Here is a 72,089-nt window from a genome sequence, read left to right on the forward strand (position 1 = left end):
TTTAAAATTTTGCGAAAAATCAGGCTGATTTCAGAATCAAACGGCTATGAAGACGAATTTTATGAAAATATGGGTTAATGGATAATATTCAAGACTGGATACATGTTTATAGTTAATAAAAATGAAATTTTAAGTTTATTAGACAAAATCTATGGCTCAAACAATGTCTATGAATTAACAACGAAAGTAGAGTATATACTACCCGCACAACACAACTCATTTTTGCCTGTTTCTAAAATTCCATTTTGGTGGCTAAATCGCAGCTAAAATAATATTTATTTCGATTGAATTTAAGTTTTTAGCAAATAAGCCATCGTATAGTAGTAAATAATACCACAAAAACTGATAATAAGGTAAATTATTTTAAATTAGCATCAATCATAATGACGAATAACGTATCTACCTGTGGAGCTATTTTCAACAAGAAATTCAGCCAAGGCTGAGAAAGAACATAACCTGAACGCCAAGCATTTTACTAAGTAGCTCTGGTTATTAACCATGTCTTCGAAATTATGATAAAATAGAAAATAAAGTCTAGATCGTAAAAGAAGACGACTCTGAGCCACAGATGTGAGCTGTAAGGATCTCTGCACTCATATGAACTCTTCGAAGCCACTTAAATCAGACCCAAGTGGACATTTTCCGTCAGACAGCTACCGCTCTGCCGCTGAGGAATTAGTTGAACATGAACTAATAGAACAAGGACGGCTAGAAAAATGATGAACCAGTACACAAAAGGTGCATTACACGCGGCGCTTCTTGACATTCATTGAATGCCTCCATTTAAATTCACATTTTACGGGTTAAATCATGTTCAGTCCTTCACCCTATCATGCGCGCACCTATTTCCTAAATTATTATAAATCAGTGGGGAATGTTACCTGATTTTTCCCAATATTGCAGGTATTTTCATAAATTTATCTGAAGAATAGGTTCCGCATTTCTAATCAACGGGAAGATAGGACTACATTTTAAAGGCCTAAATATTATAATATTAGTTTCCCCAAGGTTCTTGAAATTCGTAATCATGACAGAACTGTGGAAAATACTCGAGAATAATTTTCCTGCGTCAATACGGCCTTAACTGGTTGGATTTTATGTGTTCCGGGATTCAAACATCCGAAAACACAATCATAATGGGATAATTTCTTTGCTGTAGCAATACCTACCAGTAATTTAAAATTAAAATCGTATAACTACACCCAGAACAGTGACCATTCTGATTCCGTAAGTCCCTATTCAATGGCAACACCAAGTAGACGCCAGATTGTACGCCCGCCGGCCGGCGCAGAGATGTCAACTCACTCGTCGCTCTGCGCATTCTCGGACGGCGCGGCGTCCCAAGACTTCCATAAGGCACAAGCTTAGACGCGTAATAGCACCAGGAGGCCCCACCACTACTACTCTTCATGTAACTGCATGATGATGGGTTGGGACGTTCTGGCCAGCGCCCCACGGCTACAAATACGAACTTCTCGCGCTATTTTTTTATGTTTACGTATTTTCCTAAATTTTCGATGTTTGCGATTGAAAAAACACTTAAATTAATTACATGTATAATTATAAATTAATGGATATTTAATTTTTCCTTTTCCAAATCTTTGGGAGGGGCGGCGTGCGAGAGTCCTTATGGGCAAGCCGCCACTGGGCAAGAGTACGCACCTAACAAACAATCATAAAAATTATGCATTCCTGTTCAAGCAATAAATTTCATTTTTACACAATTTATTCTATGTTACGTATACTACAATACCTATCTTCCATTGCAACAGAAAAAATAAATAACTGCCGTTATTTATAAAAAAATAAGAGAAAAACAAATGGAAAACTTGCCCCTCACGTGGGGCAAGAGTCCTAATCACATTTTTCACATATGAACTTTCGCTTTCCAGAATATGTGGTGCAATGTTCTTTTATCCTTGTTTTACCTTCATAACACTCTATCCAATCAACAATGGGTGGCTCTGAGTACATTTTTTCAATACTTCCTAAGGCATAATCAGTATTTCCGGTGAAGTAAATTTTGCCGTTTGCCGTCCACAAACCGCCGATTAGGACTGCGATCCTTATCCCTGTTTTTAGATATCTTCTCGTTTAGTTTCAGGGTATCGGAAAAACTCGTAAGAATTCAGACCGCTTTGAGTTATTACGCCGATTTTGCGCTTTCGATGGTTTTGGGTATGGACTGATGCTCTCGAGTGAGACATGTGCCTTCCGATATCTGCAAGGCAAAGTATTCTCAGAGGTGGAAGGTTGAAAAGGATTGAATGGAGATGAATGTAGTAAAGGAGTTAAGGGATAAATGCTTGAGGGTAAAAAGGCTTTTCCGCCTTCTACGTTCATTTTCTGTCCTTGTTCCATCTTTTTCTCCATTTCATACCCTCCTTGATTTGGATCCAACTTATCTGTAACTAATGAAGGCAGGGAATCAGACTCACTAAACGCGTATGGACCAAGTGAGTAAATACCGCGTCCATTATCCCTTTGCTATTTTCCCGACAGTTGCTTCTTTCTCAAACATTTTAGAGGGCCAAAGAATGTTTTATCTATTAGATGAGCGTTGTGTGAGCTATTTAGGAAAAGTAAAAACATTGTAAGGATGAAGTGAGTCTCACAAAATCATATGGTAGGGTGGGGTGCATGGGGGATATGGTTGTCTAAAATGAGCTAGACTGGATCATCAGCTGAGAGTTTTGCATTTCCCTTAACATGTTTCGGCCAGTCAATATAAGTGTTTGAATTGATGAATCCCGAATCACTCGTTAGATATAGAGTTCCTGGAGGCTCTGCATTTGCAAAATTATTTTTTAAACGCTTTCTCGGAAAAATAAGGGCTGGGGGAATATTCGCTCATGCCTGTACGCGGGTTTGGACGAAAACAGGGAGTATGATGCATATCTACGAATAAACCTCGTCTAAAATTATGGAATAAATAATATTTTCCGAATTTATAATTATGAAATGATATATTTTATATTGCAAATACCGCCTTAAGACTTTTACGCAGAGACTTTTAAGACTTTAAGACTTTTTTAGCTACCTCCAAAATTTGTTATCCTAATGCTTTTCAATCAGTTTTTCTGTAACATTTCTGCATTTTCTTTCAATACAATTATCAGCAAAGCACATGTGATATTTATGCCAGAAAATGTGAGGTCATAAAAAAGCAATGGTATAGAGTGGGGCGGGACTCAGCGCCCGTGGGGCAAGAGTCCAATGCGGACACTTGCTCCAGGACTCTTACCCCAAAGGCACTTGGTACACCTGAAACGCCGTAACACAATCACATGGTGAGCTGCAAACCAGGTAACTGCATGAATTTTTGAGGTAAAGAATGCGCATAAAGGAACGCTAGACAACAATGCTAGTTAAGTAAACGCTCAAACCACAGATAAAAGTTACGCGGCCTGACAAATTAGATAAACGTTGCGTAAAAATGAAAAATAAGAAAAAATCACGTTTTGTCATTCGTTGTCTTCCACTGAACACACCCCTGCGTAACATTCGGTGACGTTAATGAAACTGATTGACTACAAGTGGTATCATCCTGACATTTAGAGAAATATTTCGGAAAAGGAATCTTGCCCCATGCGGACTCTTGCCCCTCACTCCCCTGCATGAGAAATTTCCACTCGATCGGATCATACTAATGCCAACTTTTCAAATATTGCCTAAGAAGTATAGCATATACATTTATTCCTCATGGTTTATAGATGTTGCCGGAATGATTTGATGGCAAGTAGTTGAGTGTATGTATTGCTCTTTTATTGCTCATTATTAGTGTTAGAGTAGATTTGAATCAGAAAAAATACTTTCTTAGTTTGCCATAACTTGTCAAAACACTCCCTGAGTAAGAACTTATGGATGTTGGATAGGTTATAAACCCCCTATAATCACTTGAATGCATTGTTCCTCTTTTCATCCAAGGTTGGTTCATTGAGTATAAATAAAAAAATAATAATTTTCAGTATAGTTAAAAGTTTTATGGCAATGCTGCATTATATTTTCACATCTTCGGAGGCAACCCTGATAAGTAAGACTGGAACACATTTATCAGAGGGTTGAAAGTCATTCCTCTGTTTCTGGCATCAAATAGGCAGTGCTCTCCTTCGGCGGTGCCAACTGGTCAATGCAGGTGCCGATGAGGGGAAGCAGGTGATGAGACCACGTGTGTGGCTGCGAGACTGCTTTTCCCTCTATAGACTCAGGTTTCCTGGGATATTCAAAAAGTTGAAATTGTCAGCTACAATAACAGCAATTGTAAGAGCTATAAAATGTTAAATTATTGTAAGGGATCTTGACAGAAGATCATCCGATATGCCTGGAAATAAATAACAGCCAACTGATTTTCCATTGATGGAAAAATAGGTAATGTGGTTTTCTATGTCTAATCTTGGAAATGAGATCCAGGTTATTTATCCCCTCAAAGGTAAAGAGAGAGTGGGTGTGAAATGCGTATGTCAAGACGGAGTGCATATTTTTAGGTTTAACAACCTTATATGTACTGCGTCCATGTCAAAGCTTTTCCAATTGCACAAGTGATGATAAATATCAAATTCATTTGCAGTGAGTTTAGGATAGAAGAGTGGAAGGTGAAATTATTTTATACACTGTAAAGTAGTAAGAAGTAGCATCAAAAATATATTTGATTCCGTAAATAACTACTTCATAAGACCCTGTCACAGCGGCTGTTCACAATCAGTTGCTTTTTGATGCGGTGGAGTAACAATTTTTTAAGTTTTCTTGTTTTTTTTTTTGCAAATTTAGGGGCATAGGTTCATTTTACATATTTAGCTTAGCAAATATAAATTTTAAATGGTGCAATAACGTTTTTTAATCATAGGTTTTTGTTTAACCATTGCTACCATATATTTTACTTGCAAATCTGTCAATGGATTGTAAAATGTATAATTTCATTGTTGGAAATATTCAATTGGACCGTTCAATTGAAAAGTGACAACTTTCAATTGATTTTTTTCGATGAGTTGTCCCTTTTCAATCAAAAAAATTCAATTGAAATCGGCAGATCAATTCTAATAGGGTTATTTCTAACTAGGTAAAAGTCCAGGCTATAGCAACAAGTTCATTATCAAAACCATTGCGACAAAAATAGCTGACCGCACACCCAGCTCTTAAAGAAAACGCAAGCGGCAAGGGAACTTGACACCCTTCGACGGTCCATTGGGCCGAGGACCAAGTTCTAGCCGAAAGAAAGATCCGCGCCAGGAGTGCAAAGAACTGTTTTGGGGGAGAACCGTTTTTCGACCTTTGTCCCTGTCGTGAAAAGGGCAAAAATCCCCTCCCACTCTCTATACATAACACCTCCAAACAAGTGTGTCGACCCGTTTCTGCCAATAGTTTTGTTAACATATCGTGGCGATATCGTTATTGTGCTCGCAAAGTTTCTGTGCAGGGGGAGGTTCCCCAAGCCCAGTTTCCCATGATAGATGAGCTGCGATTCACGGCGCGCCGTCTATTCCCGTAATCCAACTCATAAGCATGGAAATACAGTGGAAAATAGACTGCAAGTGGGTAGCCTCGGTGGTGGTGGGTAACTTAGCTACCCACGAGACAAGTTTCGGTGCAAGGGCTTCTTGCAGTGCACCCTCCTATTAGTGCACCCTCGCTCGGCGGGTGGCGAGAGATTCCGTCGAGTGGGATCATTGCGTCCACCACATAGCCTCCCTGACATGAGGGATATGATTCCTAATCGCGGCAGATTTCTCGGGGATCGAAGACTGAATGCTCAACTACCAGCTGAGATAATGTATTTTAATTGCAATTATTAGAGTTAAATGCGATGGTGGGTGGAGTAAAATGGTGGAACTCCTTCATGATGCATAAAGGGTAAGAAAAAAAAGACTTTGCTGTTCCACAAAATAAAATATAAATTTGCGACCGGTTTCGATACGTATCATCATCTGGCAATTTCACATATTTGTACATAGAAATTTTGCCCTTGAAGAAGTTAGAGGGGCGGTGGAGTGGAGGTGGGGAGGAGGGGCTTTCTTGGAGTAGGCAGAGGGTGGGAAGGTCGGTTTGGGAAGTTCGTCGCTGATGGGTCAGTGCACGGGGTAGCCGAGGGTCGGATATGGGATGACGAAACAAGGGGGAGGGGTGTTAAGGAGTGGTGAGTGGTATCCGTAATGGTTTCGCGGAAAATGCATTGAACAGTGGTGAATAGTGAGAATACAATTGCTCATTAACTAATGTGATAATGGGTGAGATTTGGCCCACTAAAATTTCCGACTGCTCGAGTGCGTCAAGCCTTGGGACGTTGTTTTCTTTATGTAGGATTATCAGTTCGAAATCGCTTGTGTGGTCGGAATCAAAGAGATATCTGACAAAGTGTGAAGTTTGGTTGTTGTTATTAAAACATGAACGACGTTCCTTGGCCCGGATGTTGAAATTCCGTCCAGTTTTCCCTATGTAACAGGAATTGCAGTCATTACATAGGAGTTTATATACTCCGCTTTGCATGGGCGCAGCTAGGAATTAAGGCTGGGGGGGGGGGGGGGGGTTTAGTAGCAACTAATACCGGGGTGTATGGGGTATGGTATACTCACCAGGATAAGCGGTAGATGAGAGATTAATAAATTGCGGAATTTTAAGATAAATGTTTCAAAATGGTGAGTTTTACGGCTTTCTAAGGTATATTTTCTTAATCCTTACACTATTATTTTAGTAATATCAATCCAATTAATTAAAATGGATTAAGCTTAAAATTTCCCTGAGCTCTGGGGGGGGGGGGAGGGGGTTTTATCCCCCAAAACCCCCCCTCGCTGCGCCACTGCCGCTTTGTTCTTCGGCACTAATTTTGTCTTTGGTACTGCGTAACAGTTTGCCTTGTGTATTTTTATTGTAGAAGGCAGCTTTCACTTGGCTTTCGGTAATAATTTTTCGGTTCTTTTAGATATACGGCCGAGATAGGGGATTCTACGCCATTTCCTGTCATCATCTTTCCCCTTTTCCGTGTAAATAAGATTGGCTGCGAGTCGTTTTTGTTTGTTGTGGTACAGTTTGTCAATGAGTTCTTCGGAATATCCATTGTTGGATGCAATTAGTTTGATTGTGTTGAGCTCCTACATCCAGTTATAATTCGACATTGGGATCATATATCGTATATGAAGCATAACTTGTTAATGAGAACTCAACATGGATTCAGGAAAAGTAGATCATGCGAAACCCAATTAGCGCTTTCGCCCATTTTCGATTTTAGTCTCCGGAGAAGACAACATTCCAGTAGACGCGATTTTTCTTGATTTCAAAAAAGCATTTGATAAAGTACCCCACGGAAAGTTAATGAAGTCATTGATAAAGTACCCCACGGAAAGTTAATGAAGTCATTAACTTTCCGTGGGGCACTTTATCAAATGCTTTTTTGAAATCAAGAAAAATCGCGTCTACTGGAATGTTGTCTTCTCCGGAGACTAAAATCGAAAATGGGCGAAAGCGCTAATTGGGTTTCGCATGATCTACTTTTCCTGAATCCATGTTGAGTTCTCATTAACAAGTTATGCTTCATATACGATATATGATCCCAATGTCGAATTATAACAGGATGTAGGAGCTCAACACAAACTGAAATTCTACGGCCTTGGTGAAGATGTCATTTCCTGGATAAGAGAACTTTTGAGCGACCGCGTGCAAAGAGTAGTATTAGATGGTGCAGTCTCCAACGACGTTATAGTCACTTTTGGCGTCCCTCAGGGCATTGTCATTGGCCCAATCCTATTCTTTATTTATATAAACGACATTGGTGAAGTAGTACACAGTAAGCTACGATTATTTGTAGACGATGCTGTAGTTTACAGGGAAATCCGTTCCAGTAAAGATGGGGATGAACTAACGAACGACCTTGCTGCTATCGAAGCGTGGTGCGGTGCATGGCAGTTAGAATTAAATTTGAAAAAATGCGTAGTACTGAATTTCTGGAAAAAGAATAACTCCCCACAACATAGCTATATCATTCGGGGCACCCAATGAAAGACAGTTGAATCCGTGAAATATCTAGGAATTAGACTCATTAATGATCCATCGTTGAATAAACATATTCGGGAAATAACCGGTCAAGCTAATCGTAAAATGGGTTTCGTTAAAAGAATACTAGGAAAGTGCGACGGAAAGGTGAGAGAAATTAGCTACTTCTCCCTCGTTAGACTCCATTTATAACACCTACGCTGCCAGTGTTTGAGATCCTCATGAAATATGCCTAAAAAAAGAGTTAGAACGCCTGCAGAGAAGAGCCGCCAGGTATGTGAAAAGTCGTTATAGATAGTCATATTGGAGTAACTGACCTAGATAAACTCGGATGGGAATCTCTGTCAGACCGTAGTTTGAAAAATAGACTAAACCTTTTATATAAATTCAAGAGCAGTGTCTTTTCTAACGAAATTAACCATATATTACGAACGCCAACATACTGCGGAAGATCAGATCATATAAATAAAATAAGAGATATTGGCTGTAGAACAGACAGATTCAGAATGTCTTTTTTTCCACGATCAATAATGGATTATAACGGCTGCGTTAGAACTCATAAATAGATTAGATGACTTGTAGTGCAGCTTACTAACTTATGTATACTATATGGCATATTTCTCATTTTAATTTTTGAAGTGAAAACTTCTTTAGCGGCGTTAAGAACTTTTGCGGGATGGGGAAAAAGCACAGAATTCGCGTGAGCGTCACCGACCCGACACCGCGATCGCTACAGCGAGATATACATATGCATAGTGTGTATAGTGTATACAATGGTATAGGTTGCGTCACTGTTATACTTTTACATACTGAATACTGGCATCTGTCTGCTTCTAGTTCTATACTGTACATGTGTACTTTTTCTATACAGTGCGTATTATTTTGTAGACTTTAATAGAGATTAATATATACACTTTGTTAATATATTGTTAATATATAGACTGTTAAAGTCTTTTTTTTAATATAAAAATTGAAAATAAAAATCTATAGTGTGTATTGTATAAGTTCATTAAATATAAAGAGCTCGTGCATGAACGTGCAGAAGAGTGTACACGCTATAAAAATACAGGTCAGTACAAGTTAAGGCAGTTTCTTTTATGTGCATAGTGAACAATTATAGGTTTAAAGCATATTTAAAAAAATAAAAGCATATTATGTTTTAATATATGAATGATGTTACTTTCTATTCATACACATCGTATTTTCAATATATATTTAATAATAAACAGTTTGCTGAAAATAATAATTTTAATTTTTGTTGAAAAATGAGTACTACTGGAAAAATTAGTTCTTTAATAATATTAAATCTATATAAAAAATAAATGGATAATAATTATTTCAGTTTTCACTTCTGTCAGCCGCGACTGCCCCGTTTTTTATTTGTAACCGCGTGTGGTAGTACAATTTGTTAGTATGCGTCACGTTTTTGGACTGTGTGGAGTGCATGTGGGAGTCCAATAGCATGATGCATGCTGGTGATTGATCACCCCCTGCCAAACGCCCTGGATGTGGCTCGTAGGGTATTTTGTAGATCTATCCACGCATTTTTAGCGCGTAAAATCACATTACACAACGCGCAACCCACGAATCTACCCGTTGCCCTGAAACCTATACCCTTCCTCCTGCAGTGCGGCCTCGGGCAAAGGGCAAACGTTACTAGCGATTACCTTTACTTCTGTGAGGAAATATTGAAGACAGCTATTCAAGAGTCTTTGAGAGACAATTCCATTTTATATCGTGAAATACTGTTTACACGAAGTTTGTACAGCGAAAATAATGAGATCTTTGGCATCGATTGACATCTACACGGATCATCTCAAACGGAGTTATGTGGTAATGAAAATTATCTCAATATCCCAACCATGGAAAGGTGCATAGGAGCAAATTCGCGACTGTCCACGTTGGATGCTCTCGCCATGAGATCGGCGAAGCTGTAAAAGAACAGCCATGGCGTGTAGCGAGTCCACTGAAAATATTCAACGAGTATAAAAAAAGCTGCGGAAACCTTCCTTCCCGGAACAAATGTGCTGTTTTCATTATGACCTGTACCAGCAAAAACCTAAATAGGTTCCTTCCTCCAAACACTTCTAACCTCTTAATAGGTAAAAAATGATTGCTGCTGCCAGTGGCAAGATGGACGCCACGCACTCATATAACCCAGTCAACACAGGATTCTTAATGAGGTCTTATATGAACCCATAGGTAGGACTCCTTGTAGACTCCTTTTAGACTCCACATTAAGGGACATGAAGAGGTCTTAAAGACCTCACACTTCATGAGGTCACATGAATGAGGTCTTAAACACCTCACAGTTCATGAGGTCTTCAAGAGTTCACACAGACGAGGCCTGAAAAATCGCATGTTATGTTAATGTTAATGAATTATAAACTTCTCCCGCCGATTCTATTTAAATAATCGGACACTGCCACTTTCCGCCATTGTGTTTTTCGATTTTATACTGCCTTGTGTTCAAACGCCTAGTTTATGATTAATATCGTGCATACTAGAATATACTCTGTGGCCTAGTCGCTTAGTTCTGGCCTTTGCTTGAATACATTCACGAAATCATTCAAGCAAATTAGCACATGCTCTAAATTTCATTCGAATTACGGAAATTTCTGTATTACACAGTGAATGATGGTCATTCGCAAGATCATCCGAATGAATATTCACCCTGTAAAACGGCCTTTACGTTCGCATTCGGCGATTATTTCAAACCGCCACGGAGGCGGTTTCAGCGTTTCGAGCATTCGTGCCCGGAGTACAGTGTTCAAGAGCTGGTTAACGGGATTGGACGGCGGCAGCGAATCTTAGTTCCTCTACCGTGGGCAACTCGACTTGAGGAAAAACTTTCCAATGGACATCACAGAAAAATTTCCGTATTCCTATCCCCCATAAAAATTGCAATTACACATAAACATTATGTAAACCCTTTTAAGAGACTTACGAGCAATGAAGATCTTGAATGTCGATAACTACTGGCAACGTAAATCTACTTCCCTCGTGCCTCTCCTTGATAGAAATGGGTCTGCTCTCTTTGAGGGAATACTGCAGAAGGCTAAACACATGGCAATCACACTTGAGAGGGTTTCCGCCAAGAAGGTAGGTGGCCTGAGCAAATTTCCTTTCCACGTGGCAGTCTTGCGACACTCTCTCCATCTGAAAAAGTGAGGTATAGGTTAAAATGGCTGGGCGAGACGAACACAAAGCAGTATTATTGTAAATAAACAACAGAAGCTGACGCTACATTCACAAACCGAGATGAGATCGGGTTGACGGACTCGGTCCGGGTTGGTCTGACTGTATAGAACAGTCTGAGAGAGGTCTGAATGAGCTTACTTTCGAAGCCAGTTTGAAATCTCGGCTCGGGCCGAGCGGGGCCGGTCTGAATGATGAACAAATCGAGTTGATTGAATAGAGCGATGGCTAGCATGTGGATGTGCGTTTGGATGGGGGTATGAGGAACTAAATAAAATTATCACTTCGGTTTTTCCGGACGGAAGTTTGGTTTTTACTTTAATACTCCATAACTATGGATTCCCTTTCCCTTGGGCTACAACCTTGTCGCGGAGGAAAGGCTTGCAAGTTCCTATGACCCCTAGAGCTGCACTGGCGGGATGAATTCTAAATTATTCCCGGTAGGGCCACTCTTGCCAGAGAGGTCGAAGAGTAGGAGCTAGACGAAAGGTAGTCCACTTCATGGTGTCACGTAAAAAAGCACTGCTGGAATGGAAGTGGGGAACACAACCAATTATCTCTTCCCTGAAATTATGGAGTACAACAAAATGAGCTTCGGAATCTGATCGAACGGGACCCATCCGCAAAGGACGGGTGTCGTTCACGGCAGCGAGGTGGGCAAGGTCCTCAGGGTCGTCGACATGCGAAATACTTGAAAAGAGTTATCGTCATCATCATCATCATAAGCAGCAGCAGCAAGGAAGAAAGAAGAAAAGAAGACCAAGAAGATGCTTGGTGGAAAAGGCAGTGTAAGGGAATGGAAAAGTTCCAGAAGGATGGAGAAGTAGGCGCGTGTACGCCAAAGTTAAGTCGCCATCGGGCGGTAAAAGAGGACCAGCCATGTCTAAAATTAAGGCTAGAAGTGGGAGGATGCTAACCGAATGAGAAGAGGCACAGAGTAGATGGAAGGAATACGTGGAGGATCAGCGTGACGGAAGGAACAGGCCGGAGAGATTGAATTTAGAGGAGGAAAGTGCAGTGGAGGAGAGCAATCTTGAGCTGGGGATCTCAGATTCGGAAATCGGGAGAGCACTTAGTGATATGAAGGCTAGGAAAGCAGTGGGCGTGGACAATATCCCGTGTGAGCTCCTGAAGAACCTAAAGAAGGGTAGTAAAAAAAGTTTTTCGAACTAGTACGCAGGATCTATGAGGAGGGATTTTGGCCGGAAGATTTCCTGAAGACGATCTTAATTTCGCTACCGAAAAAGAAGAAAGCTGTGTTATGCGGAGATTATGGGACGATTAGTCAAATGTCGCACGGAGCGAAAGTGGTACTGAGGATATTGTACAGAGGAATGGAGGCGAGGGTAAAGGAGCATTTGGGGGAAGATCAGCTTGATTTTAGGAAAGGGGAGTCCACTCATGATGCAATAGCAATAATGAGGTCCCTCGTGTAGAATATGTCCAGGAAGTGTATGCCGGTTTCGTTGAATTTGAAAAAGCATTTAAAAGGGTGAACTGGGCAAAGTTAATAGATATTCTCTAGAAAATATGTGTAGGTTGGAGGGTTAGGCGATCTGTACATGGCCCAGACTGCGCAAGTGAGGGTAGCGGATGGAGAATCTGGGTGGGCAAGCATTGGCTGATGAGTGAGACAAGTCTGATCCTCTATCGCCGCTGCTTTTTAACGTCTGCGCTGAGGAGATGGTGAGAGAAGCGTGGGACGAGTTGGAAGCTGGAGTGAAAGTGGGAGAAATTTTGTTTAAATTTTTAAGGTTCGCGGATGATCCGGCCCTTATTAGCCAGTCAGCGAGGGGACTGCAGGCTGTAGTGGATACGTTAGACGAGCGGTGCGAGGAGTATGGGATGAGCATTAATAACAAGAAGACCATGGTAATGCGGCTTTATAAAGCATCGCGAGCGAGGAATGTGAGACTTAGGACAAAAGTAAGTGGGGAAAAACTTGAGCAGGTAGAGCAATTCTACTGTATAGGCAGCACATTAGAGGAAAATGGGTACGGTAGTAAGGACATCAGGAAGCGAATTGCATTAGCAAAGGAGGCGTTCATCAGTAGGAAGGAGCTTCTGAGAGGTTCGTTATGTAAGGGTTTATAGAAAAGGTTAGTGAAGTCTGATCTGAAGTGTAGCTCTATATGGTGCGGAAACGTGGACATTAAGGAAGAAGGACGAGAGAAGATTGGAGGCATTCAAGATGTGGGTATGGCCAACAATGGAGAAGGTGAAATGGAGAGAGGAGGAGGAATGACGAAGTGTTGGACATGGTGGGTGAGGAGAGGCAGCTTTTAGATGAGATGCGCAGGAGGCAGAAGTTATGGATGAAGGGAGTTCTTATCGGGGAGGGGATGCTAAAAACGGTAGAATGTTAGGTAAACGAGGGAGGGGAAGGAAGACAATACGATTTTTAAATAGATTGAAAGGGGGTAGGCCTTACAGTGAATGGAAGAAGGCAGTGCTGGAAGGAAAGGGAGGCTCCCAGATTACTTCTTTAGTACTCCATGGAAACCTACCTTAATCCGTAGAATACCATAATAATAATAATGATAGTAATAACAACAACAACAGCAATAATAATAGTTTTCGTTTATTTAGAAAGCTAATAAATGAAGCAACGTTTTCTTGTAGTTATATTTGCTGTTTTTTTATGCATATTGTTGGGATGAAGTCGTCCGATCCAACATTTAAACGCAAAATTTGTATCTAATTTCGATACTTCATTCTGTATTCGACGTACCTTTGAGGTATAGAGAACGAGAATGACGAGCATGTAATGCTCTCTACTGTAGTGGAGAAAGAGATAGGTCGGGCTCTTGAGTGGGATGTAATTGAATCGCCCGTCTGGGACGCCGGAAGGCGCTTGAGAGGTCTTACGGACTTGGGTCGGGAGACTAGTATTCTCCCAGGCGACCAAGGAGGGTTGTCAATATCTGCAGGGCTATTCTGCTGAACGGGGCCATACGTACGGCCGGCCGTAAGTTTCGTATAGCCTGGCCCAAAATTACGGCCTATACTGATTCCACTCTCGAGGGGCCATATCGTATGGCCCGGCCGAAAGTCCTAACGCCCTTTCTGTAGGCGGGTATGAGAATTATAATTGGTACTATAAGTAGGGTTCACTTTTTTTAAACACTAGTCACTATGTGAGAAGGAAGTTTGTTCCAACGTGGATAAAAAACCAATTCTATGGTCCATAACCGAAATTGACTCTAATTAAAGGATAAAATTGGATTTTCTTTAAACACTGATCTGGCGGCAGATGCTGGAGAGCTTTGAAAAAAGTGAAGAACGCTAATCACGGACGAGAAGAAGCAGAAGAAATTGGTACACGATTTGTACCGTACAGTATTTTAGTATTCGTGAATTGTTCATGTTCTGGGTAGAGTAGAACATTACATCCTCTTGTTGTTCTAACCCCCATTTCTCTCCTTCCAATGGTGTAGCTATTGTCTCATGGCTGCAATCATTTGTCCCCAAAAGCCTTAGAAATCCAGCCAATGCACGAAATCTAAGGATGAAATTGAAACTTTAAGTTTCATTAATTTTATTATCAGAGACTTATGCCAGGGTAGCTGTATAAAATTATAGCATCAATTTGAGACTATCATTCTTTCCTTGATTTGTGGACGGTATTTGTCCTTAATGCATCGACTTACTGAAGATTACCTTACTGCCAAAAAAATGTCTTGCCCTATGTTTCCTTGATATACTCCCTTGTGAACCGTAATGCAACGAGAATCTTAAAATATAAAAAATTCACAGCGGATATTTCGAGTTACCCACAGCTTTTCGAAACAAACAAGTAAGAAAGCTGCTAGCAAATGTCGCACAGAGAGCAAATAAAAGCTCGTTCCTCCATTCATTTCAACAGAGCATCCATTTAAAAAGTTTTTCCAATTTTTTAACTACAAGCGAAATTTAAGTTCATCCACTATATCTACTTACAAAGTAAGTAACAACTTCTTTTGACGCGCGGAAATATTTAATGAAAATATCATCATCGTTTGCGAACGGATTACACGTATCCCGTATACTCCTCCTTTTCAGCTGAAATCAGCGTCTTTCTTTTATACATCTAGCCAATGCCCGTTGAATCCGTATATGTGCTCCCCCGCAATATTCATATATTTCTTGAAACAAACGCTATATAATCGACGACACTCCGAAAATTTCTTTTACAACTCCTTAGGCGAGCAATGTTATTTCGTATGGCCCGTTTTATGACAGCCTCCTAGGCAGGTCATAGTATTACGGCCTTTAGGCCATACCGCCCGACTTACGGCCTTTCGCTCAGAGTAGAATCGCTTGAAGCCAAAAGTATGTCTCGAGGCTGTAGTTATGGTCGATTTCGACTTATGGCCCAGCCATACGATTAGTGGAATAACCATGCTGGAGGCCTTATGAGTAAATAGTGCTTCAAAACTCTATGCTGAAGGCGCTGTTTCCGAGTTTTTATCGTAGTCAAAGTTCCGCCACCTCAGTTTAACAATTTTTGGACTTAGTCTCCGACTGATATTTTGAGGTGGCTAAGTTTTGTTCTGAAAATGAACAACATTAAGTGATATTTACAACCTATTCACTACCTCCTTGGAGGCGACAAATTGTCTCATTTCTCTGGCGGAAAGCGCTAGAGACTACGGGCGGGCGATAATTCTCGCGCAGGCGCTTCACGAAGCTCCTTTCTCCCATTTTCGGGAGAAAACAGAATTACAGACTTACCCTTCAGGTTGAACACACTTGATAAAGAGACGTACTGCAAAATATAAACACATAGTTGGAAGGCAAACAGAAGGACGGCAGAATCGATATGTTAAATTCATGTTGGTAAACGCAACACGCCGAGTCAGCTTACTTTCTCTTTTCAGTTCGGCCTGCACTCATATCTGAGCTCGGTTGGTAAACGTAGAGTAAGACTTGAAATGACCTATTTGAGTTTATATCATTCTATTCCACAATTACGTTTTTACGTATTTACGGGAAAAAACAGTTTTCTGTAAATACATGTATATACAGAAAACTGTTTACTGTTAACTGTATACTGTACATACATTCTATATATAATTACAAATGCATTTATTTTTTTAATCCATGTTAAACTTTAATGATATGTTTGGCTCATTTATGCTGAGTGGGTTGCTAGGCTATAGGTTGCAAACCTCCCTTTCGATATTATGCATTTGCGTTCCCCGCATTTGCCTTTATTATAATTGAGGGTACTCGTAACATGAAAAGTAAGTGATCATCATGACAATTCATACCACTCCTTTCTTCGAGATGGTATTTGTTTGTGAGTTAGCAGCAAGGAACTAGTTGACATGGGAATGAAGGGGTTAAAATTTCATTTGCATCTTAAATCATGGTCTTGGTGTAAAGGTGCTTCGTCTGTTAGTATTATTATCTACAGGAGGAGTGAAAAACTAACAACTATGAAAAGTGCTTGGCCTCTGACACCATTTCCACAAGCATATCACTCTATGCTTGTGGGTACGGATTTGGTTGTGAGAACCATGCCACTATTTTTCATGTACATGCTCAAAAATCACCTTTTCTTTCGGAAGGATCACTGTTTCAATAATGTTATGCCTTAGGTCCATAGTGAGGTGATGATTCTTGTGGAACTCATAGTAGCTTTCTTTACCTTCACCAATGGCTTGCATACAGCTTGCCTCATTCTCATAGAGTTTGAATGTTTCATACTGGCCTATTCCAGTGGAGACTAGAAAGTCATGGTACCACAAGGTTCTTATCTTGTTGTGGCTGAGATCAACTTTCTGCAGCCTGGGCATGTAATACTGGAACTCCATTGGAATAAAGTCAATGCCATTGTGGGAGAGTAAGAGGACCTGCAACATTAATGAGGGAGTAATTAGAAAGAAAAATATAGTACTGCACTCAACATTGGAGGATAATATTGCTTAATCCATAATTGTTCCAAAAATAATAGTCTAAAGAGTCCTAGAGAATATTATACATAGTCTGTAGAAAATAAAAAAATACCTAAAAACAGCATAGTGTAGTATTGTTCAAGGGAAAACTGCGGTCTAGCCAGTGGGGTACCTTTAGGGATCTTTCATCGATGGATTTTGGATGGTTTTTCTTAATTATGTGACTGATTTCAGGAAAAGGTATATAGGTGACCATTAAATCTCTAAGTATAGATTTTTAGCCGAAGCTGCCGTCGATGACGGTTATAAAAGGCTTGGTGTCCATGAGAACCACGTTCTTGGTGATTTTGTTCATATTAATAGAATTGCTTATAAAATCCACCTATATTTCATGGGAGTAATTAATAGCTAAACCTTTCTTATCCATTAAATTAATTGTGTTTTCTCAGAAATGTTTGTTATATTTTTTAAGGATGAGCACAAATGGTGAAATTGGCGATTGAATATTGAAGACTAAGTAATAAAGTTAACTCCGAGTGGAAGTGTTGAATCTGATGTATAGACTTATGAAAATTTCTCTGGCTGAAAATTACTTTACCCTTCTGTGTTTTGTAAGAATTAGATATATTTACCTGCAAAGAGGTCCTCATTGGTCAGAAACTATCTTATACTACTCATAGGTATAAACGTATTTCATAGCATTTGTCGATTTAGAGAAGGCATTTGATAGCGTGGAGTGGAAATCAGTGTTCAGAGTTCTGAAAGAAATCGGAGTTCTCTACAATGATCGTAGAATTGTTCATAGCTTGTATAAAAACAAAGTAGCTGTGATCAAATGTTGATCCAACTGTGCAGAAGAAAGAATAGGAAAAGGGGTGAGACAGGGGTGTGCACTTTCCCCCTTAATTTTTAATGTTTACATCGAGAAAGCCATCGATGAAATCAAGGAGGAGGCTTTGGGTGTCAATATCCACGGAGAAAAAATTAGTAAACCGCAATCTGCTGACGACATAGCACTCATAGCCAAGACAGAGAAGATTTTGAAGAAGACTTTGACAAATATGGAGAAGGCAATAGCCAGATATCAGCTGAAAATTAACAAAAACAAGAGAAAGATATTAGTATGCAGCAAAAGAGAGGAGGTTAAGACAAACATTAAGCTAGGGAAGCATAAGCTTGGAGACGTGAAAGAGTTTTCACACCTGGGAAGCCGAATTACCAACTATGGACGAAGCAAGAAAGAAATGGTCAGTAGAATAGCGCAGACGATGAGGGATTCCTACTAAAAGAAGAATCTTCTTACCGCTGGGAATATAGGCATAGGAGTACGGAAACAATTCATGAGATGCTACGTATGGAGGATGCTTCTCTATGGAAGCGAGGTTTGGACATTGGCAGCGGCAGATAAGTAAAGAGCGGAAGCATTTGCATTGTGGTGCTATCGAAGAATGATATGGAGATAAAATAGATCGACCGTGTATGCAATTAGGAAGAGCTCAGAGGAGTGAGTGAAAAGATAAGCCTTCTAAAAACTGGAAAGAGAGGACTTGGTTGACTACATTATGAGGATTGATGGCCTGATGAAAATGATCGTAGACGGACAGTTGGAAGGGAAGAAGAGCAAGGGACGGCCCCGAATGAGTTTCATAGGACAAAGGGTTATAAAGGATATTTAAGAGAGGAAATACGTCACTATGAAAAGGCTAGCGGATAGGAGAGAGGAATGGAGAGCTGCGTCGAAACAAATCTTAGGATTGCTGACTAATGATGAGTATTCATAACATTGGGCTCTCATACGAGCGGAAGGTCAATTAAAGATATTTGTCATATTTTTTTAGTTGATAAGGTTAAAAGAAGCATTAATCGAGTTCCAGTTATTATAATTATTCAAGCGATTACTGAGTTAAAACTTTTCCACGCGTAATGGCGATTTTTCACGGCCCACGTCAATAGCCCTGAGAACGACGACCTTGTTGGGCATTGAAACGTCGGCAGTAACGCCATTCCTGACCCGGTGGCGATCCCGAGAACTCTTCACGCAATCTATTCACCGGGAAAAAACGAAATCTTTTTTCTTTAGCCAAATCACTTCAACCGCGTCCACATTACTTCGTAAAAAGTAACACGTTGCCTTATTTATCTTTGCAGTACAGATCATGAAGCTTGGATGATATCCCTAAATATATATATTTTTGTATATAATTTGCCTTTGCCTGTTGTAATTTCAACATATGTACTGCCGCACAAATGAGCCGCCGCCGATTATTTCCCGACAGCAGTATTTTTCCTCCACGCCACCGCCGAACGAAATTTAAGCGGGCTCCACCTCTGAGTTTTCTGACTGTAAAAGAGCCTCTGCCCGGAATCTTCTTGGTTGGTGAGGAGTGATTCTCTCCTTCTTCACCCCTTTTGGATGTTTTACCCTGCCATAATGAGTGGCAATTAATTTTCCTGGACAATGCTCCATTGTCTTTATTTGAAAGGTTTTCGTATTTCTTCATAGACGCTCCTCAGTTTTGTTCCATTTGGTGAGAAAATACATTTTTGCAATTTGGTGAAAATTGTTTTTACAAACGGGTGCCAGGAAAATGTGCCGCATCGTACTTAAAGTTTTGAAATTTTGGTAGTTTTGGGTGTTTTTTGGACATAACTGAAAATGATGTCACCCTCGGATTATTCTATCACGTTTCTGTTTTTTTTTACAACGACTCGTTGGACATTTTTAGCGAGTCACCTCAAATATCTTGCATTTCTGTCCGTTGGTTCCCGGGATATCGTAACAAGAGAGCGCACGCCACCCCAGGCAGACATTTTGGGTGGCACGCGGGTTGCATACAGTTGCGGGTGGGCCGAATAAACTTATTTTTTAATTTCAAAGTTTTAGCTGCGCGAAAAATTTGCGAATTATATAGACAATATAAAAGAAAAAATATCAAAATCGGTTGACATCTTCCGGTCGCGCATGGACCCAGAAGTATGACAAAATATGAAAAACCTTCATTTTTCCGATATTTTTTAAAACATTTTTGAATTAGACTGTTTCGCAATGCAAAAGTTTAACGTCTTAATATAATGCCTTAAATTGTGTTTTAATTTGGTAAAGGTCAGCTGATATCTTTCAGTTGCGCAAAAGGCCTGAAATTTGCCAAAATTTTACATTTTTACGAGTTTTTTTGTCTTTCATATACTTTGTAAATGTAATGGGCAATACTATATATATTTATTTTTGAACATGAGAACATTATGTTTTATTATGCATTTATTAGCATCTCTCCATAGACACATTCAGCGTGATAGCTTTCTCTGAAAATAATTGTTTCTTACTCATCACTGTTTTAGGGCGTTACAGGCCGCACGTTTTATCCTTCAAACTTTGGTAAAATCTATGAATTTCTTGCTTTATGGCACACGTTTCCTTGTTTTTGACTCATGTCTCATTTTTATATTTCATTCATTGGCGTCACTTATTCATAAAATACTGGAGTCGTTGACAGAACACGCGGGTGAAGCAACTGAGGAGTGCAAAAGACCCAACTACTATGTGAACTACCGCAAACTCACTCCCGAATGTAGTTTAGGGAATATTTTAACCCATGACCTGTGGTGAAGGAAAGAGTGCGGAAAACTGCGGGAAAAACATACTTGTATCATGTAGCCGCTCTTCCTGCCCCAATCCCCCACCCCCTTCCTCCCATATCCAACGTCCACACCTAACTCTTTCTTCCTTGAGAGAGACTATTGGCGATGCTACTATTTTGGCCTTTTCTTAGTTTTCGCAAGCCACGCTTAATTGTCATCACCTTTCTAACAATCAACTTCCATGCCTTCTGGAAGTCAAATTTTTAGCAGGGAGATGTCAGCGTGTTGAAATCGAATGCAACAAAAAATCCATGAAAAATCTAACATATTACTTCCTTCAATGACGTATTCCTGAAAAAGCTGATACTGTGACTTGAAGACATACTTATCCTAATTGCCCTCCCCACATACCCTCGACTGAGTGTTCAGCCGGGGATAACAAGGGTGCCGGTCCTAGTATCGCCCTCAGAGACTCTGGTCTGAATCAAACAGTGTCCTCACGCATAGGTTCAGTAAGAATAATTTCGTTGAGCTGTATTGTGAAATGGTTGTCGATGCCGAATGTTTTAACAAGAGATTTGAATGCGCGATCCAAAACGAAATACTTTTAGTGTATGATATTGAAAACAAGTTAAGCCATCATGGATGGACACTGAAAAGGCTAAAAATCAAACTTAGGGTACACAGATTGTGGGTAATGCTCCTTTTAGTATTATGTTTATACTTTTTCCACCTGTTTCACCTGACCACTCTTCCATTTTCATGTCACTAGCATGATCATACTCTACTTACTAAATTCATTTTCTGTTAACTCAAAAGAGTACGATGATGTACCTAAATTTTATTTTATCATTTTCATTTTGCCAAAGGAACATCTCATCAGTTTTAATCGAAATGACATAGACATGCAAGCAGTAGTAGCATTTTCCTTTACCTTGACAAATACCGCCATAAGGGGCTGTAAGTAAATTCTGATTTGAAATGTATCTTCCTGAAAGTAGAGCACGGAAAGTCTATTGTTGGATGGATGTCAGTCGATGAGTTAGAGTTAGAAGAGCATATTTGAAATTTTAAAGAAAATGATTTTAAAATAATTTCTCGCTCCTTGGGGCCAATGGCTTAGAACGCCCACAAAATGTCTTCAGCGCCGCCACTGATAATAATGTATAATTTCCAAAGTAAGTAATTCAAGTGCAGAAGAAAGATTAAGATAATATAATACCTGCTACAGGAATCTGTTGCATGGAAAGCATGTGCTAGGGTAAAGTAGCACGGAAGGCATTGAAGTGGTATGTCGTGATGAGACGATGAGAAGGTTGATTGGTATGGCTAGAGATAGTGCTGAGAAGCAAGGGTAAGAAAAGGAATGGAAGGGTGAAAGTAAATGTAGGAATGACTGGATAGGGAACAGGCTTCATGGATATAGTAGGGGGAGTAATGCCAATGGTAGAGCTAAGTAGAGAAATAAATTCGGAAATGCAGGTGTTTCTGCGATTACGCCAAGATTGGTGTAATAACTTCATTATAAATCTACCTTTTATAAATGGTAGTTATAACCCTAATTATCCATGTCAGTATCCATTTTATATTTTATTGTTATTGTAAGTTCATTATGGTTTTAGCATGAAGATCCTTTTCTGTGAACGTTGAATTTATATTGAAACATCTCCTTGAATTTCCTCCACAATTACGCATCAAGAATCAAAAAATCTAATGCGGGATGATTTTTTAGTGGTATGGTAATTTGGGGTACAAAATATAGAGTAATTATATTCAAAATTTCTCATTTAAAATGTTGAGGAATTAATATTCAATACTTACTGAACATTGGAGCAACTACAACTCTTTAAAAAGAGTGAAACAGAAATGAAGGATTAATCCGTCAATCCTTTTTAAGAAGAGGCAATGAAAATAGGTCATAGAATGGCTCACCTCTACTGTCTGTAGTGTTGAAAAGATTGAAGCACAGCCCCACACTCTTCTCCTCTCATCATAGGTTTCCACGCAATTAGGCAGTCTCATTTGGTTCCCCGAGAGGTCCAAATGCTTGAGAACCCTCAGCACCGAAATATCCCAAAGTGTTTTCGTATCATTGGGGAGCGAGAAAACATTTCGAGATAAATCGAAGATCTCGATGTTTGACGCTTCTCTTGGAACGTCTTGAAATAATGCCGACTTGCTGCCCGCGATACGGTTACCACTCAGATTCAGGGCTTTCAGGCTACTGATGACAAGACCAAGATCAGGAACGAAAGAGAGACTGTTCCCGGAAAGGTCGACACTCTTTAGATTCGAGAGATGACTGCCGAAGAGTTGTCGCGAGGCCGCCAACTTCCCCTCGCTCGATTCTTGAGCCTCCCCTAGTGATGAAATGAAATTGTCTGACAAATCTAAAAGCTCCAGTCTTGGCACATATTTGAACGTGGCCTTATCGATATGAGTCAGCCTGTTTCTTGCCATGTTTAGCTCCACCAGACATGGGATGGTCAAAAGTGGAATCTCAGTCATTTGGTTTCCATCCAGGTGTAGTGTGATTTTATTGCAGGAAGTTTTAGCTGCAAACGGTTTAAAAATTTCACTTGGCAGAGAGACAATCCTGTAAGATGAATGAATGTGGAGTTTAGAGCGTTAAAATAAAAAAATTCCGCTCGTAATTGTTTTGATTCAGTACGAGATAAGCAGCAATTTCAAAGAGAGAGCATTAATAATTTTGAAAATTTCAGTCACTCAGTGGTACAATCCGCTGGTTGATTTGGGTGAGTGCAATACTCGTCCCACACCAAGCCACAGTCTGCATATGCACTATCCCTGACCCCTGAGGTGTGATCTGGGGTTTGGTCCCCCGTAAACACGACTCTTTTACGTCTTTCGCGAGTTACTCGAACACCGTGAGATCGGGTTGATGTGGTGGTTAGAGTCTTGGCTTTCCACCCGGTGGGCTCGGGTTCAAATCCCGGCGGTGGATGAGAATTTTCAGAGACTGCCCAATCCCTGCTTGAGTGTTTGGAGGATATTTCAAGAGCAACACTCCGTCCGCCGGGTGGGGCGTCAAGCCCTCGGTGCCTTTCGTTAAGAGCAGTTAATGCCGACGCCGGGTTTCTCTCTACCCTTCCTTCCATACTATTCCTCTAATGGAGTGAGAAAATGAGTGACTGCCGCCTTGGGCACTCTGCGTATCGGAAAGCCACGCATAAGGACCGGTATCTGGACTTTGCCTCGCACCATCATCCTGTGCAAAAGGCATCATTGATAAGTACACTCTTTCATCGGGCCCATCGCATTTCGAACGCTGAGTCGCTGGAGGAGGAGGAAAGACGAAATAGAATGGTTACCCGCATTCGGCCCTAAAAAGGAAAGACGGAAAAGCCTGGGCCGTCAGCCCCTACCTCGCAGGAACCACAAAAAAGATTGCCAGGGCCCTGAAAAAGCACGCCGCGGCGTCACCACGAGTTTCAACAATATGACGAAAATTGGTGACTTACTGCCCATTGCCAAAGATAAAACCCAGCATGACCATCATGAAGGTGAGTAAAAGGTGCCTTGCTTTTGCGGGAAAACGTCATTGGTGAGAGTTGCCGTTCACTGAAGATACGCATACAAAAGCATCGAAGGGCCACGGAGAATAGGCGATTCCAGCTGTCGGTCATATCAGAACATTCCTGGGCTCCGGGACATGACCATGTATTTGACGAAGACGACGCTAGGTTTCTCTCCAGTCTCTCATCGCACAATGGGTCGCCTCCTCCAAATACCATCTACATCTACATAATACCCTGCGAGCCACCTCTAGGGTGTTTGGCAGGGGGTGATCAATCACCAGCATGCAGCATGCAATTGGACTCCCACATGCACACCACACAGTCCAAAAAACGCCACGTATACTAACAAATTATACTACCAAATACTGTTAGAAACAATAATAAAAATATAGAAACTTGCATTAAGGTATACGCAAGTTATTAGGCTACACTATAAATTGTCGAATCTATTTTTGAGTTCTTACGCTGCCGTTATAGTCTCTTACTGCTCGTCGAAAAAACGACATTCTAAATCTATCTGTTCTACAGTCGATCTCTCTTATTTTGTTTATGTAATCTGATCTACCGTAGTACGTTGGCGTTCGTAAGATATGGCTAACTTCATCGGAAAATACACTGCTCTTGAATATATCTAATAGGTTTAGCCTATTTTTCAGTTTACTGTCTGGCAGAGATTCCCATCCGAGTTTATCTAAGAGGTCAGTTACTCTAACATGACTATCTATAACGACTTTTTACGTACCTGGCGGCTCTTCTCTGCACGCGTTCTAACTCTGTTTTTAGGCCTATTTCTTGAGGATCTCAAACACTGGCAGCGTAGGTGTTATAAATGGAGTCTAACGAGGGAGAAGTAGCTAATTTCTCTCACCTTTCCGTCGCACTTTCCTAGTATTCTTTTAACGAAACCCAATTTACGATTGGCTTGGCCTGTTATTTCCCGAACATGTTTATCCCACAATAGATCATTATTGAGTCTAACTTCTAGATATTTTACGGAATATGCAGTCTCTAATTGGTTACCCTGAATGAAATAGGTCTGTTGTGGGGATTTATTTTTTCCAGACTTGTGGGAATTCAGTACTACGCATTTTTCAAATATAATTCTAGCTGCCACGCATCGCACCATGCTTGGATAGCAGCAAGTCGTTTGTTAGTTCATCCCTATCTTTGCTTGAACGGATTTTCCTGCAAACTACAGCATCGTCTGCAAACAATCGTAACTTACTGTGTACTATTTCAACAATGTCGTTTATATAAAGAAGGAATAGGAGTGGGCCTCTTGACACCACCATAAGGGACGCCAGAAATGATTATAACCTCGTTGGAGACTGCACCGTGTATTACTACTCTTTCGACGCAGTCGCTCAAAAGTTATCGTATCCAGGAAATGTTATCTTCATCTAGGCCGTAAGATTTCAGTTTTATTAATAACTCTCCGTTGGGCGCTTTATCAAATAATTTTTTGAAATCAAGAAAAATCGCGAGTGCTAGGATGTTTTCCTCTCCGAAGACAAATATCGTGGGCGAAAGCGCTAATTGGGTTTCGAATGATCTAATTTACCTGAATCCATGTTGTGTTCTATTTATCAAGTTATGCGCGTCTAGGTGTTTAATTACCGAGCTGACTACAATGTGTGCAAGGAATTTGCATGAGATAGACGTTAACGATATCGGCCTGTAATTAGATGGCTGTTCCTTGTCTCCACTTTTGAATATTGGCGTTACATCTGCGATTTTCTAGTCATTAGGTACTTCGTGTTGCTTGCTGGATTTATTGAAAATTAACTTCAAGTAGGGGGGCATTTCCGAGGCTCGTTATCTATATACTCGAGAAGGGATTTCATCTGAACTAAGTGATTTTTTTACGGAGCAATTTCAATAATTTTCTATACCGTGCGCACTAATGTCATGAGGCGGCATCTCTCGTATTCTGAGATTGTCAACTGTCTCGCATGGGTTCTCAGAAGGCTCGGTGAACACGCTATTGAAGTAGGAAGTTAATAAATTCGCTTTATCCGCAATGTTTGTCAATACATTTCTATTATCGTTTGTAAGCGAACATATAGTTGAACTTTTACCTTGAACTTTCCTAACATAAGACCAAAATGCTTTTGGATTATTCCGTTACCGCTCTACAAGTGTTTTTCTTTAAAAATTCCTGAATGCATTCCTGAACGCTTCCTTCGTGGTGGCTCGAGATGACTTATGTTTATTGATTATTAATTCGCGTTCATTAGCGGATAAATCCGTGCAGTTTTTTTTTTATTTTAGCATGGCACGCTTTCTGTCGCCTCAATGATTTTTTTTACTTCCGCGTCATTCCATCTCGGTTCGCTACCTTCTTTTTCGTGTTACTAGGGATATAGCTATTTATTCCGAGCGAAAGAAAAGCTACCATCTATATTTAAATTTATTGTTGATTCTTGAAATACGGGGAAAGCATTTTTCAGATGAATCTTAAACTCATCAAAATCAGCTCTTTTAAAATTGAAAACTTTCCATTCTTTTCGGAATTTGTTTTAGCGATATTTGAAGGAAACTTAGCAGTTACTACCCTATGGTCACTGTATTACTTTTTCGACGGTATTCACGTCTATTACCTGATGTGGTATATAATTTCGTCCCAAATAAGTTAAGAATACTTTCTCCTCTGTTAGGTGCGGATGCCATTTGAAGAAATGCATTTGATGTAAATGTGTGAATTAAAGCCTCGCAAATCACTTTATCTCTCCCGCCAAGAATGGAGTTATAAGTCTCCCAATCTATAGAGGGTACGTTGAAATCTCCACCTACGATCAAGTTTCTTTCAGGATACTTGGATTGTATGCTGTTTAATTGGGTTTCAAAATCCAACATTGGCGTTACATCTGAGTTGGGTGGTCTATAATACGAGAATACTAATATATTTTAGGTAGAGAACATTTAATTGAACACTAAACATATTCAACGCTAGTCTCAGTTGCAGTTTCAGCTTGGCTGACGATTGAATTCTTTACAGCTATAAATACTCCGCCTCCAACTCGATTACTTCTATCTTACCGATAAACGGTGAACGATTTTGGGAAGATTTCTTTATCTGAATCATTATTTGTTAGCCAATTTTCTGTTCCTATAATAACGTTACAACTCGTACTATGAGTTTAAAGGTGGAATTCGGGAATCTTATTCCTTAAGCAATGGTAATTAACCATTGCCACGATTTTTACTTCGGAAGATGAAGTATTGTAAAGATTCGCTCTTATCAATCAGACTATTCTTAGGGTCGATATCCCTACTTAATGAAACGGCAGCTTTATTTAATCTCTCCATTTAAATGACTTGAACCTTGACTGCCTTTGAAATTATGGCTCAGTCGACGTTTCTCTTGCTTAAAATTACTCCATGTATAATTGTGAATTGGTAGTGCTGAATCTGAAACGCCGATTTTTCTTTCTCATGCCCTATTCTTACTTCTGGAAGAACTTTAGCCTACGAGAACTTTTGAATTTACCCTTTATCAATCCACTATTCTATCTACACTGCCCTACTCTCTACTCTAAAAAAGACATACAGAGCTCAAATATACCACTCGCTGCATATGTAGCTGACTCGGCCGTATAATGGACTCCCTAACGGTTCAGAGGGGTCCGATACGATCGGATTGCCGGCCTAAGATCCACGAAGGAGGCCCCGATGTCGGTGCACAAACGACACAGCCTCTGATTTATGCCTTCCACTCGGCTCCAAACCAGTGAACCACGATCGATTCTCGGAACAAGACTGCAAATCGAAAGCGATATACCCCCTCGGCACCACTTATCCGCTTCACTTCGGAGTCCAATTTCTTGAAGGAATTAAACGAAACTTGAATTAAATTATTAATATTCTGGAAGGAATGCAGGATCTCCTCGGATCCACGGTCCATGGCGTCGTTGACGCCCACGCGTGCCACCACCTGCAATCTGGAGCACTTCGTGCCCCGTGCCGCCGCACCAACCGCCTGCGTCACCTGAGGAACACCGCCACTCGGGATGCACCATGATGTCACACGGTTGCTTAAGTCCTCGCGGTCTGCACATTCCCGTAACGAGACCATGCCAGTGACACTTATCATGCCCTTGGCACTTGGCCACTAGGCTTTCACGTTGACTGTTTGGTCGTGTCGTTGGTGTGTATGTTGTCTTTATTATATTATCTTGTTAGTTAAAGCATCCCATCCTTGCTCAGCACTTGCTTCATTCATACTTCTCTTCCTTGTCTCGTCCAGCAGTTTCCTCTCCTCTCCCACCATGTCTACCACTTCGTTCCTCTCTGTTCGATTCACTACCTCTAAACCTTTTGTTCTAAACCTAATGATTTTAGTCTTCATCATGCCATATTCTTCTCCAGGGTCGGTTTCGGGTGATTGGGGGCGCTTGACTGGGGCCCTCCTTATCAGGAGATGCGGGGGCCCTCCCCCGGAAAATTTTAGGTAATTGCAAGCCCGGAAATGGTTTTACGCTTTTCTGGCTCTTAAAAACTAGATTAAAGTTAATAAAAAATTGATATTTCGTAAGAAAAAATACTAGGGAAAGTGAGAATTTCACAGCTTGTAAAACTTAGTACCCTGTTATGGTCCTATTAAATATTTTGTGAATTTTCTCTTTGAAACTGCACTAAAATCTAAAAAAAACACGTTTCCTAATAACTCTTTTTTTATTTTTTATAACCTTTTTCTCTGAGTATGTTGAAAATAAAGCAATGAATGAAAGCGTATAATTTTATAATAGCAAAAAACCGGTCCAAGTTATCTGAGTCTTTAATTGCAATTTCCATGTATGATTCATTATAGACGCAAGCGTTGAGGGGGGGCCCCCTCAGCTCGGGGCCATTGCCGACCGACCGCCCCCGTTCCATCTCACTCCTTAGTCATCACATCAACCAACGGCTGCAAGCCTTAAACCGACTGTCTAATGAAAGCCTGATCATCCGCCAACCTGCCAGGCTTTAACCTCCACTTTATTGCAAACATCTCACTCTTCCCATTCGTCTCTTCCCTCTCCTCGCCATACGAGTTATATACAAAGGCACCTTGTTTTTGCCTTAAAATACCTATTTATTATTCTCAGAACCACATTTGTTCATCCATTTTTCAATCATCACATTTGTTACCCTTCTACCCAGCTCCTTACTGTGACCCCTTGTTAACTTTCATCTTCACTGATTTACATTTCGGTGTAGTGGTAGATCCGTGGGAGGGTGGGGGTAGCCCACACCATTGGGTCGATACTGAAACTAGATATAATAAAAAAATTCGGAGGGTGCAACGTAGATCTAATTTTATCCAGCAAATTACTCATCCTTAAGCGCCAGTTCGAGTTGAATGAGCGTAAATTATTTCGCTCCATGTTTTTAGGGAAGAGATAGTTGGTAGGGTAGGTATCCTACGTCCATTCCAAAACTGTTTTTTTGTGACATCTTCACGTGGACTTCCTTTCCTCTAGTATTGGTTGATCTACCGAGAGTAATTCACATCTAGTCCTCTCAAGGGGTCATTGGAAAGCACAATACTTTCCACCGCAAGTAGTTGCCGAAGGGAACGGTACATCGGCATATAATTCGCAATATTAATTTATAGGAGTCTTAGAACTCCTGCATAAGCTTTTACGGCTCACGTGCAAGAGTGGTTATTGAATTAAAAATAATAAGATTTGGCCTTCTTTCTCTGGTATCCTACTTATTATCCAAAGATATATCCCTTATTTGTACGGAATTCAATGCCTTAACGTCGTCTGTATGGGTGGAGTGCAAGTGCTGCCACTTAATTTCGACTCTCGCCGCGGCCTCAAAAACAATCCACTTTTCATCGGGAGTGTCACTGGCATGAACGAAACCATCACTCGACGGACATTACTACTCCAGATATATTGGTATATTAATTATATAACAAAGGAAATCAGCTTCGCTCACTCCTCCTACCTTTACATGAGTGCTTTTACATTCCGATTAACTTACCTACGGACACCGGCCTATGGATTGGGAATCATATTCGTTTCTTCGATAATGTATTGTGCTTTATTCGTTTTATGTACTCTGGTAGCTCCCTTATTAATATCCCCATTTCTAAGTGTGGTGCAAATATTCCTTGAATTCGGACTATATTCTTTATATTGTCGTAAGTGTTAATGCAATCTCTTTCCCGATGGAATGGATATCATAAAAGTAGGGGAGGGAGTTGTACCACAGAACACTTTTTCAATTTTTTTAGACAAAGGAAAATATATTTACTCAAGATTCAGTCTAATAGTAACAATTTAATCCATCAGGATTACTCAACATAAGTTTCAAGTTTTAGACTTGTAACTTTTCTATTAATGGATCTAATTTAAACTTCTAAGAGTGTTTTTTCAAAATTTTCTTAGGTATGTCATGTTCATGTACCTAGGAACACTACCTATCGTACCAAGGAACACAAGTTAGATTGGTGGAAACAGTGATTAAAAACGTGAAAAATGGGAATCAGTGTGTAGTTTTTGTAATAAATTTGAAAGTACATTTAAGTGTTACATAAATAAAATAAATTTAGCTCAGGTAAAAACTCAATTTTAAAATATAACTCCTTTCAAGTAAAAATAAACTTAGGTTAAACCCTCCAAAATTAATATCATTCTCTAAGGTCCAATTATGTAATGAATGTAACACAAAAAAGTAAATTTTAGAATATTAGACCATAAATTACGGCTGACAACAAAATTCACAAGCATAGGAACATATTCCTAGGTACATCATGGGCTTGTGCTCCTTGTTACAACGAATAGCCATTTTTTATTTCGGCTGATTTGTCAGTTTAATATTACGTCTACAATACCAAATAAGTGGCTAATACTACTAACAATAATATGCCAATTTCGCCTGTGATACGATAACCATTGTTGATGTGATCAATTTTCGGTAAAAGATTTATACAACTATACAACAACAAATATACAACTAAAAATATTTATTTTCATCGACGAAAATTTCAAACTAGCGTCGTCTTTGTAAGGATAACCCAAATGAACTCATAATTGACCTGTTTTGCACTCTAGCGCATCTTTTACATAACAGCTTAGTTTAAATCCGCTAGGTCGCAGAACTTGCCGGTAGTCGCAAATGTTCCTAGGTACACTACGTGCTAGGTACACCACCCTACCCTATTCGCACAGATTAATATTGCGTGTTCACTCATTGGAATGAAAAAACCCGTAATGCAGATATCCGCTGGTCTACTCGAATAGAAAGTGACAGGTTGATTACACCCATTCAACCGACTGATTGGCACTTCCTCTCTCCATCCACTGTCCGTGGGTTCATTCGCCAATTGTTTATTTGCCGATTGAGTTTGTAAAATAAAGAGATCCGTACTTTACGTTTCTCACTCCGCTGCCTACTTCTCGAGGTATTTACGACGAAAACTCAACCCCTTAACTCTTTCAAAGATTAGTTGATGACGTCATAAGCTCATGCCGAGCGGGTCATCGCACCTCGGCTACTCCTTGTTTTGTTCATCGGCCTCTCGCATTCCATTGCTGTTTAGACAATTGTGCGCGATTCCTCCTCTCACCGAAAGATTCTTCCCCCACGAATAAATGAATCATGTGCGTCTATGAACAGAATGACATCTCCAACTCAAGAAAATAGTGCGGAAACTTTCGCATTTTCTTATTTTGAACCAAAGAAGTGGGAAGATATTTTTGGTCGCCCCTTATCTTCCCCTTTCATCTTTCTTGGGCGCTCTCTGTCCTGGAATTGCAACACACCATCGAAATTTCAAAATTCGTGACTAAAACGTGGCCACGGTACACTTCAATTTGATCACCAATCGTATTTTCATCAGCACAACTTAATACGACTTGCTTTCCACAATCAGTTACCTAAATGCATGCGATGTGAATTGTAAAATGTAACCGAAGCATTATTTTGAGGCACCAAAATCGTCAGAGACAGAGTGGGAATATTGGCCTCCCTCCCCCTCGTTTCCCACCTCCCCAGAGGCTGGAGAAGGCGTGCACTTGGGCTTTTCGTGTGTCCCGTGCACTGGGGATCGACCGCCCTCACTGAAGCACCACCGATCCCATTCTCCTTCAATCTTTCCCATCTTCCCCACTCTCTCTGTCTCACTCTTGCCCCGTTTACACAACGATCGTAGCGACGCTGATCGGGACTAATGCACGTTTACACGTCTAAAAGTTACCATCGTAACTCAGTGCTGCCCTCGTTGTGGAATTGTGTCATTTAACAACTGACGACGAGACTGCGTGAGGAAATTGAAACTTGGAAATTAAGAAGCAAAATAATATGAATGTTCTCATGTGCTAAAACTAAAGCTAGACCGAACTGTTGGTAAAACATTAAATAATGTAAGATTCATTATGGGAATCTGTCCAAAGTTTAACAATATTCATGCGGTAAAGACAGTAGATATGTCGCTTTGCTACGTTTCAAATTGGAATATAATGTTAACTGGTCATCTTATTACAATATCGACTCAGTCCGGCTTGAACGTGTCCAAAATAAATTTCTCAAATTAAATAATTACGATATAGGAATCTCACTGTCTGATTACAACACTTCATATCTTCAATCCCTAGTTAATTTGAAAACTCTTGCACGACATACGATCCTTCAACAATGCCTTATTCCTCTACAAAATTATCAATTCCTATTTAGATTGTTCCTATCTCCTTTATTAGTAAATTTTATTGATCCCGTCATAACTATACAAATCCTCACCTGCTTGTTTTTAATAACCATGGAGCAAATTATGTCTTCAACTCCCAGCTATTCAGAAAGATGAGGTATAACTAAAACTAGTCATAACAGTCCGTGAAGCCTATAAGAATCTAGATTCTTCGAGAGAATATGTCAAAAAATTTAAGAATATTCACGCATTAATGACAGTACACATTGCTCTTATTATTTAACTAGAAAAGGCTAAGATTTCGGCTTGATTCGGCACAAGTATTGATTTCTCCATGTCTTCGTCTAAATGTTAAAGATATTTGTGGCGAATCTTATCGAGAAACCCTGTATACAACGATTTTAATTGGTTAATATTTTGAGTATGTTTGTTATTTTCCATCATCTGTGAAGTATAATGTAAGGATACATGGTTATGGGTTAACCTGTAAATAAAGAAATACATAAAACTGGTATAGTATAGAATATCCGATATCATTTGCTAAATAGAACAGCAGAAAAAACTTTCCCCTAACGTCCTTCCATTACCTGCTCAATAATGTCTTCAATCGTTGCCATATATCTTAGATATATTAGAGTTATTTATGAAATATCAATTATTGTATCAAGATTGCAACGGCGCGAAAGACTCGTATATGCATGGATCTTCATTTCCTAACTTTTTTCTTGGCACACTAGCGCTAACCATCGTAAGTTCGGCAGTGCTAAGTACTAAAGCCTACGATGGTAACTCTGCGCGTTTACACGACGTTTTGAGGTTACGCGCGTACGGATCAACGTCGCGACGATCGTTGTGTAAACGGGGCATCTCCCATCCTAGCTACCTCCCCCTCCAGTCACCGTTCAAGTCCCCACTTGTCTCCTTCCCGAAAAAGACCCAGAAAAGGCCAAAATATGGAAACTGCACGTGTGAGCTTTTATTTTATTTTTGCCTTCGTTCTTGTGGCCTCTCTTGCAATTTATTTATATTTATCACCTGTGGTACCACGTCAAAGTCATAAATATAAGCCATGACATATATTAGGGGGCCTACTTCCTCGGCGATTATTTTATTTCTCGCTGGAAATACTGAAGGACGTTAGAGGATATGGAAAATGGATAGTTAAGATAGGTTGATATCTCATTTTTTCTGGGAATCTAATTGAAATATTTTGCATCCGCGCTCTTTCTCTTAAAATATAAAAAAGACAATTAATAATTTTGAAAAAGTGACTTATTTTGAGTATCTATGAACTCAAGAGAAATGGTGAAATAGATACTAATATTTAGCAATTTGTACCCCAAGCAAAGTGATTTTAGTACGTTCACAAAATTTATACGTAGGTGCACGTTTATATTGGATAATGGTATAATATGGAAATATATTTATCACCAAACCTAACCTTTTTATGACATGCGCATTTATTGTAATAAAGTCATAGCAACACAAAATTTTATGCAAACATTACCTGTTGTTTCTCAAGGACACCACTTCAAGATTCGTGAGATTTGAGAAAAAGTTTAAGTCTAGGCTCCTGATCCGATTTTCTGATAAGTCCAGTGTGACAATGTATGTATGCTGAATATGGAAGTCATCGCGTCCTGATGAAGAAGCAAGGTTCAAAAGTTTCTCCGGCATTTGAATGAGGAAATTGTGCGATAAGTTCAGACGTGTTAGCCGCACATTCTCAGCGAATGTATCCGGGTGAAGTTCTGTGATTCTATTACTTGAGATGTCTAATTCTTTTAATTCAGGCAATCCAACAAACATATCGCTTGGCACTGACGACAACAAGTTATTATCAAGCTTCAAACCTGATATAACTTTGCTTCCAAAAAAAGTATTTTCACTTCCACCGGAGTTATTGAAATTTGTCAAGTTGGAAGAGGTTGTATACTTTTCTTCCTGAATGGTATGACCATCGGTGTAGCTGGCCGAGATACTTTTGGGATTGTTTGAAGCTGCATTGAGGCTCACTAGTTTGTTGTAGCTTAAGTCTACGTACTTTAACGATACAAGTCCGTAGAAGCATTCTTTAGGGATTGCAGTGATGCAATTTTCTTTAGCATACAGATATTCGAGCTCCCGCAGGCTGCACAAACTTGATGGGATCTTTGAGATTCGGTTCCTGAAGATGGCGAGTGTTTTGATTTTTTTAGTTGACAAGAATACATCATCCTCAATCAACTCTATCCTGTTTCCATTCAAATGTAGCACTGTCAGTGCGTTAAGGTCATTGAACAACCTTTTGTGAATAGTTTTTATCTTGCTTTCAGAAAAAACGAGATAATCGACACGAGAAAACCCACTAAAGAATGCATCGGGAATAATCTCAATCGACGTGGCCGTGAATTTTATTAATTCAACCTCACCTCCAGAGATCCCCGATAACAGGTTTGAACTTAAGTTTGACAGCCTCGGACAATGCACGTCAATAAGTTTTAGATGCTTCATGCCATGGAAATGAGACGGTTTCAATTGGAAGTCCTGTAAACCGTCGCAAAACAACGTGAGCTGTTCAATGGCGTTCAGCGTCTGGACCTCACTTTGATTCCGATGTTCAGAAGAAAGGAACGCGGAGTAACTCTGAGATGGCGGCTGGCATCCGGTGATAATCATACTTCCATACCAGGGTGTGAGACCCGGGGGAACTGACAGGTACTTGTAAGGGTTATCCACCATCTCACTGTAACAATTCATTGTTATCAACCATTTGTTTATTTCAAAAGAGATTCTCTCCTCGCAAACCATGGTTTCCTTTAGAATGGACTCTCCTTTGTATACGGAGGTGCAAAGGCACTTAGGATTGTTTTCGCATTGATAGCCAAAATCTCGCCCTCTTTGGTCCCATGGTTGGGTTGGGCTGCCGGCGGACAGGTCAGCGATGAGCATGGCCACGAGAAGGTACGAGAGTGAGTGGGATGCCGCGAGGAAAGCTGCCCAGGACATGCGTGGAGTGTAATTGCGGATCGGAACGCCTATTTGTTCCATTTTCCATCGATACGGTGCCTGGAAAAAAACCAAAAACATTTGAGGCAAAGCATATTGCAGCTTACGAACTAATCTCTGTTGGAATTATTACTACAGACAATGGGTCATTTCTAGGGATGGACGGATCCAGGATTTTCTTCGGATCCGGATTCGGATCGGATCCTTAATTTTCGGAGCCGGATCTTTCGGATCGGATATTTTCGGATCCAAATGCATTTTAAAACTTCCTGCTATTGAACAAAGTAATTATTCAAGTTTATTCTGGGTACATGAAATTAAAGGAATGCTTGTCAGATTTTCATGCACATTTTAAAGTTTTCTATAAATTAAAAATCATTTTTATAGGCTTTCAAGTTGTATTTTAAAAACATCTTCACAACTCAGGACCTAAACTGTTGCGCTTGGATTTGGAAATGAAAATAGGAAAAATCTTCGGATATACCACTGACCAGTGGCATAGCGACAAGGGGATGCGTTGGGGGTCCGGACCCCCGAAATGTAAAAACATTCTTTGAAAAATGAAGTTTTTTTTTCAATTATGAAGGGTGTTAAAATTAACTTTAAACCCTCTACTTTGTACCCTGTTGTTTAAAAATTTTCCGCACTGGTTTTGGACCCCCCTCTCCCTAACGAAATTCCTGGCTATCCCACTGCCATCGACTGAATTCAAATTTTCCTCACGCACGTTTCCCCCAAATTTGGTCACTTTCTCATCGCATACCAACTTGTGTTTCACCCGAAAATGCTTCAGTATGGTGAGGTGGATTTAGCACTTCCTCGCGATAATTTCACGCCACAGTGCACGCACACGGCAAACATTGGTTCTCCTTATCTCAATAGAAATGCTTCTACACAATGAAAGACATTTTTATCAGTATATCATTAAATTAAATTGCAACGGCGCAATCAGCGGCACAATTAACAGTATTTAAAACAGCATTAACGTCACGTGCGACGAGGTGCTCAATCGCTCAGCATGAGGAAGGGGTGGGCAGCAGAAGCGCGTAAAGGAGAGGTAGAGGCGAAGGAGCGCGCTCCCTCCGTATTTCAAGCAACGAGGCTACAAATGAGGGAGTAAAGAACGAACAAATCAATTGAAGAAGACTGATTTAGTGTGTGCGTGTGTATATTCATCAAAATATTAGATTGAAACTAAATTACCGTCCGTAATTTAGTTTTTAATCAGTCTTCCTCAACTGTCTTCACCTATCCTTGCTGATTTATTTATTTATTTTACCATTTTGTTTAATTTCTTACCTTATTTATGTTTCTTTTTTCATATGTTCCTGTCTCTCTCCCTAAACCACCTCACCTTTCCATTCACCATTGTTGTGGACTTTTGTGTCCATTCCTCATCATACCTTGATCGGATCCAAATCCGATATCTTCCTCGACTTTGGATCCGATGTATCCGACGAAGGGCAATATCCGCGTATATTTGGATCCGAGGTATCCGATCCGCCCATCCCTAATTAGTTTATTGAAGTGTAAATGAGAGAGCAAAGATCTCGTAGGTTTCACTCCGGGTTTGGTTCTTCATTTCTCCTTCCAACGTTTGGGCAAGGGGCTCGCCCATCGCCTTCAGAGAACGAGGAATCCAATCGCTTTGATTCCTGGATCCCTAGACGATGCTGAAACGTTGGATATGTGGAACCTGACCTGGTGTGAAGTCCGACCGATTCTCTCTCTTAATGTTGGCCGGGTAAGCACCAGACGTTGACTCTATGAGATTTTACCAGAGTAAATACCAAATCAGAAATTCAAAACAAACAATTCAATTTAAATATCTCGTTCCCGTCCATGAAAATCGATTTCGCTAAAGAAATTACCTTTCTGACATCCTTGGTGCTAAAAAAATGAAATATTAAACATATGAAACAAGTTTTATCACATTTGTGATACATTACAAATCTGCCACGCGAAGTTTGGTCCCCTTATTTTAATGTAATCATGGAAAATTTGGGAGATACCCTAATTGAGCTCTTTAAGGACAAGAATTTTTGGCAGTCGCTGACTAGCCGATGAAATAACATCGCTGATGTTGATGTCTGTAAAATTATATTTTGTGATCACAATTTGGGTCATGACATTCAAAATTCACTTGCTTTGATTAGATCTTCGAGCATGAAAAGAGGGTGGCGTTTCATAGGCAATGTATTGGTCCCAAAATCAACAAGTTATATGGGGAGGTACGTGACGTGAGGAGCTTTGTCTGAAACACTAGCATCTCACGTCTCAGGAGTCAGGCTACGTATGTGTAACCACAAGCAACTATCTGAAATGAAACTGCTCACGATGGGCTCATCAGGTGAAAATATTATCCGCGTGACCGGAGTGATGCGCGTTGATTTTGGCTGCCCTGAAGGGGAAGTGTTTTCATTACTGTGTACGTAGTTGTTTACCCTCGACTACTAGGTCCACACGCCTCAACAGTCGCGCTGCAAGCCTAAGCGATGCAAATATTTCAATACTGCCGCGTGAACGGCTCTGAAATTCATATTAACTGCCACAGGAATAATTCCCTCGAACTGAGAAACGAACCTCGAAGCTTTGGATTTCCGGGTAACGGCGCAGAGTACAACGATATTCATGGTTGGTGTAAACTTGCATGCAGCAATGCATGACCGGTGATAGCCCACACCGCCTACTGACATGTGCATGTGTTATGGCCTTTATTGACGATGACTACGAAGATGTATCGTATTGCATGCTGCATGTTGGTGTATACAACCCCCTACCAAACACCCTTGAGGTGGTAAGCAGCATATTATTTATATGTAGGTCTACAGGATCTCTGATTACAATGGCAATTTCCTGATTGTGGCGTTTTTATTTTACCCTTGTGTTTAGTGGCGGATACAAAGGGGGGGGGGGGGGGCACGGGGGTCGCGCGCCCCCCATTGCGGGTCCGCCCGTATTGCTGAAAATTGCAAAACCACACTTGTAACTTTTTTATATCATAAGATGGCATTGTCTTTTACATGTGTATGTACCCTTTAAATGAAATTTTCTTATACTCTGCCTGTGCCTTGATCATTTTTTATTACGATAAAAGTAACCCACCCTTTAGTTTTTTCTGTATCCGCTACTGCTTGTGTTGCTGCCTTAGATGGATTGTGAGGGCCTGACACCATAAACCTTGGCAAATTGCAATTGCAATTGTCTGGTAAATTAAGGCTCGTGGCCCTATTCCCCAGTCCAGGGATTTGTTTTCTCACAGATTGTGAATTTTTCCTCTGATCACGCGGTAGAGATGAAAATTGTCTCACATATAATGAAATTAGTTTAATTTTTTCCTCTTCAAGCAATATAGAAATTAGGAAGAGAATTGCTGTGACGAAGGAGGAATTTATGGAAATGAAAGTTTAATGAGAGTATCGTTAAGTTAAAGAGTAAAGAAAATAAAATGGAGTGTTATCTGAAGATCTGAGCTTTGCGGCGCGAACACGTGGACGCTGAGGAAGGAGATTAAAAGAAGGGTGCGTTGTGTGGACAGGTCGGCCGGTTGGCAATCACCGACGGTCTTTGAGCAGCCCCACAACGCTCTATCGTGGCAAGTATATGAAAGGTGTAATGAAAGAAGACTCAGATTTCTTGAACCAAAGTTTTTTTGCAAATTAAAATTCTACGCTGTCATTAGCTGCTTTATTTAAAACATTCTCTGTGTAAAAAATTATACTACTAAAAAGAAATAAAGATATTAGAAGAGAAAAAGAGAATCTAATGCTTTTTGAAATTGTTATTCTAAAATGTTATTTTAGAGGATTTTAAGATTTTGGCGCAGCTTCAACGAAAAAATTCACTAAGTAATTGTTAATAGAATCATAACGCATGATTTAATAGTATGAGCTGTGAAAATCTCACTTTTATAGTATTTTTTATTGGGAAATTGCTATTTTTTATTAAATTTTATCTGGTTTTTAAGAGCCGGAAAAGCGTCAAGATCCATTGCCGGGCATACAATTTCCTAAATAAAATCCGGGGAAGGACAACCGAAGGTAAGGGGGGGCTTTATATTTTATTAAGTTCACGGATTACGTGTTTCTGCGCCGAATCCCATTATATGCGCTCGTGGCATATTTAAGGTGTGGTCAAAGGACAAATGTGAAATAGCGCCTCTCATTTACTTTCTCATCCGGAAATCTTTCCGAATCATTCTTGACGAATCCTATTCTCTTCATAGCTCCACCACAAGTGGTTCTCATATGCGTTTCCAATGATAGGTTCGAAGTCATCGAAACTCCTAGATACTTCATCTGTCGCCTCTATTTGCTTCCATCCGCAGCATATGGGGATAGTTGGACGACATACGCAAGAAATGCACCACCGCACAGTGGTCCGAAATCGGAAAAAAGCCGAACAAAAGTCCAAAATAGCGTTTTATGAGGTAGAGACTTGAAACTTGACGCATATGCTCAAAAATAATTGATGATTATGAAACAATAAGTCTTTCGTCATAGATCTCATCCGTTGCTAAGATACAGAGGACCAAACACAACCAAATTTCCAAAAACACGCCCGATCTCATTTTTCTTCGAAAAACTTAGAAGTTAAGCTGCTGGTAGATGTTTTGAAGGATTTTAATGGAGTAAAAACATTATATTCCAGTAATATGGTACTTTATCTACGTTTTCCATTATTTTTAAATATTTTGGTTGATATCGATGTGGTACAATGTCGCAAAATGGCGGCTCCATTTTTATGTCAAAACCTGACATAAAGTAGACATTATCTTTAGTTTGAGAAATAATAGTTCTCCAATTTTTACTGAGAATATTTAGTAGAGATAGCTTAAGAATATAAAGCAAACATCTTAGAAAAAATTTTGCAGCTGCAAAAATGAACGCAATTTTTCGATCGCGTTTCACGTCCCGACTCCGCGACGCGAAGGTTAAGAGACTCGGAGATACAGATGGATATTTGATGTTGTTTGGTACTTAATTACTTCAAATCGTCGTTTTATGCACACTATTGACCCGAAATACTTCATTGAAGATATTAATAGGATATTGGATCGATATGCTGGGTTACTGAACGCGTAAATCTGGTAAACATGCTTTGGTTTAAGGTAAAAATAGAGTCTCTGCTACACAGACCTAACAGTTTTTTGTCATTCCACTTTCCACGCTCTTCGAACCATACACTTCTACCAATTAACGATGAATATCAATCGGATCAACATTCTTAGATTATTGACAGACCAGACGCAAAACATAATGACAGACCGCAGTTCGCACTGAGTGGGAGCAACAATCGGGACATCCATCAAGCCAATGCTGTGCTAATAATAAGCTTGCTAATTGGTAATTAAGCCATGGGAAGGAGAAAGGACCAGAAAACACGACAAGGTAGTCAGATTTCGCGTAGAAGTGCATGTGGTGACCCGTTGGAATTGGATTGCTTCCTTTTCATATCCTCTCGTTCTTCCGTTTTTGGTCAGAGGTTTGTGTTGTTCATCTTCTCAACAGTTTTAATTTTCAAGGTGAGTTATTTATCTCTATCCTATCATACCGGTATATATTTATCGCTTCCTAATTTTTCGTATTTCATTCCGGAGGTTGTAATATTTCTTCGAATAACTTTGTATTTTTTCGCTATTTTTATATTCTGGAATAATGATAAAATAACTCTCGCATTATAATTACGAATAATGTTCATCGTGTATCGATCGTTGCATATTTTTTAGTGTCGGATACGTGTTCAGATTTTTGGTGTTGTCCATCACTGATATGGCATCATATCAGCACCCTGATTATGTAACTGTGAGAAGGGTGAGAGCGATGTTGTTGCTAGGGGCAACGCGATTCCCACGACGGAAGGTGATAGCAGCGATTATGAAACCGTGATCGCACTCTTTATCACGTTGCGAGAGTCATCGGCCTATCACGTTCGAAACCGATGGTGAAAAGCATATGCTGACATAAAAACGAGCACTAAATGCATATATTAGCAAACAATTATTGTTTATTGAATTTAAAAATGCCCTATAATCGATTAAAAACCAATAAAATGCTTAATTATTTCTACTGGAGTGCTCTTTTGACATTATTAGTTGTCCACGTTGTTCAATTGTTATATGCGCACGGTAGTGAATTCGATTGAACTGCTGTATTTCCACACAGCAAATTGGAAAGTACTGCTAATTGAAGTACATCCGTGATTCAAACGTCAATTACTTTATATCGAAGTTTAATTATCAACATTTGCCAAGTACGTTCTCCAACATATCAACATCGTTAAACTCAACTGATTTGGGTGTTACTTGTTGGAACGATGAAATGTTCATGGTGAAACAAAACTCATAACTATCCCACAAACTTTTATTTTAACGGTCAGGTTAGTCTTGACAATGACGGTATGAACGTCGAAACTAGTAGACTGTTAAAATAAAAGTTTGTGGAATAGTACTGAGTTTTTTTCACCATGAACATCGTTAAACTCCTTTTCGATTTTTTAGTCATCATAAATCAACTATTAACTAATTAGATTTAAATCGCTAGCGCGATTAAACTTCCATTATCATCTCAACATTAATTAGTTTCAATCCAAGGTCACGACTTTTCGGCCATTCTCTACGATATAGTAAATATAATGACTGTAGCATCTCCCGGCGAGCATTAGCATAATGGATTACGTTATCACACATCGAAAAGTAATACTACACTTTCCCCATAACTTTACCATAATACGAGTACTTTATCATAATATTATCTATTGGCGAAGCGAAGTACTTAGCTTTGAACTGCATCCATTTTATGTTTTCGTGGCTTGTTATTGTTATTTCAAAGACTCCGCAGACGACGCATTCTTGGGCATAGATGTGACGAAGGATTTCATTGGCTCTTCAGATTTCTCAATGGTACCAACCTCACGCGCTTGTACCTATATGATACGCGCGATGACGGTGGCTTAAATGATCGCGCGATACAGCGGAACGTGATAGGAGAACGTGATGGTCATCTATCGCCGTCGTCGCTGTCACATTTACATAATCGAGGTGCAGATAACACGTTTGGAGATACATTCAATATCGAAGCTCGTGTTAGTCTCGACGAATTTCTAAGTTGGCTCTTTATGCATTGCCAGAAAAGGTGGGAATAATCTTATAGAAAGAAATGAGCGGTTCATAGCTGGCTATAATACGTGGCTCACAGAGCAAATTATTTTCCCGGATGCGATCCGTTAGTATCTACCAGGTACTTCTTCAGCGACCGATATGTATTTTATGATTCAATTTTTTGCGCTATAATACGGAATTTTTTTTACGTGGAATATATATATTTATATTATTGTTTCATTAGGTTCATTGGGGCGACCAAAAAAAAAGATGTTAGCACTTCCTCAGATAGGCCAAAAAGAAGAAAAGTACATATTTTTTAAAAGTTATTCCTCTGATTCTGAGCTCGCATTGGCAGCATCTTTATATTTTAAAGAGGAAGCAGATAGTGTTGCCGTACAACTTATAACAGAAATAACAACAACTTCTCCCGGTAGAGCAAAAAGAGTTCTGACCATGAGGAGGAAAACAGAAGAGAGACATTCATTGAGACAAAAGTTGGCAACACGGCAAGACGTTTTTTCGATACTTCAGAGCTGGCCGCTAATTTAATAGGTAATTGTATTATACGTACATCACTTCAGAACAATAGCTACGCATAAACTGGAATTAAAAATAATATTTTTCCTGTTTTTAGAATGTGCCGTTGATATTAATGCGAAGTTATTATTTGTTTCATTACAGGAGTAAATATTGACCTTGTATCAAAATTTTCAACTATTCTAAGGACACTATCCTGTGGAATAAGCCTTAATCATATACAGCATTCTTGCAATACTGCCAGAGAACGGCGACACTGTACATGGAGCTATACCCATGGTAGCATATGCCAACCACGGTCCATAAATTCCTGAGGCATGGAGGGGAAATTGCAAAGGAGGCAATTCTCACATTGAGGAAACTTTCCAAAGAGGTATTAGACGCTACATATAGGGGCACCCGAAAATTTCGTCCATGGTTCACTAGGAAGCACTCAAGAATGGCCACAAATCACCACATCATTTTCAAGACTTTTGATTACACCGGATCCATTTATTTCGTCTATCGTAAATTCAAAGCCAAAAATATCAAGGAAATCGCTTAAAGAATTGAGGGAATAACTGGCTTTAGAGGCGTACTGAATTAATGAATTTATCGAAGTTTTAAATTATAATTTGTATTTTGATTGGATTTTCAATTGTAAAACTTTGAATTGTAAACTTATATTAACTGAATTAATTCACATTTGTTATTAAATACGAAAAAAATTATTTTCCTATTAAATCATTTCATTATTCCATAATTATTACAATAGGGAACCTGCATATATTTAAGATATAATCAAGAGCCCCAAAATTATATAAAAATATATGTTTGCATACCACGGTGAAAGTATTTTTATTATTTTATGACGTGGTTTGCGATATTTAATGCATCAAAGTTCACAAGATTTTTCAAATACAAGTGAGAATCGAGAACGCCCGATGATTACCTGGTAGAAAAGTGACGTCATAATTCAGTACGAGGAGGCACGGCGGCACGGCCATGGTAGTGGTTGCATACTTGAATACATGCGACGGCGTGGTTATGATTCATTTATTGAAGTGCAGACCTATCGGAGTTGTTCATTGTGACTTCAAGGATATTATTTGATCTATTTCTCCTCCATTGAAAGCGATAGATTGCGTAAAGATGAAGGAATATGGTTATTCTTAGGCTGATCCTAGCAAGCTTCCTGTTACTGATTACATCATGATACCAGGGTATTTTAGTGTAACTGTAGACTTCGTTGGCGCCAAAAGTCGATGCCGAGAAATGGAAAGGTAGCTGATGTGCATATGAGATGTTTTATAGTTCATGACAAAGTTAGACTTGCGTGTAATATTGGCGAAAGCGTATACTCGTGTGAAATGTGTATTCTTATGGCAGTCCGGTAGAGAGTCTTATGGTGAACTTATTTTCCACCTCGAAGCTGTCGACGATACTTTCAACTTAAAAATACCTTGCTTGGAAGACGGTAGGAAGCTCTTTAAGACTGGAATCTGAGGAAGCCAGACTATTAATTGTTTCAATTTATTAGCGATAATATGCACGAATTTCCAACACAATCTACCATCTTGTGACTCAAAACCCCGAAGCCACTTTCTATTCTGCGGAAAGAATCGGTCAATCGCACTTCGATCAATATGATAAGTACAACGTCTTCAGGTGTTAATAAGTTACTTTTGTAATTAAGGCCTTCCTAAAGTAACACTAAACTGTGAATATTTTCCAAGCAGAGTCTTTAATACATTTTGGGAGCTTTTCTCACGATATATCTGAAACCTACTCTAAAGGCGAGCTCATCGTCATTGCGATCGGTTGTCACTTAAAAATTTCGTATCGGAAATCCTAGAGGGATGACCTTCGACGATGACCGTGATCACCTGCACTCTCACTATCACTGGAACCCGTGGTGAAAATATCATCCCAATCCAATTTCTATTTGGTTTTAACTGGGGAAAGAGCAACATATGAGAGAACTGCACATTCTTTGGGCAACTTTGGGTTTGACTTTCCCTCAAACACCCCATTTCCCCTGTGGTGCACATCAGTCCTATCTTTATACGATGGCCTTTAAATGGATCCTTGGTTTATCCTGACAACCAACTAAATGGAAATTTCTGATCCACACATGTCATCTTCTTATCTCCACAGTTTCCAAATTAAGGGCCGCGGAACATTCCTCTTGTGACTCAACCTTTTCTGAAAAGCCAGCAACGGCGTAGAATAAAATCAAAGAATGCTGCGATTCATTTTTTGTTACCACCTCTGGATTCCATTCTTTTTCCATCTACAACTTCCTTTATAATGCGTCTCCTATACATTCCCAAAGCAGCTGCTTGTTTACCCGGCGCGGCCCCGTTTGGCATCATAGCATTAAAGAGTTGATTAACATTCACAAATATCAATATTTTCATAGATTATGGATCATAGAAAAATTACAAATTAATTGAAAGTGTTTCTATCAGTTTTATTTTATCTTTTGGGGTAAACTATGGGACAAGATAATGTTTAAATATTTTCATTAATACGTAAGTTCTAAAAATACCCAAAAGCCATTTTATCAATCCGCACTGATGAGTGTAAATTTTGGAAGATGAATGCTGTAGACGTAGTAGTTTTCCCTAGGTTGAGTTTTAAAGTTCATGAAGTTGACAAAACGGCTAATTTATCGGTGCGCGGAGTCATTTATTGCAGTGGTGTGTCTACATTTTTGATTTTTTTGTAAAAAAACAAGTCAGAATTCAGGATAAAATTTCCTTTAAAATGACGTATAGTTCATTATTATAGCATGCAGTGAAGCCAGGATATAAATTTGCAAAGTACAGCGGCACATCATTTTGACGCCGACAGTAGAAGAAAACGCTGTCTTCTTGGATGGCACTCGAATGCATGAGGATCAACGTTGCTCTTTATTTTCATATTTCCTCCCTTGATTTTAAACATCATGGAATTTTCTATGTCCTTCCTTAACTGAAATTGAACAAGTGCCATAAGTAATTTGTGTCCATCGTACCCATCGAGAAACAAGTATCGCGATTTTTGTGGAAAAGTTTAGTTTTTATTCTACGGCGGCCGAATTATAGAAATATCTCAGTTTCAAGTTATTCAGTCGGTGAAATATGGAATTATTATTTATATTAAAGTTATCTTCGCTCACATAGCACTCGGGTTTATCATTCCATTTATTATACTCTTATTTGTCCGTAACGATCATCCCGACAGACAGCATGCATCGAGGCTTTTCTTCTAATTTCCTCCGTGGGAATGCAGACGAAAATTTTTTCTGGGGTGTTATTGCACAGAGGAACTATGCACCACATGTATTTATTCCTTTTTTCAGCCATGTTCTCCTTAAAACGCAACGTGGCTCTTCCAAACCTGCAGCTACTGGGCTTGAATCTTGGACTCCTACTGAATTATGACGTCACGGCGTAAAAAAAGGTTTTGCCATAATTATGGAGCCGCCATTTTGCGACATTATACCACATCGATATCAACCAAAATATTTCAAAATAATGGAAAACGTAGATAAAGTACCATATTACTGGAATATAATGTTTTTACTCCATTAAAATCCTTCAAAACATCTACCAGCAGCTTAACTTCTAAGTTTTTCGAAGAAAAATGAGATCGGGCGTGTTTTTGGAAATTTGGTTGTGTTTGGTCCTCTGTATCTTAGCAACGGATGAGATCTATGACGAAAGACTTATTGTTTCATAATCATCAATTATTTTTGAGCATATGCGTCAAGTTTCAAGTCTCTACCTCATAAAACGCTATTTTGGACTTTTGTCCGGCTTTTTCCGATTTCGGACCACTGAGCGCCGTGCATTTGCTAAGGTTAAGTTAAGTCCCCAGTCTAAGCTCTAAGCATGTACGTTGTTTGAATGTGATGATAGAATTTCAGCCAGAGTGATCACTAATTTCACGATGGATGAAAGTGCCGTAAGAAAAAAACCGCATTTAGTGCTAATTTGGGAGCAGAGGTGATTTCTATACACAATAAACAAAAGAGGGCCCATTGCGCTTTCCTAAGGAGCACCTGATGCCACTTGAGCTATATCAGAGCTAATGCCGTCAAGTCAGATCAGTCTCGGAAATTCACGACATTCAGTTCTTCACCTCCATCATGACTGTAATTTTCATAAAAGTTTTTTGTGAGGCACCGTCGCGAAAGCGAAGTCAGTGAAATAAGGCGTCAACATGTCTTTTTGATTCACCAGATACAAGACTATCTTGAAGAAAGAGCGCGAGCCGTAACTTGTATGCCGATGATGTAACTTTCCGAAAGCCGTGCCTACAACTGTATTGGAAGTAACGACTGTTCAGGAAAGTCATGACGCTACTAAAAACGATATGTTGGAGATAATCGATGTAAATGATATCGGTCGATAATTCCCTGGGTCATCTCTGTTTCTCTTTATGAATATCAGTGTAAGGTTTTCCTGTCGATAGGTAATTTTCCTACAGACAATGACTTGTTGAGTATTCCTCCCTGGTAGGCGTTGAGGAGAATCGTAGTTGCAGGAGGCAAGGATTTCGACGGAGAAGGATGAATGAATCAAAGTTTACTAATACTCTAGGTTGCCCCATAAGAGTGAATACAGACACATGCAAAAATTTATGCTCCAGGCTCAGGGCTTATGAAGTTCCCCAAGGGCCTTCACATCAGCTTCGGAGAGAGATGCGAAAGGGAGTAAGAGGATTGCCGCCGGATCAATTGGGGCGCAGAGGTCAAAGGTTAGAGGTGGTGGGCGGTCGGGATAGCGCGGCAGAGTTACAATCTTTGGGACGAGATTGTTGTGAACTATAAGGTTTTTTCAAAACTGTCTGATTTTTGGTGAAAGTTTTTTTCGGATATTCACCGAAGTACAGTGGGCTGAAATTGAAAAAAGCTGGCTAAAATTCAACATTTTGACTTTCAAAATGGGATGTCTCTGTGTGACAGCCTTCATACACAGGGTCTATGCTACAAGGAACCGGAACTAGGATTAGGATTTTAAGACTCTTTTCAAGATCAGGAGAGACCGGTTGAATTGACTAAAAACGGTCAAACTTGAAAGCTCCTGTTTTTTTTTCACGCCGCCACATACAATTGACGCGGCTTTTCAGGCCGTATGAAAGTAGCTATGACTATTTTAGTAATAATATTTGAAAATGACTCTTATCGAAGAAAGTTATCAATATATCTATTTCGGTTAAGTACTTTTTTATATTTTTTTAAACTTCTAAACGAACTCTGTTTTTTTCCTAATTTCCTCTTTAAGTTAGAAAAAAGTGAAAACGAAGTGAAAGGAACAAAATGCATTTAAACGCCTTTTAATAACAATGTCTCCACTACGTTTTCATTAAATACAATGTGGTCCTAACTTGCCCCTGCTCCACATTGGCGGTTGTCATTTGTTCAACGAAGCGGAGGAATTGTTCAGCCCCGAGACTAGCGTTTGGTACAAGTATTTAGTTTCAGCGTGCATGTGCCGAAAAGTCTATTCCTTCGCACTCAATTTTAAGTTTAAAAGGTAAAATTGACGGCATGTACAAAATTTGGCCCACAATAGGATGGTTTCCTATTATTTTTTATTGCCTAAATCGAAAGATTATTACTCCTGGAGTACGCAAATCATGCTCTTAGATTTTTGAATGACGATATCTATTTTTCGCGATTAAACGAAAAGTGAAAATTTTCAAGCGCGCGAAAACGCGACGGCTAAGTAGGAATGCTGGGAAAAATCCGTGTGACGTATTTCTGGTTCCAGCTGTCGTCTTGTGAGGTGTCCTTGGGGCGAGGCTTTGAGCGCTGATACGACGCAGGCTGCTAGCAGGTAGCAGAGTACCCTGCCAGCAGGTAGCGCATGGCTTAAATAAGGATTATTATTCCCCTATCAAACGAAGGAAACTTTCCGAACTTAGGTATTTTTAATGTGTGATTATTAAGAGATGTTTCCCTGAGCTCTGTGCCTCATGCATGCATTGGTAATCTCAGACAATGTAAAACTCCTATCTACTCGTATAGAAACTAGGTCCCTGTGACGTCACGTGGAGTGGAATCGCATGGGCGCATATCTGGCCTTTTTCAAATGAGGTTAAAATTGACCATTGCCATTCGTCTAAACTGGGATTTATAAAACCATATAATTTATATATTATGAATACTCTAATGGTGGGTAAGGAATCGCAATCAATGCATTTCGTTTTCTTTGATGAAGGAAACTACCCTGTTGCCCAAATTAACTACCTATAACACCTGACTAGGCCTTTAACTGCACGGCTTTGAGTTAATGGAGACCTACTATGCTCATCGTGCACTGAATGCATAAAATTTCATATTTTTCCGATAATGCCGTTCTAAAAGCGAAATAATTTTTTGCATTCAGCAGATATTCACAATACACGACTCTGATTTCCCTTAATTTTGACACTGCCTTTTTTTACTTTGTTTGTTGTTTATTTTCCCTTTTTTTACCTCCTAAAGATGACGCTCGATGTTGAAGGCATTGTGAGTGAGAAAGAGCCGATGGATCGACGTCACTCTCGAATTCTATTCGCCTGGCTCCACTCTACACCAACCACTCACACACCACTTCCTTTCGCTCACGATTCCTTTACATTCAATTGCAAACGTCATTCCTTTATTCATACCAATTCACCATTTCTCTTTCTTGTTCATTTGTGATCAACGAAACCTCAACTCGAATCTTCTCTTATCGCTGTCGTTTACTTCTGATTTGGACTATGATTTTTCTCATTACTGAAGAGTCTAATATCGAATGAAAAACAAAAAAAAACATTATTTCCTATTTATTTTTCCTTTACCTACTTGTCGAGGTATAGGTGATGGAGTATTTGGGTTCTTCAACATTGATGGCAAGGGGTTGGTAAATGTTTTGACCAGAAATGTTATAGCAATGTGAAAGTGTTGCACTTTACTAAGATAATGGTGTGAGCTTAACGCTCTAGAGCAGATTAAAAATTCAAAAAGAAATCGTGATCCCGCAGTTTACCTCCTAAATGAATGCCCACCCGCTGCACTCTTGACTTACTTCGAAAAAACCTCACGTTTGCACTTAAGTGTGAAGGCAATGGGTGTGAATCCCTCTCGCTGAACATATCAAAGGCCATCTAGAGGTCATTCGCAATGGCAGGTAACGATCATCCCAGAAATCCAATGTCCTCAAAAACAGTTGAATTGCCATAAATTATTAAATGGACCGCTGGTTGGGAATGATCGGAAGTAAAGGTTTTAGATGAATTGGATATTAGGCAGGAAAAAAAACAAGCAGACGTTATCTTGCCTTTTTACCTCAGTACGAACATAAGAATCTCTAATGATTATATGAATAGTCATTGATCTGAATGCCTGGCGTTCAACGCAATAGCATGGAAGTGTTTTAGAGAGGTTTTTGAGTTCTATGACGTTGAATACAAAATGGAAACTGAAAATACTCCAAACGCCGTAACATATAACATATATATTTAACTTCACAGCTTTTGGAGCATTTTAATATTCGATTTCAGGAATGTGAGTGGTTTAAAATTTCAATCTCTCACCAACGGGGTCATTCACTTAGACCTGGGATTGCATTTCATTCAAAGAAAGCGGAGGGTGAAGGGGAACGATATGTGAGGGCGAAACATTTAAATATCTCCATGCAGCCGCTCCCTCGTCACTCTCAAATCAGAAGACGCCAAAGTGGCTGCACCATTTTCCATGATCTGGTAACGTGATTGGAGGCCTGGTTCATGTTCATTCAGTAAGGGAAGGAATCGCTGACAATCTTAGCAATAACGAAACACGAGAGGCCCATAAGCAAAAGCTAGGGGTAGCTAAGAGGCGATGAGCCGCTTGGTGGCGTCATCAAATTATCTGCGCAGGGGTTAAGGTCGACGATTTTTCGTCGCGAATAAATAAGGCAAAATTAGGCAACGGATCACAAAATATATGCCTCTTTATTTTTCTAGCTTTATCAAAATCGATAATAAAACACGATGAATGAGACAATTACTTACTTAATTTGTAATCACTTATTATTATTATTATTATTACTAATTATCAAATAAATATGATGCTGTTGATTCCGAAGGAAAATGTATTCTTCTACCTACCAAAGTATGATTTTTTTAAAATAGGAGGCACAAAACGAAATCGGTTGGAAGAATTAGTACCTTTTTTTTCAGACATCCAATAAAAAATCCCATCCTTACATGTTGAGTGAAAGTACTTAAGAGAGTAAAAAGGAAAGTTTTAAACCACAACTAGGAACGCGAGAAAAATATGGATGAGGATTGGATGCAGAGAGCTTAGTGCAAAAACTCTTCGAGATAATGCATAGATTTGCCAAAGTGATCAGAGAAACCATGTTTAAGCATATCCTGACAAAGCTTTATAAATAAAAGGAAACGTTGGCAAAGCAAGCACATTAATGATTTAACTAAATCCTCAAGAACTTGACAAAATGAATACGAAAAAGAAATGGGGAATAAGAGCGACACATTATAAGTGATCATTGCTTACCTATATTGTTCCGCAATGTTGTCGCCTGTGATGCGTCGGTTGTGATACAAGTGAAACTTGTTGGTCGTCCCTGTTACGGCTGAAAGGGACAATCTATTTGGATTTGCTGCGGTGGTGACACTGACTGAGGGACGAATTGCTATGCCACGACGAGGAACGGATGCTCGATCTCCAGGGCCTAGAGAACATCCGCTGATACGGGTGTGAAAACACATCCTCATATTCAGGAGATAAGGCTGAGAACGTTGAACACATCCATTAAGAGGATTGTGAAATAATTTGCTATCTCGTCTTCATCTTCCACTCAATACCGCGGCTGTTATATATTTTCTTTTTCAATAAACCTACACGGAATCTCTGTCTTTCGTTGAAATGCCCCGTATTAAGTTAGACAGCTGGCTCATACTTGTGATGAATTATTGGGCCACCAATAGTCGCCGGGAAACACTACTATTTTTAATTAAGATCTTACCTCTTACTTGCTGTGTATAGTCAAATAAAATTAACATCTCAATAAGTCAGCAAGGCTATAATTAGCTTGACGCAGCTCTCAACTCAGCTATCCTACAAGCACACTGATGAATTCATTTTCATTTGCATCCTTAATAAACTGTCCTGTTTTGCGCTTTGGGGGCCGCGGCCGGACCTACTTTCTTCCCATCCACCTTTGCTCCGGCATTATTTCATCAGGTCATCAACTTTCACGATGTGGCCAACTAAGTTTTCCCGTCTTATCCTCAAAGTTTTTATAAGACTTCTCTTTCCTTTCACTATTCTTAGCACTTTCTCATTGCTTAACGCGGTGGATCTATTTTATCTTTTTCATTCTTCGGTAGCACTACATTTCGAATTCTTCCACTCTTTACTCCCCTGCTGCTGTCAACGTCCAAGCCTTGCTGCCATACGCGAACATTCTCCTTATACAGCATCTGATGAATAATTTCTTCGATTTTTTGCATGAAATTTTAGCTGTTAGGATGTTCTTCTTTTTGTAGAATTCCCTCTACGTCTTTGCTACTCTACTGACTATTTCTTTCTTGCATCGTCCATGGCTGATTATTCGGCCTCCTAGGTAGCAAAAATCTTTCACATCTTCAAGATTTTGTTTTCCTATTAATGTTTGTCTTAGCCTTCTTTCTTTTGCTGCATAGTGATATCTTAGTATTCTTTTTGTTGACTTTCAGCTGATACCTGGCCATTGGCCGTACATAATGGTTTGATTCTTAACTATCTGGTAAAGGATGTAATTGATACGACAATCCTCAAAGGGATTGAGAAACGGAGGTTCTAACGGTTAGTGAGGAATAACTATTTACAACTGTCCTTCATAAAAGAAGTTGGATTTTATTATAGGAGTCACATATATATTCGTTAATTACCTGCATTCTTCCGAATGCTAAACTTGAAACGGTAATAAATGTCTGCATCTTTTCCTCTACCATAATACCTTTATCGGCAAACCGCCTCAAAACATCCGGATATGCGGTTGCTGTAAGGAGAATTTCCGTCATTGTGTACCTCCTGTCCCAGTAGCGGTGGGTAGACGGAGCAGAAATGTAAGGTATTTCAGAGTCGCTGCAGTAGTTTAAGTACCCGAGAAATTAGCATTAGCATAAGGCTAACTAAAGAATAGCTATAATATGGAGCCGCATTTGAAATTCCGTATCCCACAGTTCGCACGCGAGCCTCGTAACAATGTCACGCGAAGAAATACCAAAGAGAAATTTGTGTGTACCTAAGACGAGAGTGAACGAATTACAGTAACTGGATATTTCGTGAAAATAAAGGTGATTACATTCCATGAAGGCATGGAAACCGTTTAAATTTTGGTCGACGACGACTCACAGTGGTCCGGATCTGGAAAAAGGTGGACAAAAATCATTTTTCGACTTATTTAAAACCCGCTTCGACTATGCAAGTTCCATAGCAATATATATCTGGGGCATCACACTTCATGCTTACTTTTTATTAAAAAATTGTCAACTTAGATATATTGCGTCAATCTTGCGCTATTTTACACAGAAACGTGTTTTTTCCGTTTTTTCGTGTTTTAAATTTACGCGTTTTAGATTGTTTAAAATTACGTGTTTTAGATTTATTTTTGACTTTACGTCGACAATTATTTTGGAAAAATAACTCCGTAGTATATCAATATAGATATAATACTATCATAAAATTTAGATATTAGCCTTTTAGAGATGTTGATGATTGCTGTAGGAGTAAGTGAAGAGGAGTCAATTTTTTTTCGCAAAAAATTCGCACAAATCAACATTGTTGCAAAAAAAGTTACAAATAAAGTGACGTCGATTTAGACGGAAACGCTAATTGATGACAAGAAAGTACATTATTATAAAGGCATTAGTAAAAAGTCAGCTGCAAGTTTTCATAATAATATAACCGAATAGCAACGATTTTTGTGCCTATCCGCCATACGCGTGAGCGTTAACACGCGAGAATCAGCGCAGTGTAGGCACGTGGTAAAATGTGTCTGCCTATGTTTCATTGACAAGGATTAAATAAAAGAATTTAAGCATTTTGTATATTATTTTCTCATTCATTGCAGCCCAAAGTTATTATATGGACCATTAAAATAATTTCGCTGGTCGATGTTAAGCGCAGTTGTGACACTGGGAGAGGAGGAATTTATTTTCTTCGATCGCTTCTCAGTATGACTTCAATCGTGTTTTGGTAATCCTTTGCTGTTGAGGTGACAGGATGCTTGCACTGCTCAGAAAAAACATCGCTGGATTTCCTTTCTTCCAATCCGTAGTGGCAGGAGAGCAGTTACCCGAACATGTGCTGGACCCAAGGGATGTGGGAAGGGGTCCTTAGTTGGGACATTTTGCTGTCTCACACTGGTTGCACCACCCAACATGACTTTATTCCTTTCTTTGAGGCCATTTGACTGCAAGTGAAACGGCACGTGTTAATAGATGTGTTTTTAACCCTTCACCTGCTTTCACTTGGTTGGGTTTGATTGCAGGTCCGCCGCTAGAATGCAGTCTCCGCTCCTCCGCTAGTCTCCGCTCTCCTCACTAGGTCCTTCGCCAGTCTGACTATCCCGCTCATTGCCCGCGAATTAAAGACGTAGAAAAATAACGCTAGAATCACGCCAGAAAAATATTTCGGCTTTACCCGAATGAGGATGTTTTCCGAAGACTGATCCTAGCTTCGAATTCTCATGATAATTTTCATTTGATAATCCCCGGAAAAGTATCTGCGCTCAGAGAGCGAATGCGAAGAGGAGAGGGAGGGGAGGGATTCAGAAGAGTCTGATATTGAATATTATTAATTTTAAAGAATATAAGACCTTAAAAATGCTTATATTAAAGCATAGGAGTAAAATTTCACTCCAATACTATATATTACGTTTTAGTCCAAAAGCAGTAGGGGAGACCGGGGCACGTTGGCCATAGGGGCAGGATGACCCAGTCGAGTTAATTCATACAATAGATACTGAATCGTGCTAGGAATCTATCAGAAGGTTGGTAGTACACTTCCCCTTTCTCCATAACACCATTATGACTGGCGGAGCTGTTTTTGAGAAGTTGTAGCGATTAATTGTATTTACGCGTGTTTCAGTAAAATTCTACTCCCAGGTTAAATGTGTGTTATTTAAGTTTTGATCAATTTGGGCCCAACAGTTGAGTACTATAATTAAAGCTCATAGTTTAAGGATAACTTGTGTGTGGCATACAATCTAAATTGCTTCAGTAGGTTTTGTAACGAATAGAATTTATTGTAAACATGGCGATGGGGCAGGTTGGCCCAGCGACGACGGGGCACGTTGGCCACCCGGGCTAACATGCCCCGTCCTATGCATTTCTTCGTCAAAAATGGCCTAATTTTGAATAGACGGCCACTTCCATCATCAAATGCGCTGTCATTCAGGTGTAAATGAATTAATATTGTTTCAAATCGGTTACAATGCATGCTTGCCAACAAGAGTGTGGGGAAGTACCTTTTGTTAAGTTTTGTTATCTTTTTGGACCAACACATACATTAATTAGGGTATTTATCGTAGCATGACATTAGTATTACATGTAATATTACCTGACTTTATCATGTCATACGTTCCTCCTTCTCCAAAGCTAGATTTACATTTTTCTGGTATATATGTCACTGTTTATGGAAATGTGCTTAAGCAGTTCATCCGAGAAAAATGAAACAAATTCGAGTGGACTTACACATTTTATTGCCTCTTCAGTAGGGAGAATTGGATTACAATTTAAATTGAGATCGAAAGCTGAATTACCCCTTCCCCACTCACATGGATTATTTTATGTTACATTTGAGGTCAAGCTTGCATCTATAGTCAACTCCAGAGGTGCCGCTGGGTTAGTTGCAATGAGTCGTCTTTGGGAGCGTTGGGTTGCGTCTGAACTGATTAGACACAAAGACTCAATTAAATTCACAGAGGCTACTAAAATATAAGCGCAGTGGTGAAGACAGACATCTATTTGAACGTAACATAGTATCGCAATGTAACGCATGTCAACTGGAGATAAAAAAAGTAAAATACGCGCGTCCGATGTAAGAAGATGAAGATTCACTGTGCTTAAAGTGTGCCTTTTTCGCCTGTCAGCCTGGAGCACAATGTATTTAGCGCACTTATTGCAAGCGTTGGGCTCATTAGACATGTGTGAACAATGAAATCCGCGTACTATTTCACAAGAGCAATAATTGTGCTGATCCTTTGTATCTGGAGAGTCACAAAATCACCTGGGTTGTATTAGCACGCCAGAAATCCTAATAATTAAAGCTTTCCCATTGTTTTAGTGAAATGGTAACATAAATTGAAATATATTTCTTGATAACTATTAGTTTTATTTTGATTTCCTAAAATCATACTAGTTCAGCTTATCAAAACATACATGGGCCAACGTGCCCCAGCCGCTGGGCCAACTTGCCCCGATGTAGGGGCAGATTGGCCCACCTGTCATATGCCCAGTATTTATTAATTGAAGTGAAAACTTCTTTAGCGGCGTTAAGCACTTTTGCGGGATGGGGAAAAAGCATAGAATTCGCGTGAGCGTCACCGACCCGACACCGCGATCGCTACAGCGAGATATACATTTCGGTCTTAAAATTCGTCCGTTAGAATCACGACCTCGGTAGTATAGTGGTCAGTATCCCCGCTTGTCAGCGGGAGACCGGGGTTCGATTTCCCGCCGGGGAGGATTTTTTCTCATTCTCATACAATTAAAAAATTTTTACAAAGGATATTTCAACTACGCAGCCTGCCTAGGTATAGTAAATAAACTTTGTTAATATATTGTTAACATATAGACTGCTAAAGTCTTTTCGTTTTAAAAATATTAAAATTGAAAATAAAAATCGATAGTGTATATTGTATAAGTTCATTAAATATAAAGAGCTCGTGCATGAACGCGCAGAAGAGTGTACACTAGGGCGGATCGGAAAAATCGATTTTTTTCAAATCCATCTGTCCCAATGAAAAAAGTTGTGGGACCGATCAAAAATAAGGCCTGAAAAATTTAAGACCTCTATGTGAACCCCTGACCCTCCCTCAAATGCAATTTAGGGGGGGAAGGTTGAAATTCGAAAAATATAGTATTTTATGGTTATTGCCTATAGATTTTGCCGAGGTACTGTCCTTTAGGACAAAAATTTCATGCATTTTGACGTATCTGCCACCGTTTAGCCACAAAATGCCTAATTTGAGTCCGCGTCCGCGAAGAAAATATTCCAGCGCCCACGCAGCGTCGCGGATACAAGAGCCGCAGGCAGATCCCCTCCCCAGGGAGTGAGACGACTTGTCCCTTATTAGGCGCCTCGTCGGGGTTCAACAAATCGATATTACCGACTTTTAGAGAAGTGATGAAATAGTTTTAGATCCGAGCACGCAGGAAAGGAGCCTACGGTCCATGAAAAGGCCTCTCGAGTGGCTATAAAGGTGTGCGAACTATGGTAACGCTTCCCTTCCATTATGTGTGTGACTAAATGGATTTAGCGGTACAACAGGAAGTACTAAAACTTACAGAAAATGCGAATAGGCCAAAAGTAGGGTTTTTGCTGAAGTACAAAACTCAAGCACTTTTGAAAGAACATTTGAAATTATGCGATATTTTTGCATGTAAGTGCAAGAAGGAGCATAAGGTTCACCCCAATGAAGAAGTATGTTGAGAGACCGGCGGACGAAACTAAAGATGATGGCTCCTGGATTGAGTCCTAAAGAAACTCGACAACTGAGGAAAAACAAGGGAATCTTCGGAGAGCGTTGAGTCGACATCGTCAATTCTTGTATGGGAAAATAGTATCAAAAATTTTCTTCATCAATTCATCCGAAAAAAATTTAACTGAAGAGAAATCATCCGATTTTCATCTCTACGTTCCTCATCAAATAAAAATTCAGGACTAAACTCAAACTGAAACTTCTGCGTGGGAAATGCGTCTGCCAAATGTGATAGAGGTATATGTGAGAACTAAGAAACAGCAATGATCGTCCCCACAACTTTAGCTAACGCAAAAATCATAACTTCGTAAGAAATATCCAAGGTAGTTTGCAAGAATTACTTACGTAGACAGAAACAGATGCTAATTATTGTGAATACGAAAAGAGAGGTATCAAAGGGTGTCATCAAAGGGCTACATTTTTATGGAGTGAAAGACTATACTTTTGTCTGATGAAAAAAGGCAAGAGCACTTATCAATCCATGTTTAGAGGGGAATGTGTGATGTTAGTTGAAGAAACAGCGTCCCACTTTTGGGTTTGCCTCCCCCGTCAGAGGATTAGCAAAAGTTATAAAATCTGCGATTCTCGATTCCTTTCCGAGTGAAAATTAGATACACAAAAATAAAAAGGATTTGAATGCGATGGTGGATACCGCCCAAAGAGGAGGCATCATCCCTATGCTACAAGTATAATACCAACATCCTTTGCTATGTGAGTAAACTCTTCTCGGGATTCCGACTGGGTTAATTTTTCCATAATGGCAAACGTTTCAAGCTCCAACTTGGGGTTCATCATCAGGGATATATTTCGTTGAATCCCGAGAAAAGTTTACCCACATCATTCGCCGGGAAAGCATCAAATCATATTTTATCCCTTACAGAGGTCTATTTGCTAATTGCACTAAGTTGACTTAGATTTGCGACATAAACATTGGGCGGGCAATCTAAGGACCAAATTTGCGTTGTTGCAAGTATGCGTTTGGCGGCCGATCCGAGATTTTTTAAAGTGCTGGATTTTAATATCAACTTTAAGGACTACTCGCTGATGACATATTGGAGAGAGACCACAGTACCTCCGGCTACATCTGACCTAAGTGCTGTGTATTTTCAAAAATCTATCGAGAAACGTTCAAATTTGAAGTTAAATATTTCTTTTTATTATACATAAAGACGAGATATTCGTGAAGAAATTCACCAAAACTTTGTAGACAACAGCGAAAGACGAGGAATGACACTGACATAAGAAATACAGATTGGAAAGCAGGTAATTGAAAACTTCTTTCGTGATTGTTCCTCCACAGACGATACTGAAACATTAAATATTTAGACTAACGAAGTAAGACGCACTTAGTGTGAATTTTGGTGCATTTGGCGCGTGGGAGATGCTTGCGGGTAGGGGACGCGAGCGGTTTTCGCCCAAAATTCATTTAATCACATCTGTCAGACAAAGCCGAAATTGGAGCGCATATCCGAAGTTAGCACACCTTTATAGCCACTCGAGAGGCCTTTTCATGGACCGTAGGCTCCTTTCCTGCGTGCTCGGATCTAAAAGTTTCATCACTTCTCTAAAAGTTGGTAACATCGATTTGTTTAACCCTGACGAGGCGCCTAATAAGGGACAAGTCGTCTCACTGAGCTTCCTTTATTACCTTCTACTATCTTCCGATTTATATTATCAAAGATAAACGACCTCCTAGCAGTATACGCGGGATGTCTTTTGCTGTATTGGAGGCGTGGGAGGGGTAGAAGCGAGCGGGGAGGGGAGGGGATCTGCCTGCGGCTCTTGTATCCGCGACGCTGCGTGGGCGCTGGAATATTTTCTTTGCGGACGCGGACTCAAATTAGGCATTTTGTGGCTAAACGGTGGCAGATACGTCAAAATGCATGAAATTTTTTCCTAAAGAACAGTAACTCGGCAAAATGTATAGGCAATAACCATGAAATACTATATTTTTCGAATTTCAACCTTCCCCCCCTAAATTGCATTTGAGTGAGGGTCAGGGGTTCACGTAGAGGTCTCAAATTTTTCAGGCCTTATTTTTGATCGGTCCCAAAACTTTTTTTCATTGGGCCAGATGGATTTGAAAAAAATCGATTTTTCCGATCCGCCCTAGTGTACACGCTATAAAAATACAGTCAGTACAATTCAAGGCAGTTTCTTTTATGTGCATAGTGAACAATTATAGGTTTAAAGCATATTTAATAAAAGAAATAAAAGCATATTATATTTTAATATATAAATGATGTTACTTTCTATTCATACACATCGTATTTTTAATATATATTTAATAATAAACAGTTTGCTGAAAACATTAATTTCAATTTTTGGTGAAAAATGCGTATTACTGGAAAAATTAGTACTTTATTATTATTAAATCTACATAAAAAATAAATGGATAATAGTTATTTCAGTTTTCACTTCTGTCGGCAAGTCCCACGACTGCCCCGTTTTTTTTAAATTTATAACTCATATATTCAAGTTTAATTATTTCCATCCAGATTTAGACAGACTGTTCTATAATTTAGCAAAAATTTCATAAAGTTAAATATGCATAAATAAAAAATATTTAAAAATGTAAAAAAATCGGGCCAACGTGCCCCGGTCTCCCCTACCTCAAGAAGCCAAAAAATAGTCAGTAAATTAAAATTCTACAATATTTTCTAAAATAAGAGTTTAAAACTGCAGAAATGAAAATAGCACGCAAAAAACTTAAACGGTGCATTTTTCAAAGTAATCCGACAAAAATCTGATGTTTGTCCAACATTTTCGCGATCCGGACCACTGTGCGGCGTAACGTGAATGGCGGCAGCGTGCAGTAGTCAATTTTACCCGTATGCAACGGTATAAACGTAGAAATTATTATAATAGATAAAGGTAATTAAATAAAAAATCATTTAGGGGTATCTTACGAGACAAATAATTAAGGAATCAGCTTGTTGTAGATTTTTTGATTTTCAAATGTGCGCCCTTGCGGGCTTTTTAGTCCCTGCTCTCGCCGCTAGGGGAACACTACGGCGCAGCCTGTTCGCGCACCTCCTGTAGATGCGGTGAGCACCTGTTCGCTCGGCTCTCTCTCTCTCTCGCCTACCTCAGAGCAGTAAAGAACTCTTCTCTCCCTAACTATTCATGTACTCCGCGTCGTCTCGTCCGCCTTACTGTACTGTTGAAGTATTAAATCTTTTCAGAAAGGAGCTAACGTGCCTTTATTTTTTTGTAATACGCAACATTTTTGGTCCTTCGGGCCGGATTGAGATCGCGGTAGGAGAGCAGTAAAACTTGCCGATTAATAATTTCTATTAAAATATTTCGCTAAACGAAAGTGAACTTTAATAACGTCGACTTTCAAGAGACCACGTGGTTCCTGATCCACCATTGCTGGTTCCTGTCTTCTGCTTCCTGAATCTACGAAGAAAAGAAATCATCTTTCCTCCTCTTCAGCAGTGTGCCTGCCTTAATTTCAAGTGAAATTTTCGGTAAGAACTTTCTTTTATGTGAACTTAAGTGAACTTTCATTTAAACCTCAACGTGGATATTGCTTCTATTGAGTCACGTGTGAACTTTTGCATCAAATATTATTCATTGACTTGAAGTGCTTCATTCTCAACACTTGTTCTGAGTCACTTTTTGGCGTAGGGAGCTATGATACTAACGTCGACGGCCACTTTCATGCCGACCTTGAAAACTTGATTGAGAACATTTTCTGAACTACGGGACTGAATTGTGCCTTCCAATGGGACCTTATGTGCTTTCCATTCACTTCAGTCTTCATATTAAGTTCCTTTAATCTGAATGACCGTGTCAATTTAGCTTAACGCTATGTCTGAGGAACTTGAAAAACTTATTCAATCTCAATTTAAGAGAGGAGAATTAATTTCAAGATTTTGGGCTAATACCTTAAAACGAGGGGTAGATAATCTCTCGTGCACTGTCCTAGAACAGCGAAAAATATTAATTTCTTCGTACTGGGATGATTTCTTGTCAAAGCACTACGCACTGCTAGAGAAACCCGAGGTAGCCAAGACTACCTACGTTTCTGAAGATATTTTCTCTAAAATAGAAGAGCATTACATTGACGCGTGTTCTAATATAGCCTCGTGTTTGAATTCCTTATGTGCTCCAACCGACGTCAAGCATGACGCATCGGGTGATATTTCGCGTGTCAGTATTCATTCGCAACTTCCGAAAATTGAATTGCCTACCTTTTCGGGTAATGTGTTGGAGTGGGAGAGTTTTCGCGATCAATTTAAAAAACTAGTACATGAAGTGCCAGAACTGTCTGATGTGCACAAATTACTTTATTTGAAAACTCATTTGCGTGGTAGTGCCGCAGAAGTGATTGAAAATACACCTGTTACCAGTGCTAATTATCAGGGCGCATGGAATGATCTTGAGCAGCGCTATGGGAGTAAAAGGATTCTTTCTAATATTCATATGAAGAATTTATTTGAACTCTCTCCTGTGCAAAAGCCCACCTCCGCTGAACTAAAAAGGGTGTTAGATCAGTTTCGTCAGACTGTAAGAGCTTTTCAAAATCTTGGCAAACCGGTTGAACAGTGGGACGAATGGTTTGTGTTTCTTCTGACAAGAAAATTAGATTCGTCTACTCGTCTGATGTGGGAGTTGTCACAAACAGACATGAATACTGTTCCTAAATTCGAGGGATTTTCTATTTTTTTGGAGACTAGAATTCATGCCCTGGACGCGTCGAAGGAGTTAGATTCTGCAAGTACTTCTGCATCTCAAAGCGAAGCCAGACGTGATTTTTCTAGTAACCAAAGATCTAAAACGCGATCGTTAGTTCATACGTCATCCACTAAGCGATCGCACAAGAGCACCTTGCGATGTCTCTTATGCTCCAATGGGCATCCTTTGAGCTACTGCTCTGTGTTTAAAAGTATGATGCCAAATGAACGCAAAGAACAGGTTCATAAACATTCACTTTGCTTTAATTGCCTATCTAAACAGCATGGGACAAGACTTTGCAAATCTGTTGGCCGATGTTTGGTGTGTAATCAGAAACATCATACCTTACTTCATCAGTGCTTTCCCCCTAGGACACAAGAAACAACTCAATTTCCTACGAACAGTTGTTTTGTTTCAGAGTCACCGGCCTTAGTTCCTCCAGCTTCCGTACCCACGGAACAGGCAGGAGCATCTAGTTGCTCGGTGGTTACAAAAAGGGTTGTTCTTTTAGCCACAGTTTGCGTTAAAATTGAAGCCCCGTCTGGAAAATTGCTTACAGTTCGAGCTTTGATGGACACTGCTTCTGATTCCTCTTTTGTTTCAGAGTGGGTCGTTCAAACTTTACAGCTCAGAAAGACAATTGTAAATGTTCCGGTTACGGGTGTTCAAGGGTGTGAAACTGGTGTTTCAACCAGTGCAGTGAACTTACGTATTCTTTCAAGTTTTGATCCTCGATTTGAACTCAAAGTACAAGCTTTAGTTCTTAGAAAGTTAACCTCTTTGATTCCGTCTAATTATGTTCAACGTGAACATTGGCCTCACTTAACTGACATAACGCTTGCTGACCCTGACTTTGCAATCCCATCAAAAATTGACCTCATACTGGGAGCAGATGTTTGCGGACCCCTATTTTTAGATGGTTTCCGCCAAGGGCCCGCCGGCTCTCCTAACGCTAGGCTAACACCGTTTGGATGGGTATTGTTAGGTCCAGTGGAATGTTCTTCTGAGGACTGTCTGGTGAAAAATTCCGTGACCTTAATGCATATTGAAGCTTACAATAACCTAACAGCTGAAATGCAAAGATTTTGGGAAGTGGAGGAGGTTCCCTCAGAATCTCCAATGTCAGAAGAGGACACTCGTTGTGAAAATAATTTCAAGGAAACGCATACAAGAAATTCAGATGGACGTTATGTTGTGCGTTTGCCTCTAAAAGCGGATGTTTCTAATTTAGCTTCATCACGATCATCCGTATTGAGATTATTTCAAATGTCTGAGAAGCGCTTAGCAACTCAATCTTCAATCAAGCAGAAACACATTGAATTTATGTCAGAATACTTTGATATGAATCATATGGAGGCCACTTATTGTGAGACGGCTTCGGGCTATTACATGCCTCATCATGCCGTGGTAAAAAATCGCGATCCTAAAGGAAAGATAAGAGTGGTGTTCAATGCTTCTTTCAAAACTGCTTCTGGTTATTCTTTAAACGACTTGCTATTGTCAGGACCTAAGCTCCAACCTGATCTATGGATAATCCTGACACGGTGGCGTTTCTTTCGTGTTGCATTTACTGCAGATATTATAAAAATGTATCGTCAAATAAGAATGCACCCCGACGACATGAACCTTCAAAGAATTGTTTGGCGATGTAATCCTTCAGAGCCTATTAAAGATTATAGACTGACTACCGTTACGTACGGAACTGCTTCCGCTCCTTTTTTAGCACTTCGCGTGTTGCGCCAATTAGCTCAAGATGAGCAGGCCACATTTCCAATAGGAGCAAAGGTCATAGAAAACCACATGTATATTGATGATATTCTAAGTGGTGCAAATACCTTAGAAGAGGCGTTGGAAGTCAAAAAGCAACTTGTAGATATTTTAAAAAGTGCAGGCTTTCATTTAAGTAAATGGGCATCAAATAGCACTGAAATTTGCCCGGATACTCGCATTGAACATAAAGTGTTCACAGAAACTGATCAAGTTGTCGCCCTTGGACTTCATTGGTATCCTGAGACTGATGCCTTTCATCTTAGAACTATTAAATATCCAGAAGAAGTCACTTTACTGTCAAAGAGAATAGTTTTGTCAGATGTTGCTCGTCTTTTTGACCCTTTAGGTTGGATGGCGCCAGTGTTAGTATTTGCAAAGGTGTTTATGCAAGATTTGTGGCTAGCTAATTTGGAATGGGATCAGTTATTGCCAGTTAACCTAGCTATTTCTTGGCAAAAATTCCGTTCGTCATTAAAGAAGCTAGAATTAATAAGTGTTCCTCGTTGGATTCAATTTTCAAATGAAAATTTGTCAAATGTTACTTTTCATGGGTTTAGTGATGCCTCAGAACGTGCCTATGCGGCTGCAGTTTACATACGTGTGTCAGACCGAACGCATGGAGTATCAGTAAATTTGTTAGTAGCGAGGACTAAAGTGGCCCCAGTTAAAACAATTAGTGTCCCCAGACTAGAATTGTGTGCTGCTGTGCTACTAACTCGTCTTTTAGTAAAGCTCATCGGTGGACTCCGCCTGGAAAAGGTTCCTGCTGTCTTCGCATGGACTGACTCCAAGGTCACCCTCTCCTGGATCCGAGGCCACGCGTCCAAGTGGAAACCATTCGTGGCACACAGAGTTTCTGAAATCCAGTCAGCCCTGCCCACGGTCAGCTGGAGGTACGTTTGTACAGCCCACAACCCAGCCGATGCAGCCACCCGAGGAATTGACCCTGATGAACTCATTCGGCATCCTTTGTGGTGGAATGGACCACATTGGCTTGCAAAAGAGGAGACAGCCTGGAGCAGAGAACCTACAGTTTCGGATGGCTCCGAAAATGTGGAGCTAAAGGGTGCAGAGAAACTGACATGTCATGTCGCTCAAGCGTCAGAATTTGGTGACATTTTCCTTAAATATTCTTGTATTTTACGTTTGCTAAGGATAATTTCCTTTTGTTTAAGATTTTTGTATAATTACAGGAACAAAGATCGTGCACGCCTTGGCCACATAACTGCTGAGGAGCGTGCCGCTGCCTTAGATTGCCTGATTAAATGCTCGCAGTCTCGATATTTTGGACTAGAATTTGACTGCTTCAAAAGCTCCAAGCCTCTGCCCAAGTCCTCACCTCTCCTGCCTTTGCAACCCTTCCTCGACGAGAAAGGAATCATCAGAGTGGGTGGCAGATTAAAGAACGCTGTCTTGTCATATGACGAGAGACATCCCATAATCATCGCCAAGCAATGCCATCTTGCACTGTTACTTGCTCGGCATGCTCATGCAGCGACGCTTCATGGGGGGCAACAACTCACCCGTTGCCACCTTGCTCAAAAGTACTGGATAATCCGAAACCGGGTTCTAGTAAAACAAGTAATAAGACAGTGTGGTGTCTGTGCCAAATTCCGCACTAAAACTGCGCATCAGCTGATGGGGGACCTACCTGTGGAGAGACTGAAGCCCCAAAAGGCCTTTTCCTTTTCGGGTGTGGATTTTGCTGGCCCTGTACTTCTGAGAACTACGAAGGGTCGAGGACATAAATGTTATAAGGGCTATATTTGTCTATTTGTTTGTATGTCCACAAAAGCAGTTCATTTGGAATGTGTCTCTGATCTGTCCTCTAATGCTTTCACTCTTGCCTTTCGCAGATTTATTTCGAGGAGAGGCCGTTGTTTGAAACTTTTCAGCGACAACGCCACCAATTTTAGAGGTGCTGACAGGGAACTTGAGAAGCCTATTTAAAGCAGCTTCCTCCTTCTACGAAAAAGCATCGGCAGATCTCAGCACCTGTGGGACTGATTGGATTTTCAATCCTCCGCATGCACCTCACTTCGGCGGCCTGTGGGAAGCCGGAGTCAAATCTGTGAAGCATCATCTCCGAAGAGTGAATGGAGACCAGGAGCTGACTTCTGAAGAAATTTCAACGCCTCTCTGTCAATTAATTGCCTTGCCTGAACCTTTTTCAAAATTAGATTCTTATTTAATATGTAAAAATGTTATTTTTTCACGGCGGGCGGCATTTCTTTTGTTGTTTGATAAGGTTCCTTTTCTTTTGTTTAAATGTTTCTTTTTTTTGAAATGTATCAAATGTATTGTTTCGTCATGGACGAGGCGGGCGGTATGTTGTAGATTTTTTGATTTTCAAATGTGCGCCCTTGCGGGCTTTTTAGTCCCTGCTCTCGCCGCTAGGGGAACACTACGGCGCAGCCTGTTCGCGCACCTCCTGTAGATGCGGTGAGCACCTGTTCGCTCGGCTCTCTCTCTCTCTCGCCTACCTCAGAGCAGTAAAGAACTCTTCTCTCCCTAACTATTCATGTACTCCGCGTCGTCTCGTCCGCCTTACTCTACTGTTGAAGTATTAAATCTTTTCAGAAAGGAGCTAACGTGCCTTTATTTTTTTGTAATACGCAACACAGCTGTATTAAATTGCTAGATAAGGCAATATGTTAAGTTGTACTTTGTGATTAGAGCGCGATTGGAGTGATATTTAGTATCGATATGGGCTGAATTTGAACGTTGACTGACAATTAAACATTATATTAACAAGAGTATAAATTTTTATTCCTCTAAAGTTAAGCTGTTAGCGTTTTGTGCCCTCTAATAGTGTCCAACAACTTCAATTACCCACCCGGTGAAAGAAAAAGTTGAAGTTCGCCCGAAGTTGTCCGAAGTTATAATAGCAAAAATTATTTTTCACAATTAATTCCTCCAATTAGTGTGTACAAGTTTTAATTTTAAGGGCCACCATTTTTCAAACTCATTGATTTTTTTAACGTGATTGTTCTTTTTGACCCAGAATTGAATTCCATTGCAAGGAAACGCAGAGGTGGGGAAAATACATTTCCATCGTATTTTAGATACAAAATACATATTACTAATAAAACTTGTTTTAAAATACAAAATACTCTAGAAATTTATATTCGATATAAAAATTACAATTGTAATTTAAAAATAATTTCTTAAATTACGAAATATAATAAACCATCAGACCGTGAAATTAAAAAATGTCAGCTCCAAAAATCAAAATGTATAATGCTCAACTCCGTTCCTTGAAGATATAATGCAGTAAATAAGTAATTCCACATGAATGTATTGAACATGAACAAGCTTTCAACATTTCATAGCAAAAGAGATTTGGACGTGTTTACTATGACCAGTTTAGTGAAAAGCACTCAGTTTAGAAGAAAACAGACGAGATAAGGATAATTTGGTAACTGGCAATGGGATAATTTTTTTTGAGGCACAGCCAAATTTTCAGTTTTTGTTGATTGCTTGTTAACTCATATATTGCAATAAATGCACAAGAAGTTTGAGTTTCGTTCTTACTGGGAGCATTTTCGTGCGAAAAATGCGTGAATAATGTACAAGTGGAAATCTGGAAGCAAATATGGTTACAGTAAAACTATACTGTTCCATGGCTCCGGGATACCGAAAGTGGCCAATGTAGCTGAGCCTTTTTATGTGGCCGTGAAAAACGTGGATTTGAGCGCATAAAATAAAAAATTATTCTAGAAGAGCAGTATTTCATATTGGTGACATGATCCTGTGGGAAAAAAGCATTTATTATAAGGGTTAAAGGTCGTGAACGTGAATTGTTTCTGGGAAATGAAAAAGCAAATTTTAAGTGTATTATTTCCCGATAATTCAGTCCAATGAAATGATCGTGCTCACGGTGCGAAGCTTCCTGACGTATTCTTAATGCTTGACTATTTTCGTAATAACGTGGACGTACAATTGTACGGAGCCTTCAATCGAAGGCTTCACACGGAGTCATTGGCAATATCGAACAGCAGTTTTTATTGTAACCATGTTTCCTTCCAGTTTTCCACTTGCACACATTTATCATTTTTCGTACGAAGGTGCGCCCAGTAAGAACGAAATGTAAACTTCTTATGTATTCATTGCATGATATCGGTAGACAAGAAATTAGCAAAAACTGAAAAATTAGCTCTGCCCCCAAATTATAACTAAAGGGCAAAATGTGTGCCCGACATGCATCCCGTGAGCTCACGCTCGGAGAGTGGACATTCAAAGCTTTAGATTGTTTTAAATTGGATTACGAAGCGAAGCATACCTGGCGTGTATTTCAGTGTGCTGCTTCGTATATCAGTCAGTTAATCGAATAATTACAATTCAAAAAGAACATCTCAACCAGGGACCGTTATACACGTGAAACCGGAAGAATAACTGATAATTCCATAATTTATCGAATGTTACACTTTTATGGCAGGTGCGTTCAGTGGCAGGATCTAAAAAAAATGGTATTTTCACATTAGAACTGTTATTTAAAAAGAAAATATTCTTCTATTTTTGTTTAAATACTTTTATCCAGTTGAGTATGTGTTTAAGATCCCTTAAAATTTCGCCATAGACTTTTTTCTGACAAAGCGGTAGTTATATTTAAATGGTATTATTTTTTGAAATTGCACTTTTATGAAACGAACAAATTTTAATCCAACGATGGTTCCACCACAAAACGAAATTCTATACTCACCTAACAGGATCACTCAATCAGTTCTTCAACCCGACGGTTTGTTTGGTCAAGTAAGTGTAGAGCTTCAGGATTCAAAAAATCTAGGTGGGGAATCAACTCCCTTCCCTAGATTACCTCGCTTTTGTAAGATTTTTGTTTGGGTTCGTCAGAAGGCTTCAACGAGGAGTTGAACCTGGTGGACTTAGATCATTTGCCCGACACTGTACCCACTCAAATAGCATGCTCTCCATGGTCGGGGGAGAGGGTCACGGTAGGCTGGAGCACTCGGTCTCTGATGTAAGGGTATGTATGTCCCATTCATGTTCAAGCGTCTGGACATGCCCAAACTCAAATCCTCGATGCACAATGAGGCCAAGCGAAAGGAACTGATCCCGCTCCTCCAATCGTGTGCCCCTGGATTGGTCGAGGGTGAGCCCCAATCAAACATGCCAAGGGTCTGAAACACTGATGTAGTCATTCAAGGGTACATTACTTTTGAAGCGGCAAGATGACATTATCAATGTTAGAATATATTATACATATCCCCCAATCGGGTGTCCTGAGTTTAAGAATATAAGAGACTATTCAATTTCAAGAATATATTCTTAATTGCAGAATATTTTCTTAAGGCTGCAGTTCTGGCGGGATCCCCTCTCAAATTAAGGCAATTACTCTGGGCATTGATTTAAGAGTAAACCATTCGTAAAACAAGCGGGCGCCACTCGATTTAAGATTCTCTTTCGGCGTAAAAACATCAACTTTAGGAATCTACATCAGTTTTTATTTATTTTAAGCTTCTGAAGCTACAAAAATGTCCTTATTTTCCTCCATTATTGTCAGAATTTAGCACTTAAAATGGCGACGTTTTCATTAAATTGACACTTCTAGTAATACAGAAATAGCGACTTTGGTGCGTGACGTCTACCTTAAATGTCTTCCACATTTCAATACATAAATGTTTGCTTTAAATGGCATAGTTGGTTGCATTTTATCTCTCGAATAAAACAATCAAATTTTCTAAGACCCTCAAGGTTTCAGATTTAGCGTACCCATTCTTATTTGAAGAGTTAGCGTTTTGACAGTTCTTACAAAACTTGTTCATATTTAACTTTATACACGAATCACTGATTGATTTTTAGGAATTCAACCCGTTAGTGTCAAAAAAATTGATTTCAAGTTCACTTCGGACTTAAAAAATTCTCTCGTCTGATGAGGAAAATTTATCGTATAATATCTTCCTAAGTTGAACAGATACAAATATGCTGCAAACGGCATAGGTGACTACTTTTAACTATCCCTCAAATTCAACAATCAATTTTTCTAAGGTACTTGAGGGTTCATTGACAGGGTATATGGGTACCCCTATTTGACAATAAAGCGTTTCGACGTTTATTACAAAAAATGTTCTTCCATCAACGTAACATATACATATATAGTTTGTTTTCACAAATTCATTCTCTAAGTCCCTCAAAATTGATCTGAAATTTATTTGACACTAAGAAATTTTGTTCAGATTTATAAATAGAGGAATAGAGAAATATTTTTTATTCAGATTTATTGATCATCATCTGTTTTTAATCCTATAATTAGATATCGCTATTATCCAAACAAATGTTTTCATTAAATGATTTATTGTGCTAGTCTGTCAGTTAAACCTTTTATATGTCCAATTATTTTTCTTCCTTTTTTCGTCCATGATACATTTTATTATCCATGTATTTGGAATACTGTTACTGGTAATGAATTTTTGGAAATCGTGATAGGAAGTAATTAAGTCACATTTTAATTATGTGACAAATATATTTTTTAAATTCTTTCAAGTAAATACATTTTAAGTTTTCATTGTGTTATATACAAGTTCTCTTCTTTAAATTTAACCCCCATATGTTTTTAATTAACGATTCTACCTCTCCTGTTTTTTAAATTAAATTTTCGTTAGTTTTATCCTTCTTTCCTCCTCCTTATAACTAATATACGCAGTTAGTTTTCCTCTTGCTCTCCTTACCCATCCCACCAAATAGGAGAGACCGGGGCACGTTGGCCCGATATTTTTAAAATTTTAAATATTATTTATTTATGCATATTTAACTTTATAAAATTATTGCTAAATTATACAGTAGTCTTTCTGAATCTGAATGGCAATTTTTAAAATTAAATATATGAGTTATAAATTTTAAAAATTAAATAAATACTGGGCATATGACAGGTGGGCCAATCTGCCCCTACATCGGGGTAAGTTGGCCCAGTGGCTGGGGCACGTTGGCCCATGTATTTTTTGATAAGCTAAACTAGTATGATTTTAGGAAATCAAAATAAAACTAATAGTTATCAAGAAATATATTTCAATACATGTTACCATTTCACTAAAACAACGGGAAAGCTTTAATTATTAGGGTTTCTGGCGTGCTAATACAAACCAGTTGATTTTGTGACTCTCCAGATACAAAGGATCAGCACAATTATTGCTCTTGTAAAATAGTACATGGATTTAATTGTTCGCACATGTCTGACGAGCCCAATGCTTGCAATTTATGCACTAATTACACTGTGCTACAGACTAACCGTATAAAAAGGCACACTTTAGGCACAGTGAATCTTCATCTTCTTACATCGGACGCGCGTATTTTATTTTTTTTAGCTCCAGTTGACATGCGTTACATTGTGATACTATGCTACGTTCAAATAGATGTCTGTCTTCACCACTGTGCTTATATTTTAGTAGCCTCTGTGAATTTAATTTGAGTCCTTGTGTCTAATCAGTTCAGACGCAACCCAAAGCTCCCAAAGACGACTCATTGCAACTAACCCAGCGGCACCTCTGG

General features: G+C 39.5%; 2 protein-coding genes across 3 annotated transcripts in view; one reads left to right on the forward strand and one right to left on the reverse strand.

The window, feature by feature from the left end:
• Positions 1-3,743: 3,743 nt before the first annotated feature.
• Positions 3,744-52,075, reverse strand: LOC124171350 (protein artichoke-like). Of its 2 annotated transcripts, XM_046550509.1 has the most exons (6): positions 51,938-52,075; positions 34,321-35,861; positions 22,569-23,232; positions 16,716-17,015; positions 10,928-11,139; positions 3,744-4,213 (listed from the first exon to the last, which is right to left on the reverse strand). In XM_046550509.1, exons 2-6 carry the CDS (start codon positions 35,841-35,843, stop codon positions 4,069-4,071), a joined length of 2,844 nt encoding a protein of 947 aa, XP_046406465.1. In that variant the 5' UTR covers positions 35,844-35,861; positions 51,938-52,075; the 3' UTR covers positions 3,744-4,068. The 2 variants fall into 2 exon arrangements, with proteins under 2 accessions (XP_046406465.1, XP_046406466.1); XM_046550510.1 differs by lacking the exon at positions 16,716-17,015.
• A 12,361-nt stretch (positions 52,076-64,436) lies between these two features.
• LOC124171224 overlaps positions 64,437-72,089 on the forward strand; it is an 11,339-nt gene continuing 3,686 nt past the window's right edge. Inside the window, exons 1-3 of the mRNA XM_046550366.1 lie at positions 64,437-65,686; positions 65,780-65,972; positions 69,597-69,722. Coding sequence (XP_046406322.1) covers positions 64,437-65,686; positions 65,780-65,972; positions 69,597-69,722 — 1,569 coding nt within the window. The remainder of the gene's footprint in view (positions 65,687-65,779; positions 65,973-69,596; positions 69,723-72,089) is intronic.

The sequence above is a fragment of the Ischnura elegans genome, chromosome X (assembly GCF_921293095.1).
Source record: "Ischnura elegans chromosome X, ioIscEleg1.1, whole genome shotgun sequence".
NCBI lineage: Eukaryota > Metazoa > Arthropoda > Insecta > Odonata > Coenagrionidae > Ischnura > Ischnura elegans.

Coding starts and splice junctions, on each gene's coding strand:
- LOC124171350 (XM_046550509.1), bottom strand. CDS start 35,843: ATGGAACAAATAGGCGTTCCGATCCGCAATTACACTCCACGCATGTCC. Junction 11,140..16,715: donor TGATCCTTCCGAAAGAAAAG/GTGATTTTTGAG, acceptor TCACTTTTTCAG/ATGGAGAGAGTGTCGCAAGA. Junction 4,214..10,927: donor ATTCAAGATCTTCATTGCTC/GTAAGTCTCTTA, acceptor TGAATATCCCAG/GAAACCTGAGTCTATAGAGG.